This window comes from Zingiber officinale, chromosome 8B (assembly GCF_018446385.1).
Source record: "Zingiber officinale cultivar Zhangliang chromosome 8B, Zo_v1.1, whole genome shotgun sequence".
Classification (NCBI taxonomy): Eukaryota; Viridiplantae; Streptophyta; class Magnoliopsida; order Zingiberales; family Zingiberaceae; genus Zingiber; species Zingiber officinale.
In genome coordinates, this window is record NC_056001.1 from 37,372,414 (window position 1) to 37,428,185 (window position 55,772).

Here is a 55,772-nt window from a genome sequence, read left to right on the forward strand (position 1 = left end):
CACTAAGGCCCTTCCGGCGAAAGCTTTTGATCGGCATGTGGAGGGAATGGGAATCAGATGTATGGTAGAAGAAATGGCAGCTTAGTCATTAGTATAAGTGGGAGATTGTTGGAGTGTATACTGAAAGCCTAAGCTTTTGTAAACATTTGTTTTGAATAAAGAATCACATTTGGTCAAATTATCTACATTTGTTTGTAGTTGTTCAATTAATTTATATTGTAGATAACATAGTATGTGGTGTCACATGCAGAAGATGATGTTATCAGTACCTTATAAATTATAAACAGTAGCTCACGACCAAAATGGAAAGGAACAAACCATTAGAAGGTCGTAGTGTAATTAGGTATTAGTTTATCTTGACTATATAATTACACTAGTACACTCAGAGTGTATTGAGTAGGATCATTTGAGGTCGTTTCTTTTATACTGACTTTATAAAGGAACAAAGACCTCAGTTATTATGGAAGTGTGTGCTCTTAATCCTAATATAATAACAAGCACATATATTTGATATTTATTTCTTTAATTTATCAATGAGTGCGATTTAGTTCGATGAATCAATAAGCCCGATAAGTTGGGAAATGATATCACTTATAGTGTGTGTTGTTGATAATAGAAGGAAACTGTGTCCTAGAGATACTAGGTTGATAATGTCTCCAAGAGGAGCTCATAAGGATTGTCATGTTAAACCCTGCAGGTGGACTTAGTCCGACATGACGATAAGGTTGAGTGGTACTACTTTTGGACTAAGATATTAATTAAATGAGTTGTCAGTAACTCACTTAATTAGTGGACATTCGATATCTTAAACACAGAGAGATTAACACACTCATAATAAGAAGGAGCCCAAAAATGTAATTTGAGATTGGTGCGGTAGTTCAATAATAGTTCTCTAGTGGAATGAATTATTATTGATAAAATTAAGTTGTGTGTTCGGGGCGAACACGGGATGCTTAATTTTATCGGGAGACCAAAACCAATTCCTCCTCTTGGTCCCTATCGTAGCCTCTTATTTATAGAGTACTATACCCACCTATACCCACCTTCTATACCCACCTAAAGGGGGCCGGCCAAGCTAGCTTGGGAATCAAGCTAGGGTCGGCCTAAGCATGGTTTATGGGTGGCCGGCCCTAGCTTGAACCCAAGCTAGAAGGGGCCGACCTTAATGAAATTAAAAAGAATTTTAATTTTAATTTTTATTATGTGGAAGATATAATTTATTAAAGAGAATTAAAATTAAAATATCTCTCTTAAAAGGATCTACAAAAGATTAAAGAAAGAGATTAGATCTCTTTCCTTATTTGTAGATTGGAAAGATATTTTATTTTCTCTTTGAAAATTATTCACATGTTGAAAAATTAAAATTATAGAAATTTCTTTTTATCAACCATGAAGGGATTTTTGAAGAGAAATTTTATTTTTAAAAAATTCCGGAAACAAATTAGGAAGTTTTAATTTGTTGATTGAAACTTGTCTAATTTGTCTCTCTATGATGTGGTCGGCCATTATAAGTTTAATTGGGAAATTTTATTTTATTTTTCTCAATTAATTCATGTCAAGGAAAATTAAGGAAATTTTATTGTAATTAAATTTCCTAATTTACTAAAGCTAAGGAATATAAAAGAGGGGGTTGGGGGTGCCTTCATGAGGTACAACCTCTATTATTTTTCTCCCTCTCTTATTCCTTGGTGTGGCCGGCCATCATCTTACTCTCTTCCTCTTTGTGGTGGCCGAAACCTCTCTATTGGCTTGGAGCTCTTGTGGTGGTCGGATACTACTTGGAGAAGGAGAAGAAGAAGAAGAAGGAGAGAAAGCTTGCATCCCTTAGAGCTTGGTTGGTGATTTTCTTCATCCTTGGTAAAACTCTTGTTTTGGCCGAACCTAGCTAGGAGGAGAAGAAGGTGCTTTGGTGGTTTCTCATCTCGGAAGATCGTTGCTCACACAACGTCCGAGGTTAGAAGAGGAATACGGTAGAAGATCAAGAGGTCTTTCTAAAATGTATAACTAGTAATTTTTCCTTTCCGCATCATACTAGTTATTTTTGGAAATAATACCAAATACAAGAGGCTTACGATTCTAGTATTTCGAATTTATTTTCGATGTAGTGTTCTTATGTTTATTTCTTTTCCTTGTGATTTGATTGTTCCTTTCAGTTAACCTAAAGTTATTTTAGGAAATTAAATATTAGCTTTCTATAAAAGGTTTTGTCTAGTCGGTGGTGGTTGCTCCCATATCCAAGAAGGCCATGTGCCTCGCCACTTCAGTACTGGGAACCAATTATGGAAATTAATATTTAATGGAATTAATAACTTAGGTAATTTGGATTGAACGTGTTAAGTTCCGCAGGAGATCCAAATCAAAACCTAAAAGAACAAATAGATTAAGTTTTGGATCAAACGTGTTAAGTTCTGCAGGCGATCCAAAATTTAATTTAAAAGAACACATGGTAGCTAGGAAAAGGTTCAGACCTTTGTACAAAATTTTTGTACAGTGGAACCTCTAGGTTTTCCGAGTAGCAACCAACAAAAGATGTGCGCAGCATTCGAGGGACGAGAAGTCGGAAAGGAAGCCTACTCGTGGAGAAGGTCAGAGTTGGGTTCAGGTGAGCTCAACTCCGGTTAGCCAGAGAATCACCTACGCGAAGAACTACGTGAAGAGATGAGCCTTGAGCTGAGTTGACCTGTGGAAGGCGCCTTCCATGGCTGAAAGGCACATTCGATGAACAATACGAAAGTATCTTCCAACCTTTGAAGGCGCCTTTGCTAACCGTTAGCCGAGGATAAAGTTTTATCCTCAGCAGATAAACTCCATCCGATGGAAGGCGCCTTAGACCTCCTTGGAGGCACCTTCAAGCCGTGGATAACTTTTTCCAATGGTTATTAAAAGGCCCCTAAACTTAGGAAATCATCATCAACTCTAGTATTCATTTCCTAGCAACTTTCTGAGCGTTCAATGAGTGTAAAGGGTTCTCCGCATTCACCAAAGGAGATTTTTTAGTGCTTTTATTTACCTTGGATTAACAACCACTTAGGTTATAACCAAGTAACTATTTTGTCTCTTTTGTTTTAAAGTTGTTCATTTATTTTTATTATAATTGTAGTAATGCTACTAATCTGAGTTAAAAGATTGGGAAAGACTTGTTTGATTTTCACATAGGCAATTCACCCCTTCTTGTCAGCCCCGCTACGCCAATAAGTGGTATCAGAGCTAGAACGCCTTAGAAAGACTAACCACCAACTGAAGCACCAAGACGATGGTCGGACCAACAATCTATCTGCCGAAGTTCGAAGGAGACTTCGTGCAATGGAAATGCGGGATAGAGGTATTCTTTAAAATGGATTTTGAGATTCTCTTAATTATAAAATATGGTTTTGCAACTCCCAAAGACCCACAAGGAAATGAAAAACAAGAATGTCAATGGACCAAGAAGGAGCAAGCAGACTTCGTAGCAAATGGATAAGCAGAGTTCCACCTGCTCAGCGTACTTCCACCCCAGGAAGTCAATCAGATCAGAGATATATTACGAATCAATAAAGGAACTTTGAGAGAAGTTCCTAGAGCTACAACCTCCGAAGCAAAGCTCGCAAGATGGGACCTGCTCCGGAACCAACTGACGAACCTTCGGATGGAAGAAAGTGAAACAGTCATACATCTGCACTCAAGGATTAAAGAACTCATCACCGGACTCATGAATCTCGAAGAAAAGGTAACAAACTGAGATTCGTTAAGGTATACTTTAAATGCATTTCCTAGAATACTCGAATGGACATCTATAGTCGACTTATTTTATATATCTAAAGACCTCGATGTTAGTTCATTAGAAAATCTGTTTTTCACTTTTGAACTTCACGAATCAAGATGTGTAGGTTTATGAAATAAAGAAGAAAAGACAACCCACAACATAGCTCTAAAGGCCAATTAGAAAGGAGAACCAGATCCAGACTCCGAAGAATCAATTGACGAAGATGAAACAACCTTATTGGTAAGAAAATTTAATAAGTTCATTAAATCTAATAAATTTAATAAGTCGTAGGCGAAAGCACACTTTTAGAGTAAAAGAAAGGTTCGGTGCTACAACATCGAAGAATGATACATCAAGGATGACTGACCTAAACTAAAGAAGAAGGAGAAAGACAAGGACAACATATCAACAAAATTGAAGCACAAGGTCTTGAAAGTCACATGGGATGAATCATCGTCCTTCGAGTTTGAGATCGAAGCTTACGCCGAATTAGATTTAAGGGTAGACCACCAAGGAGAAGATAAAAGCAACTCAAAAATGGGTATCGATGAAGGGGAAGGATTATCAGAGGAAAGCTGTGATAAAGGGGGAGGGAGCATCATAACACGAGGTAAGTGAGGTACATGCACTATCTCTCAAACAATCTTTTGAATTTATCAAAATTCTTTCTAAAAATATGTGCAAATTAGAAAAAGAAAATATGGATTTGAAAAGATAATTAGCCAATGCATATCCACTTGAATTGTTTAATAATTTAAAATTAGAAAACAAAAAATTGAAAACACAAACAAAGAAATTGAAAGATTATCATGCATGTTCTAACTACATTCAACCAAAGTTTAGAAATTATGGTAGAATCAACTGGTACATTAGAAATCATCAGAAAATTCTTAAAAATTATGTACCTCCCAAATTTTTAGTAAATCCAATGGGCAGGAACTTATATTGGGTTCCAAAATATTTTTTAGATTAAACTCTAATTTTTTTAATTATTAGGATAGAAATTGTCTCAATTAGAAAAATATTTTTTAAAATTTTTTTGATTATATTTTGAGTTAAAAATTTGTTTATGCTATCTGATGATTTAATGTATAAACAGAAATTTTTTCATATCTTGTTTACTGTTGAGTTATTTTTTATAAAATTAACAAAAATCATACTTTGAAATTTAAATTTATTTCGCATACTTAAATTTTGAAAATTTTATTTTTCTGCCATCAAACAATGTATCACATACATCTAAGAAAATAATAGAATTTTTAGAGTTAAAAAAAAAATATATTTTTTTAAAGATTTATTTTTGAAAATTAGCTTCTATACTAAAATAGTTTATTCCTTTTCAAATATAAAGTATTTCATCGTGTGAATTTTTATACTGATCTAACACTGTCTGGTTGAGGTTGACAAACTTTTCAGGATTTTTCAAAATCGATAAGTATTTTTAACATTATTTTTGTCAAAATAGGAGTTTAATTAGTAAAAATAAAATATTTTTTAAAATTATTTATAAAATATATTAGTTTACTGGTAATTGTTGTAATGCACCCCTCGAAAAGTTTTTCAAAATTTTCTAACAGTTTACTTATTTTTCCAAAAAAAAAATCTCAATTTTTTTTATGTGATCAAAGGGGAGAAATCAGTAAAAGTTAAAGGGGATTAAGGGGGAGTTAGGATAATTCCCATAATTTTTATCATTGTATTTATTTTTTCAATTAACCTGTTTAATTTATTATTTTACTATATTATTTTATTATATTTTTAACCCTAACTTGAACTTGGGTTGATGCACATCAAAAAGGGGAGATTGTTAGTACCCGGGGTAGTTTTGATGTGGTTAACTAAATTGATCCTTATGTCTAAGTGTACAGGAGCTTAGGAACATAAGAAGTTGAGCGAAAGACGCAGCTAGCGAAAAGGATGGCACGGGAAGGGAGTCGACGGGCTCGGTGCATTCGAAGGACGAGATGCTGCGGAAGAGTACACCGACGAACGAGAAGGGCATGCGCGGCTTTTAAGGGATAAGAAGTCAGGAAGGAAGCCTGTTCGTGGAGAAAGTCAGAGTTGGGTTCGAGTGAACTCAACTTCGGTTAACCGGAGAATCACCTATGTGGAGAACTACGTGAAGAGATCATCTTTGAGCTGAGTTGCCCTGGGGAAGGTACATTCGATGAAAAGTACGAAGGTGCATTCCAGCCTTTAAAGGCGTCTTCACTAGCCGTTAGCCGAGAATACAGTTTTATCCTCAGCGGATAAACTCTATCTGATGGAAGGCGCCTTGGACCTCCTTAGAGGCACCTTCAAGCTGCGGATAACTTTTTTCAAGAGTTATAAAAAGACCCCTAGACTTAGGAAATCACCATCAACTCTAGTATTCATTTCCTAGCAACTTTCTGAGCGTTCAACAAGTGTAAAAGGGTTCTCCGCCTTCACCAAAGGAGACTTTTTAGTGCTTTTATTTGTCTTGGATTAACAACTAGTTAAGTTGTAACCAAGTAACTCTTTTTCCTCTTTTCTTTTAAAGTTGTTCATTTATTTTTATTATAATTGTGCTACTGCTACTAATCCGAGTTGAAAGATTGGGAAAGGCTTGCTTGATTTTCACATAGGTAATTCACCTCCCTCTTGCCGGCCCCACTGTGCCAACAGGATCAACATCTAGTCGCTGTAGATCTGAGTGGCAAGCTCCCTGTTCATCGTAGTGAGTTGGGATCTCCACTGAGCAGTTGCAGATCAAATTGGGGTAACAATACTAAACCGGAACAGATAGTGAGTTGTGCTTAATTGTTAATCTTGGACCTAATTGTGGTTTTGAGTTGATTAATCTATACTTAGTTGTTAGTTTTGGATTGATTTGGAGATGTAGCAAATTTGAAATTCAATAATATGTTGATGATGGAGATTTGATTTCATGATATATTATGTGTTGGTGCAATATCCCTCAGGTCAAGGGTGACCTGGTTAACCAAGCTGAGTCTTGGTTAGGGTTTAGATGTTTGACAATAAGATATTGATTGAAGAAGAGTCAAGTAGGTCAAGGTTGACTGGAAAGTCCTAGTGAGTGAAGCTAGGCAGAAGGAAATCCTGGTGAGTGAAGCCAGGTGAAAGTCCTAGTGAGTGAAGCTAGGCAGAAGGAAATCCTGGTGAGTGAAGCCAGGCGAAAGTCCTAGTGAGTGAAGCTAGGCAGAAGGAAATCCTGGTGAGTGAAGCCAGGCGAAAGTCCTAGTGAGTGAAGCTAGGCAGAAGGAAATCCTGGTGAGTGAAGCCAGGTGAAAGTCCTAGTGAGTGAAGCTAGGCAGATGGAAAGTCCTAGTGAGTGAAGCTAGGCAGATGGAAAACCCTAGTGAGTGAAGCTAGGTGAAAGTCCTGGTGAGTAAAGCCAGGCAAGGAAGGAAATCCAGATGGATCAAAGATGATCGGACATCTGATGTTGGGAAGTCCAAGTAGGTCAAAGGATTGACTGGATACTTGGCAAGGAAGGAAGTCCAGATGGGTCAAGGTTGACCAGACATCTGGTGGAAGTCCAAGTAGGTCAATGGAGTGACCGGATACTTGGCACGACGAGTAAAAGTCCAAGTGGGTCAAAGGATTGACCGGACACTTGGAGGAGTCTGGCAGGTCAAGGGAGTGACCAGATGCGAGGCATGATGTACCAACAGGTCAAGGTTGACCGGATGTTGGTTAGGGAGGTTTGGGACTTGGTTTTGGGCAAAAACCAAGTGCTGGATCGATCCGTGGATCGATCCAGGATGTGGATCGATCAGTGGATCGATCCAGATTCTTCCCAGCGAACAGAAAGCTTCTGGATCGATCCGTGGATCGATCCAGAGGTCCCGATCGATCAGCCGATCGATCGGGACGATGCTGCTTCGCGTGATAAGCGTTGGATCGATCCGTGGATCGATCCAGGTGCGTTTCCTGAGCACAGAGGCGCTCTGAATCGATCCGTGGATCGATCCAAAGCCTCCCCGATCGATTCGGAGCATTCGAATCGATCGGGATCCGACCGTTGCGTCGGGTTTAAAGCCGCAGGCGAGCGTGGTCTTCGGCATCTCTTTACGAGCTCTTCTCAGATTCATTCCAGCTCCTCCACAGCTCTCCACAAGCACGTGATCGCCAGTTCTTGAAGGTTCTTGGAGGCTTTCCAAGTCAAGAGGCGGATCTATTGCAAGAGGAAGAAGTTAGGGTTAGGGTTTTTACTGCACATCTTGTAAGCTTTTGCTTAACTTGTATTTCCCTTTCTTCTTCTTGTACTGAGAGTCTTGTAGGGCTTCTCCGCCCTCGGTAGTTACCGAAAAGGAGTGTTTCATAGTGGAGGGTGCGTGCGTGGTGTGGATCCTTGGATTAGTCACCTCCTTTGGAGGTGGATACCAAGTAAAATCCTAGTGTTAGCGTGGTTGTATTTGTTTCTATATTTTCCGCTGCATATTCTTGAAGAAACAAGCAACGAGCACGCGACGAGCTATTCACCCCCCCCTCTAGCTACTTTTGGTCCTTACAAGTGGTATCAGAGCAAGGCCGCTCTTCACCGGAATCATCGCCGGAAGGGTCAAGCATATCAAGAAAAGCTAGAGGGTGAAGAAGTTGGAGCAAATTCTTCAAGTTCAAGACTTTATCAAGCTCAACTTCAAGATGCAATTCCAAGATGGACTTGGATTTGACACAAGGGTGGCTCCACCATACACTTCCACAAGTTTTGATTCTTGGAGATCAAGAATCGAAAACTTTCTTATGATGGAGATAGAGCAATGGTTTGCTCTAATGGAAGGCTTCAAAGCTCCAACGAACTCCAAGGGCAAGCTTCTAAAGAAAAGCAGATGGAGCTCGGAGCAAATTCAAAGGGGCGAGGCAAATGACAAAGTGACCAAGCTTTTGGTCAACTTATTGCCTAGCCACATCTTGGCTCAAGTTGGAGAATTCGAAGATGCCAAGGAGCTTTGGAGCAAATTGGCCAAGCTTCATGAAGAGATCCCCTCCACTGTACGAGATCAAGAAGAATCCAGAGAGGGTGACTCTTTGGAGCAAGACCAAGAGGAGGATTCCGAGGTTGAGAGATGCTCAACCTCCAAAGAAGAGGAAATCCAAGAAGCTTCATCCTCAAGGGAATGCAACGAAGGGAACAAGGAGGGAGCATACTCCTTGTTTCATATTCAAGATGATGAAGCCTCCACCTCTAGGATTGAGGGGGAGCAATCCTTGGTGACACCGGATCAAGAAGAAGGAGAAGCCTCTACATCCGGGTCAAGAGAAGAAGAGGAGGAAGAAGCTTCTACCTCCACAAGTCAAGAAAAATCAAATGGAGGAGAATCAAGGTCCGATCAAGAGGAAGCTTCTACCTCCGGATCCAAAGAAAAAGATGCCACCCCTACAAGCAAAGGTATAAATATTTCAATTAATAATAAAAATCATATTATATGCTTTGAATGTAGGGAACATGGGCACTACAAGAGCAAGTGCCCTAAATTAGCCAAGAAGAAGGGCCAAGTGGCATTAAAGGGCAAGGTGAAGCCCAAGGAGACCATCCCCAACACAAAGAAGAGCAAGGAGCATATTATATGCTTCTCTTGCAATCAAAAGGGGCATTATCGTAGTCAATGCCCCAAGGGGAAGAAGAAGGTCAAGGCTCAAGGAGGCACTAGTCAAGGGGGAGCCTCCAAGGTAAAGAAGAAGGTAACATTTATTGAGCCTACTCCTTTACATTATGGTAAAAAGCATGATAGGTCTAACTTTTATCATTTTAATGCAATTTACCATAAGAATAGAAAGCATGAGGGCTTTAAGGAAAAGCATGTGGCCCTACATGCTAAGACTATCACTCCTAGGGTTAGGAATGTAGGTAAAAGTTTAGGCAATAACTCTAAGGATTTTAGATACAAGCCTAGAAACCAAAATGCTCATGGACTTAATGAAAAACCAAATTCTAAGGATTTAATGATAGAAAATCAAGTCTTGAGATCAAGACTTGATAAAATGGAAAAGACCCTAAAAAGGATGGAAAATATCCTAAAAGGGCAAAATGAGCAAAACCTAGGGCTAGGAAAGTCAAAGCCATCAAATAGCCATAGAGGTTTGGGATACAAACCAAAGGCTAAGAAGGATGTGCCTAGTTATCATAAGGTTCCATATAGTTATGGAACAAACCCTAGGTTTAGTGGTCAAGTCAAGAATACTAGGGAAGTCATCCCTAAGAGTATTTTTGCAACCAAAGTGACTAAGACTTCTAAGAAGTCTAAGAAAGTCACTAACAAGGTCACAAGGAGGCTATCCCTAGGGTTGACCTAGAAAATGTGACCAAGGCTTCTAAGAAGCCCAACAAGGTCACTAGGAAGGTATCTAGGGAAGTTATCCCTAGTGAGTACCTAGAGCATCCAAGGAGCACCAATAGGTGTTGGGTTCCTAGGAGCATCTTCTCTATCCCATAAATGGGTTAGAGAGTGTCAACTCCAATTAGAAGGGTAGTTAACCCAACTTTGAGGAAATTGACACTCAAGGAGCATTTTCAAGGTTTTGTTAACCTTTGAAAATGAAATGGAACTATTATTTACTCCTTGAAAGAGTAAAATGTGCCTAGTGGTGAAAATTTGATTTTAATCTTAAAAGGCACATATTGGGAAATTCATAAGAGCTACCAAGTTGGGATTTTGGTATGTTCTTAGAAAATTAAAGGAAATTGAAGCCTTATGTTGAAGTGCTACTCTTGTGGAAAAATGAAATATGCCAACATTTGAGGATATGCTTAATTTTGGCATAAATTAATCAAGGGAATTAGAAATGCCAATTTAGGCTTTGACATTTTCTTGAAGCACTTTAGGGCAATCTAGGTTTAAGTTGTAAGTTTAGCTAAGGTTTTAAGGATACTTAGATAGTTAATCTAGGTATATTCTATTTATGCTAAATCTTGCCATGATTGTTTGCCCATCATATGTCATGACATCATGTCTATTTTTGCGTTCATATTTTATTATGAAAAATACAAAAATACCATGTCATGTCATGCATACATCATGTAGTTATAGGAATATTTCTTTTGAAAGTTATTTTATTTTGATGTATGCCATAACATTATCATGCATTAGTTTAATTCCTTGTAATTAAGGACAAAAGGCATTTAACAACAATTATTAACAAGTGACATCCTTGGTGGATGTCTAGTATATATCTAAAATGTCTAGATAGATATGCATGATCCCTAGAATAGGGCAAAACCAAAATCTTACATCTCACAAGGACTATAAGATGACTTGTATGTGTTTTAGTGCACATTAGATACAAGTGAGATGTTAGGAAGATGAACAAAACTCAAGATGTTGATTTAGTGCATTCTTTTGAGTTTTAGGTTCATCAAAACACATAGTTATGTGTTTTCCCATCATTGGGAAAGCTAATGTACAAGTCATGTGCATTATGCCCAAGGAACATGATGAGATATTGGTTTTGAAAATATTTTTAAAATGTTTTTGGAAAACCTTGGTGAAGACTATCTTTTGATAGTAATCACCATTGAATAGTTAGACACAAACTTGAAGAAAACATTAAAGTTTTTGCAAGTTTTCAAGTTTGTGTCAATCTTTGAAAAGATGATGTATTTTTATAGAAAACTATTTTTCCTTGATAATATATTCCCTAAACAATGTCTACACGAAATTTCATAATTTTTGGATTTTGGTAGAATTTTCTAGGGGTTTCTGAAGTTGACTGAAATGGAATTTCAGCAACTATCAGAGCTCCGATCGATCCATGGATCGATTGGAGTGCCTGAATCGATCCATGGATCGATTCAGAAGGCAAATCTCGCGAGCAGTAGCTCGCTGGATCGATCAGCCGATCGATCCAGGTAGTCTGAATCGATCAGTGGATCGATTCAGAAAGGTTCAATCAATTGGAACCCACTCCAATCGATCCAAGTTGCTGATTTTGGCTGGGAAAGCCTGATTTCAGCACTTTGAACCTATTTTAGTCTAGGTAACCATTCCAAACCCTTAAAATACATTTGTATACATAAAAAGGGTGTTTTCGTGTTGAAAACAAGGATGGAATGGTTAAGGAAGACTTCATTGAAGTTTAGGTTGAGGTTTGTTTAAAATTTTGAACATTTGAACCTCAAAACTTCTAAATCTGGGTTTCCTAAAGGTTTAGGGATTCCAAGTCATTGTTGGTGCAATGACAGAAGTTACCACCATGTCTTTAAGGGGAGGGACTCTTTAAAGACATGAAAATTTATTTTTCATGAACCTTGGAAGGTGGTTAACCTTCTGTTGTGAACTTGCTCAAGGTTGAGCATTTAAACTTGAAATGGGGATAAATGGGGAGTGGATACCCTCATCATTTCAAGTGGCAACTCAAGTGGTTGAAAATGCTCAAGGTTGGGTATTTGTCAACATTGAGGGAGAAGTTAAGGATAATGAAGGGTATGAGACCTTTAATATTGAGTTGATCACAATGAGTGAAATTGTGATCACGATGAGCAACTCTTCAGGGGGAGAGTCTTCAACAAATGGAGTTGTTGAAGTGTGCCCAAAATTGGAGCATAGGTTGATGTGTGTCCAAAGACGGGTTGATGTATTTTTTTTAGTAGGGGGTTGATGTGTGCCAATAGGGGGAGAATGAAAGGAAGTAAGTTAGGTTTTCATTACCTAGAGGGAGTTTGCCCTCTTAGGGGGAGAATGAAAAGCTTAATTTATGGGTTCATTACCTAGTGGCATGAAGAAGGAGGCTATAGGATTAGCCTAACTTACATGTGAGATTGTAAGTGTTATTGTGGTATTGTCAAATATCAAAAAGGGGGAGATTGTTGGTGCAATATCCCTCAGGTCAAGGGTGACCTGGTTAACCAAGCTGAGTCTTGGTTAGGGTTTAGATGTTTGACAATAAGATATTGATTGAAGAAGAGTCAAGTAGGTCAAGGTTGACTGGATACTTGACTGGAAAGTCCTAGTGAGTGAAGCTAGGCAGAAGGAAATCCTGGTGAGTGAAGCCAGGCGAAAGTCCTAGTGAGTGAAGCTAGGCAGAAGGAAATCCTGGTGAGTGAAGCCAGGTGAAAGTCCTAGTGAGTGAAGCTAGGCAGATGGAAAGTCCTAGTGAGTGAAGCTAGGCAGATGGAAAACCCTAGTGAGTGAAGCTAGGTGAAAGTCCTGGTGAGTGAAGCCAGGCAAGGAAGGAAATCCAGATGGATCAAAGATGATCGGACATCTGGTGTTGGGAAGTCCAAGTAGGTCAAAGGATTGTTGGATACTTGGCAAGGAAGGAAGTCCAGATGGGTCAAGGTTGACCGACATCTGGTGGAAGTCAAGTAGGTCAATGGAGTGACCGGATACTTGCACGACGAGTAAAAGTCCAAGTGGGTCAAAGGGATTGACCGGACACTTGGAGGGAGTCTAGCGGGGGTGACCGGATGCGAGGCATGATGTACCAACAGTCAAGGTTGACCGGATGTTGGTTAGAGGTTTGGGACTTGGTTTGGGCAAAACCAAGCCTGGATCGATCCGTGGATCGATCCAGATGTGGATCGATCGGTGGATCGATCCGATTCTTCCAGTGAACAGAAGCTCGGATCGATCCGTGGATCGATCAGGTCCTCGATCGCGGATCAGATCGGTCTCTTCGCGTGATAGCGTTGGATCGATCCGTGGATCGATCCAGCGCTTATCACGGGGCGCTCAATCGATCCGTGGATCGATCCAAGCCTCCCGATCGATTCGGAGCATTTGAATCGATCGGGATCCGACCGTTGGCGTCGTTTAAAGCTGCAGGCGTGCGATCTCTTTACGAGCTCTTCTCAGATTCATTCCAGCTCCTCCACAGCTCTCCACAAGCACGTGATCGCCAGTTCTTGAAGGTTCTTGGAGGCTTTCCAAGTCAAGAGGCGGATCTATTGCAAGAGGAAGAAGTTAGGGTTAGGGTTTTTACTGCACATCTTGTAAGCTTTTGCTTAACTTGTATTTCCCTTTCTTCTTCTTGTACTGAGAGTCTTGTAGGGCTTCTCCGCCCTCGGTAGTTACCGAAAAGGAGTGTTTCATAGTGGAGGGTGCGTGCGTGGTGTGGATCCTTGGATTAGTCACCTCCTTTGGAGGTGGATACCAAGTAAAATCCTAGTGTTAGCGTGGTTGTATTTGTTTCTGTATTTTCCGCTGCATATCCTTGAAGAAACAAGCAACGCCAAGCGACGAGCACGCGACGAGCTATTCACCCCCCCCCCCCCCCCTCTAGCTACTTTTGGTCCTTACATTATGGTTTGGTCAGCTAGTGGTTGGTTGATCAGGATCATTATCAAATTTGAGTTAATTGAAATTGAGGTATTATTTTAAGGAGATTAATAGTAATAGTTATTCATTATTGATTTGGATAGGATGGAAGTTATTTTGATTGATTAACAGTCAACGAGTGGATGATGACAATTTGGAATCAAAATTGTTTAAAATGTTGATTAACCTTTAAGTACTAGGGTTAAGCGATGATTGTGTTTTGATTAGGCTACCCTAATTAGTTTAGAGATCGATTTAGCTATTTGATTTATGTGAAAGTAGCTAAATAACATCTATTGATATAGGGCTCTAATTTGAGATGAGCATCTTGACATAGGAGATATTTGATATGAGCTACAATTTAAGGTGGATACTTCTTTCTTGGCCTCTTTAGTTCATTGAACTTAGTGCATGGTTGTTTTTGATTGAAGGATAATGTGCGCAGATTATATATGTCTTTAAACATTGTTTGACGCACATCTACTTATATTTCATGCATATAATCTATGCTTATTGTACCCTATATTATTATAATGTCATACTTTCATTATATTCTGTTTGAAGATTTACTTTTTGTATGTTTTGATTGACAGGACACATATTAGTGCGAAAATGGAGCGAAAGCACACATTGAAGCAACAAGAGAAGAAGTAACAACCTGGTCGTGCCAATTGGCACGGCCGTGTGCCATCCCCCAAGGTGAATTTGGGGCAGGACATGCCTTGTGGCATAGTCGTGCCCCCTTCCAAAGCCACACTATGTTTAGGCCGTGCCGAATGGCATGGTCGTGCCTCCCCTTCAGAGTTGAATCAAGATCAGGTCATGCCAATCGGCACAGCCGTGCCTATCTTCCAGAGGCCAATCATGTGGTGGTCGTGTCAAATGGCACAACCAAGCTTCTTTAGTTGAGGCCAACACGCCACGGTCATGCCTCCAGGCACGGTCGTGTGGAGGAGAGCATGAGACCGTGTGTCAAGCTAAAACAAGGCAGTGTTAGAATCTGGGTAGACTGCAGATACATTTTAAAATGGCCATAACTTTGTGCTTAGTTAAAGTTACGGGCTATTCCAAGCACCAAAATGTAGCTAACTTCAAGCTCTACAACTTTGCTTCAGAGTCTAATAGAGGTTAACAAGGTCTAGCCGTGCTAAAATGCACGGTTGTGCCTCCCATTCACGGCTTCATCGTGACCTCCGCCCAAACTGCATACTAAATTTTGAACCACCATAACTTTCGACTTGGTTAGAGTTACAGTGGATCCAAATATCAGATTCTAGATAATTTTAAGAGATACAACTTTGGTTCAGGGTGAATTATGAGAAAATCAGGTTTAATAGGTGAAAAACTCGGTTTGCCGGACGCCTATAATCCTGATTTTCTTGGGCAGTTTGGAGGAGGTATAAAAAGGTCAAGAACCCCATTTTTCACTCATCGTGGATCTTGGGGAAGGGTTCTCCCCTTTGAGGGAGCCCTAGGCTTTATCCTCGCCAATGTTCATTGATCCGTCCACCTCCAGAGTAAGGAAGCGCTTCCAAGGACGTTACACTTTAAAGATGAGCATCTCTTCTCTCTATCTCCATGTATTGAGTTGTAGTTTGCTTCTTTCTTTGTCTTTGGATTGTAATCCCTTGTAATAGAGTAAATTCTCTAGATCTAGGATGTAGGAAATAACTATGATGTGATGTGATGCATGAACTATGTATTTGGATATTTTCTTGTGCTATGAAGTATTTATGTTATGTTCTATATGTACTATGCATTTTATGTGTTTGACAAAATGTGTGAATGATGTTAATATGTAGATGTGAGAGATTTGTCTCTATATTAAGGTTGCTACTAGACTGGATATCGGATGATCCTTAGTGACAAAGAATACACATTCAACCGGACATATTATGTCCTTAGTGACAAAGGGCATCGATACTTACTCTCTAGAGTCAAAAGATCTTAACATAGAGACTAATGCTTGTTAGAGCATTCTAATTAGAGTGGATACTCCAGTGCTACCTTTAGGAAGTACATTAGATAACTCTAGCTATTGTATGATCGAGGGACCCTGTGACAGAGGGTAACCTTTTAACCGGACTTTCTAGAGTTATTTCTTTACTTAATGGCATTAGGACTCGGGTAAACTTTCTGGCGCGACTTTCACGGGGTTATGTCAGACTTTAGTTAGAATCTCTACACAAGTGTAAGTATGGAGTTAAGGATATGAACAATGCATAGGGACATTAACTAGCATCATGGTGAAATCGAAATCCTAGCATCTATTCATCCCCAAGATCAACTCTCAACTTCCTCTTTCTTTCTCTCTCCTTCTCTTTCTCCTTCCCTTTATTTCCTCTCAAACATTTGTGACAAACAACTTGTTATGAAGTCGTAAGTGTACGGCTACATACAAACCATTTTGAGCTCATCATTTGATAACTTCTCTTACTTCAAACCTCCTCTATATTATATTTTTAGTTTTCATTAGGACAATGAAATATTTAAGTTTAGGGGGATGTGTTGGATTGTAATTTAGTTTTTTACATATTTCTTTTAGTATAATAAAATTTTTCATAGTTGCATCATTCATCACATTATGATTGTTTGTTCCTTAATACAAAATACTAACATGCTTGTTCTAGATTTCATGTGCTTGTTGGTTACTTATAGTACTAGTATGTTTTAGTGTCTATCTTTTCCTATATATCTATGTTAGCATGAAGTGAGTAATGTTTTGTTGTGAATGCTTTTGGGTATTAGTTTGATGTTTAATTTCTCACTTCATTTAGCTTGTGTCTTGAATGGTTGATAACTTTAAAAATAGTTATGATTTATCAAGTTTGTTTAGTATTCAATTTTCTATGATGATTTTTTAAACTACATCTTTGAAAAACTAAACTAGATCATGCATGTTATGAGCATAAACTTAGAAGAAATAAGCTAAATGATGACAATATATGTCTTGACTCTTGAATGAACATATTAAACATCAAACATGTAGGCATCCTACATCTTCAATGCACAAATATATGAACATAACAACCAAAAAGAAGGGCCACATTTTAACAACCAACACAAGTAAATACGCTACGTCTTCCAAAATCCTAAATCTTAGGAACCCACCAAGGGTCATCTTGTTGTTCATTCATATAGGTACACAGAAGTCACGAAGACAAAAGGATATTCAAATCAAAAGGAGCCTCGAAAATCAAAGAAAGGAGTGAGTTATCGGTGAGTGATTGTGACTCAAGGAATGACTATACCTTGTTCGAATGGAGGATGAACGGAGATTTAGAATTTCTAGGCATGAAAAGAGGAATAGGAAGGGTTTTTTGGCGGAGAAGCGGAAAGGTTTTCAAAGGTTATGCGTAGGCGCCGTGGAAGGTTATGGAAAAAAATATTTTAATAAAAATAGAAGAAAGAAAATGATATAAATTAAATTAAAGAAAAAATTTAAAGAAAATAAAAATAATTAAGATTTCATAATTAATTTTTTATTATAATAATTATATATTAAATTTTTATCAATAATCTTAATGAACTTTATCATAAAATTATAAAAAATAAAAATTCAAATAATCAAGATTTAAAAAAATATATATATCAATATAATAAATTTTAAATAATATTTTTAAATTTTTTACTGATTAAAGTAAATATAAATATTCATTATTATTATTGAAATAATAATTTGTATTTATTAAAATTACTGATCAATTATTTTTATTGATAATTTTATCAAATTTTATTTAAAATAAAATTAACTTGGTAACAAAATTTTACCAAAAAAATCATAAAAAAATTTAGATTTTATTTTTAATTTTTTAGAAATTAAAATTAACATAATTATTAGTTATATTTTAGGCAAAAGAAAATGAATGAAAAAAAATCAGGACCAATAAAAAAATTTTACATGGTAAAATTTAATATAATTACTTATAAAATAAAATAATGTTAATGATATTTAATTTTTAGATGTTATTTTAATTTTTTAGAAATAAAAAATAATATAGTTATTAGTTATGTTTTATACAAAAGAAAAAAGATGAAAAAAAATCAGGACCAAATTTTTAAAATTTTTACATGGTAAAATTTAATATAATTACTTATAAAATAAAATAATGTTAATGATATTTAATTTTTATATGTTATTTTTAATTTTTTAGAAATAAAAATTAATATAATTATTAGTTATATTTTAGACAAAAGAACAAGATGGAAAAAAAAAATCAGGACCAATTTTTTAAAATGTTTTCATGGTAAAATTTAATATAATTACTTATAAAATAAAATAATATTAATTATATTTAATTTTAAAATGTTATTTTATTTTTTAAAAAAATAATATAATTATTAGTTATATTTTATACAAAAGAAAAAGGATGAAAAAAAAATCAGGACCAATTTTTTTCAAAATTTTTACATGGTAAAATTTAATATAATTACTTAGAAAATAAAATAATGTTAATGATATTTAATTTATTAAAATTATCAATTAAAATTTTTATGTTATCTTTATTAAATTTTATTAGTATTTTTTTTTAAAAAAAAATATGTTAAATATTTTATTTAAAGAATGTTCACTGTCGAGAGAAAGTATATAGAGAAAAGTCAATTAAGATATGTAGATATTTTATATAAATTAAAAAAAAAATATGATACTATCCGTTTGTCTTATTGACTATCATTGAAATCACTGGTCAGATCCTAAGAAAATTTTTCATTAGCCATCAGGTAAATCGAGAAGCGCACGTGATGATCAACTCAGAAGGTCAGCATTCTTGGTTGCGCCTCCCATTTGAAGAAAAAATCTTATAAATACTTCATAATTAGGGATCGAATCACGGGTACTTGGATGATAACTTGAATATCTTATCATGACACCAACCCAAGGATGATATTTTATGTAAATTAAGATTGCATGTACTATGGTTCTTGTTTATTTAATTGGCTAAAATTTATCTGATCAAACCATACACATGATCAGAGCATTAATCAACTAGGAATTCATTTAGTGCATAACATAACCGGTACATGCTATTACACATAAATAGATTGTCCGCTGGTAATTATATTTGCTATTACCGATAGAAATAATATTTCCGTCGATATAATTTACTATTGAAAAAAATTTCCATAGTAAATTTTACTGATGGATCCTAAATTCCTTCGGTAATAGCGTTTCTAACGAATCAACTTTCAACAAATTATTTTGAGGTTTTTAAATAAAATCTTTCAAAAAAAAAAAAAACTAGACCTATATAGCTCGGAATGATATGAAACAAATTTCTATATGTTCGTATCGATCTTCTGATCACAATGATGATACGAAATAAATTTTTCACCTAATATTTTGAGGTTTTTAAATTTTTGGAAATGAAAATTTTAATTGTTGATAAAAAAATTTATGAACCTCAAAATATTGAGTGAAAAAAAGTTTGAGGTTATCATTGCGATCAAGAGATCGATACGAACGCATAGGAACTCGTTTCGTGTTATTCCGAGGTGTTTAGGTCATGCATCCATATTTTTATCACTTTATTCCTCAATTAAAAAAAATAGAAATATGGGATGAACTTTGAAGTTCGTCCCAAATCTAGGACGAACTAAATAGTTCGTCCCAAAATTTAAATCTTTAAAAATTCTAAATAAAATCATTTTAAAAATAAAAACTAGACTTGTAGAGCTTGGAATCACACGAAACGAGTTCCTATACGTTCGTATCGATCTTCTGATCACAATGATGACACAAAATAATTTTTTCACCTAATATTTTGAGGTTTTTCAATTTTAGAAAATGAAAATTTGAATTGTTGATAAAAATATTTATGGGAACTTGTTTCGTGTCATTCTGAGGTGTTTAGGTCATGCATATGTATTTTTATTGCTTTATTCCTCAATTAAAAAAAAATAGAGATCTAGCACGAAATAATTTTTTCACCTAATATTTTGAGGTTTTTAAAATTTCAGATCTGAAAATTTCAATTGTTGATAAAAAAATTTATGAACCTCAAAATATTGAGTGAAAAAAATGTTTCATTGCGATCAGGAGATCGATACGAACGCAGTGGAACTCGTTTCGTGTCATCCCGAGCTGTTTAAGTCATGCATCCACATTTTTATCGCTTTATTCCTCAATTAAAAAAATAGAAATTTGGGACAAACTTTTAAGTTCGTCCCAGATCTGGGACGAACTAAATTTCATCCCAGATTTGGGACAAACTTGGGGACAAATTTTTAATTGTCCCCAAATTTGCCCTAATATCATTCGAACATCCCTATTTTCTTTCTTCTTCCTTCTTTTCACGCGGCTGTGGATGTATCGATCTTTGGCCACGAATCCATGATCTCTGACAGGTAAGCTTCGGGTTTTTTTCCTCTCTCATCTCTCTCATCTCCGGTGTGTATCATCGTGTCTCCCCTTACACGACAGCAGCCGCACCTTGTCATGCGACTGCCCGTGCACGGCAGCCGCCTCGCCTTGTCATGCGGCTGACCTTGCACGACAGCTGTGGTGCCTCCTCGTTGAGGCTACCCTTTCACGCTAGCCGCGAGCCATTGGATCCAGGCCTTGCTTGTCGCTGGGAGCCGTCGGATCAAGCCCCTGCTCACCGTTGGTAGCCGCCGCCCACCGGATCCGACCCTTCCTGGCCGTTGGCAGCCGCGGACCGCCAGATCCAGACCGTACTGGCTGCTGGCAGCTTTGCGTCGCCGGATCTGGACCTTACAGGCTGTTGGCAGCCGTGCGCCGTCGGATTTGGACCTTCACCTGGCTGCTAGCAGTCGCGACCCTAGCTGGTTGCTGGCAGCCGCGGGTTGATTACTATTGCCGGCCCCAGCAGTCGCTGCTGGCCCCTACGGCTTCTGCCGGCCCATAGTGCAGTAATGTTTGTGGGTGTCCAATAGTATATTTGTTTGTGTACTCTTATATATAATTGTAAACTTCTTATTATTGTTTATGCATGTTAATTTGTATTTGACGTGGCATGGAGAGACGCTTATCTTTGTTCTTTGTTGTTAGGTATATGTATCTAGATATGTTATTTTAATCATGATAGCATTAGTGTAAGGATATCTAATTTTTTAAGTATAATGATAACATAAGTGTAGTTTATTTATATCTGGATATGCAGGTTATATATGTTTGTTAATACTGTCCAACTTTATTGCAATAATGAAATAAATGTGCCTATTATACTATCTGATGTTATTGTTTTCTTTGTTATATTTTATTTCATTTGTATGTGCACTAAGTACATATTCATCATTAGTATATTATCTTATAATTTTTATTAATATAGTTTATTGGAAATAGACAAAATGCAGAATGAAAGAAGTTGGATGTATAACAAGAACTTGCCTGATCGTCGCGGTTTAACTAATGAGTTTATAATTGGCTTGAGGTAATTTTTTAATTTTGCATCTAGTCAAGTTGAATATATGGATGACAATAAGATAAGATATCTTTGTAAAAAGTGTCATAATGGCAAATATTTACTCTGCGATAAAGTTAAAGAACATCTTTGTAGATTTGGATTTACCTCGAAGTACTATAATTGGACATCTCATGGTGAACCGTTCATATCTGATGATGATTATGCACGAAACATACAAGTCTCAGTTAGGGGTGATTAGAGTTATTATGATCAATTAAATCCATATCAAAGGATGGTTATTGATGCAGCAGGTCAGAATTTCAATCCCGACATGCATGGTACAAGTTCTAGTTATCCTCCACCAGTTGAACAAATATTTACTACTTATACATCACCTTTGGAGGAGGTAGAAGTACCAGGTGTTGATGAAACATATATTAAATTTCAAGAAGTGTTGAGTGCTGCTGATGAACCATTATGGGCTGGTTGTAACACTCACACAAAATTATCTCTCACTGCAAGACTGTTGAATGTCAAGGCTGAGTTTAATGTGTTGGAAGATTGTTTTAATAAGTTTGTGCAAACTTTTGAAGAGGCATTGCCGCGTGATAATATATTGCCCAATGATTTTTACAATATGAAAAAACTTATTAAAGAATTAGGTCTTCCAGTGGAAAGAATTGATGTATGCAGAGATGGTTGTATGCTATATTGGGGAGATGATACAGATGCAGATGTTTGTAAATTCTATAATCAAGATAGGTACAAGACCATTAGAAGAAGTCAAGAACGACGTAAATCATACAACCAGTTGTTTTATTTGCCTTTATCTCCTAGGTTACAAAGACTTTATGCATCAAAGATAACTGTTGAACATATGACGTGACATGCAAATCATCAAACAGGAGATGGACTAATGTGTCATCCATCAGATGTAGAGGCATGGAAAAATTTTGATAGAACATATTCAGAATTTGCAAAGGAGACTCGAAATATTAGATTAGGTCTCTGTGTTGATGGATTTGCTCCGTTTGGCAAATCAGGGAAAAATTATTCATGTTGGCCAGTTATTTTAACTCCGTATAATCTTCCACCTGGGATGTGCATGAAAACACCTTATATGTTTTTAACATTGGTTGTACCTGGGTTGCAAAATCCGAAGAAGTTAATAGATGTTTATTTGCAACCTTTGATTGCAGAATTGAAACAATTATGGGATGAAGGTTTTCCTACATATGATGTCCATACTAATCAGATGTTTGTAATGAAAGCTGCTCTTCTTTGGACCATAAATTACTTTCCAGCTTATGGTATGCTATCAGGTTGGAGTACTGCTGGGATCTTAGGATGCCCAATATGTATGGAGAGATCAAAATCAATCAGATTGAAACATGGGAAGAAATCAAGTTATTTTGATTGTCATAGATAATTTTTACAACTAAATCATAATTTCAGAAGGAATAAAGATGAATTCACTAGGAATAGAATTGAAAGAACACCTCCTCTATTAAGATTGATAGGTCAAGATATTTGGTACAGTGTTACACTTTTCATCTGTTATTGAAGACCCACATGGTACAACATATGATTATGGAAGTACACATAAATGGACAAAACGGAGTATTTTTTGGGATTTTCCATATTGGTTTAGTCATTTAATACATCATAATCTCGATGTAATGCATATTAAAAAGAATGTTTTTGATAATCTGATAAATATAGTGATGGATATCAATGGGAAAACCAAAGACAATCTCAATGCCAGAAAAGATATGCGACTCCTTTGTAAGAGACCCACTCTTGATGCCGATAAAAATAGTAGGGGACCAAAGCCAAAGGCAGTTTATACATTGAACAAGGATCAGAGACGTGTTGTTTGTGAATGGTTGAAATCAATGAAATTTCCAGATGGTTTCGTTTCTAATCTTGGAAGATGTGTCGATATGACAGCATACAAATTGATTGGTATGAAGAGTCATGACTGTCATATATTTGTGCAAAGGCTTATTCCTATTACTTTTAAGGAGCTATTACCAAATTTTGTATGGGGTACAATTACAGAATTAAGTATTTTTCTACATGATATTTGTTCAACTATTTTGAGACACTCACACATGGAGACGTTAGAGAGAGACATTTCAATTATTTTGTGTAATTTGGAAAGGATATTTCCACCCTCATTTTTTGATTCCATGGAACATCTTTTGGTTCACTTGCCATACGAGGCCAAAGTTGGAGGGCTTGTCCATTTCCAATGGGTGTATCCATTTGAAAGGTAAAATTTTCATCTGCTATATTTCAACAAATTGAATGCATAAAAATATACTCATTTTATTATATAATTAATCTAATATAATTTATTTTATTGCAATCAGATTCTTATATCATTTGAAGAAAAAAAATCAAAAATAAGGCATATGTTGAAGCATCCATTGTTAATGCATATATTGTGGAGGAGGTATCAACTTTTGCACCATATTATTTTGAGCCTCATGTTCAAAGCAAACGACAGAGACTAAGAAGAAATGATGAAGGTCCAATTGATCTTAATATAAACTCATTCTCAATTTTTAACTACCTTGGTCGACCAAGTGGACCATGTAAGGAGAGATACTTAACTGGTCAAGAATGGCGAGCAACTCATACATATATTTTACTGAATTATTCAGAAGTATCATCATATTATGAGTTAGTATATATTTTTAATCTTTTATATTTCTTATGTCATAACTTTTAGTGTTATAATTTAAATTTTTTATCATAGGATTTTTGAAAACTTATATTCTGGCTTATCACCACAAGAGTTTTATTGCTTATGCGAAGAAGAATTTACACCATGGTTCAAATCATTTGTAAGTAGTCAATTTAAATTTGAATTTCAAATATGAATGTTTGTAATAAATGTCAAATTTGAATTTAGGTTCATGATAATCAAACTCAGATTGAGCAATAATTGCTCATCCATCTAGCGTGGGGTCCGAAAGCATTGGTACACACATGGCTAGCATATTTCATAAATGGATATAATTTTCATATTCAAGAATATGGAATGGGAAAGACTACGATGAATAGTAGAGTTTGTGTTAAGTCATCCAATGATGGAGATGCAAGAAATGATTTTTATGGCTTACTGGATGAAATTATAGAGGTAGCATACCCTAGCCCAGAAATGCGAGTTATTCTATTCATGTGTCGCTGGTTTGACCCTATCAGAGGGATGAAGGTGCATCCATGATATAATTTGGTTGAAATAAATCATAAGAGATTATATAAAAAATATGAACTATTTGTGTTGGCACAACAAGCAATTCAAGTATTTTATGCTTCATATCCTAGTTTGAAACGTGACAAAATTGATTGGTGGGTTGTTTGTAAAACGAAGGCATGGAAAAAAAATTGAGGAACATTGGGAGGACATTGCTTATCAACAAGAGAAAGTTACTAATACATTTCATATAGAAGAATATATTATTCCAACGTTACCAGATCCCACCGGAATAGTGATAAACGTGGATACAGCTGAAATTGATGATGATGAGGAGGAGGAGGAGGAGGACAATGAAGACTTTGAGTTTTTATAATGAGTAAGTTTTGTTATCTTAATATAATAAATTTATGATATTTTCAATTTGCAATTCCCAAAACTCATAAGTCAATTAGTTTATTTGTCTCAATTACATACAAAACTGTTTCATTTTTAAATTTATATATCTTATCTGTTAATACTCGATATTTTTTTATAGATAATTAGAAGTTATATCTTATCGTCTTCTTGGGGGTTCGTGGATTCACTTGTTTCTTAGGAAATATGGTAAGTTTTTTTATTTCATATTATTTATTATGCAACAAATTTGTATTAAATTTTTCCTATGTTTTTTTTTTCAAAATCTCTTTCGACGAGGTGGTCGCAGACGGAGAGCTCAGCATACAATACCTACAGATACTGTATCTATGCCCCCACCTAATCAGGCAGACACCTTCAACAATACCTTCTTGTGCACCATCGCCTTCCCCTTCCCCTTCGGTTGTACCTTCGCTGATTGAATCCCTAGTAGCCTCTTCCATTCCTTCCCGACATTCAATTGCTGAGAGGCTAGACACTCGAGAGTCTATAACCTCTTGTGGAGATTCGTAAGTAAATTTAAAATATTTTATTTTTTCAACTTCCATAATTATTTAACATGTTTTTTTTTGTAAATTATAATAGGTTCGATAATTCTGTCCATGTTATTCACGAGATTAATCAAATTGTGAATAACCATTGGAGAGGGGACTCGATGAGTTATACTAGCACTCCAGCACGGACTAGAGAGTTATGGTGGAGTGAATTTAGGGTATATCTCATTTGTTTTATATCTTAAATGAAAGTAAATATATAAATAATTATTATTTTTTCTATTACAACGATCATTCACTTGGGACATGAGTGATGAGATGGAAATAAGAAGGATTTTCATGAAAAAATGCGGCGATCACATTCGCCATGTACTCAATCATGCAAAGTCAAAGGGGAAAACCCACCATTCATCACTGAGGAAAATTGGACAAGGATTACCAATTATTGGGAAACTAAGGAGTTTAAAACAAGAAGTCACAAGAATAAAATAAATCAATCTTTTAATTCTGGAGACATGTCTGCTACATATGCGGGAGGATCTATCAATATTGATGAGCATAGACGTAGATTGGTAATTTTTTAACACTCCCATTATTTTCTTAATCTATTTGACACTATTTAATTATCTTTAATCATCTTTTTTTAGTCCAAAGAACTAGGAAAGGAGCCTACATTTATAGAAATTTTTACCCGCACCTTTCAGAAAAAAGATAAGACTTGGAGCGGGGACAGAGCTAAAGCAATCAAGGTTTGAATAAATTTTGGATCTAAATTTATAACTTAGCTTCTATTATTAATGTACCCACTATAACTTTATAGTTTTGCGTTCTTAAATTAATGTTATTTTTTTTATTACAATACAGGAGAAATATGATGAACTAGAGGCAGCACGGAGATGTTCTGGTTCTTCTAGTGCAGATATGGAGGGGTCTGAGCCATCTGTTGGTATTGATTTAAATTTATGGCTACATGCGAGTGGAGGGTCAAAAAAAGGAGGAAAGGTATTTGGAATCGGTTCTTTGAGCATAACCCATAGAGTTGGTCGTATATCTTCTTCCTCCTCACAGACCCAGCAGATGAATCACTTGACTGAAGAGGTTTCACAGTTAAAGGAGATTTTAAATGAAAGGGATGAAGAAATGAGACAAATGCGCCTAAATCAGGAATTGATTTTGCGATATTTTTAGTTAATTTATGCTCCAAGTCAGAATCCTCCCGGTGATGGTGATGGTGGTGATCATAATGATGGCGATGGTGGTGAATCTTAGTTAATTTATGGTAAGTTTTATATTAGAATTTTTTTAGCATGTATTGTTATAGTTTCTTTTATATTTTTATTTTACCTTGATACTTTGCATGTTATGCCATGTTTTATATTTTTGATTTGTCTACTACTAATCTATGCAAATTTAGTTATATATATTTCAATACTTTTCTTATGTCATAAACATTTGATACATGTATTTTTTATTACATGGTCTATATATTTTTATTATGCTTAATTAAAAGTTTTATTTCATGTATTTTTGGTTGATTTGTTTACCCATCTCTGATCTTTAAGAGAATGACCAAGATTTCCTTGTCACCTTTAGGAACCACAAGGAAATTTAAAGAATGAGAAAAGCAAAGATAAAGGCAAGGGGACATGACATTAAAAAGTTAGTTGCGTAAGTTTTAGATGTCTTATTTCAATATGATAATTGATGTGCGTAGATTGTATACACTTGTTAGCATGTTTTGACGCACATTCACATACTTTGAGCATGCTTGATCTATGTATTTTCGTACTTCCAGCTTTCCTTTTTAGCATATTTACTCTCTTTGTTTGGAGATCTGCTTTGTGTATTTTCTGTACACAGGAGTCGAATTTGGTGAAGGATGCGTGTTCGAGGCCAAATCTGCAAGCAAAGCGATGGTGGAAGCCATGATACCTGAACCCCACACGGCCCTGCCATGGGGGTTTGCCCAGGCCGTGTGGATATGAGAGGTCGTGTAGCTGCAGCAGAGAAGGAAGATGGCTTGGCCTGTGAACCTCACACGGCCGTGCCAAGATTTGAAGCCCAATGAAGCCTAGGCCGTGTACAGCACACGACCATGTCAGTTTTCCAGAGACCAGAGAAGCCTCGGCCGTGTATGCTACATGGCCGTGTGAGGTTTCCAGTGAGCAAGAGAGTGTTGGCCGTGTGCACCACACGGTCGTGCTAGGTTTCTAGAGGCGAAGGCATTACAGGCCGTGTAGATCTACACGGCTGTACAAGGGGGGGGGGGAGCATTGGTAGAGCCAAGCCACGGTCGTGTGAGGTTAGCAGAGAAGAGAATGGAGCAGGCCGTGTGAACCTCACACGACCGTGCTTTGGGGTCGTGTGGCACCCAAACCCCTCTTCTATATAAGGCCTCCTTCAAGATTTCAAAGGGGTGTTGGGACCGAATATGAAGCTAGAGGGGGGGGGGGTGAATAGCTCGTCGCGTGCTAGGTGCTCGTCGTTGCTTGTTTCTTTGATAATGTGCAGCGGAAATACAAGAAACAACTACAACAATGCTAACAAATGGATTTTACTTGGTATCCACCTCACAAGAGGTGACTAGTCCAAGGATCCACGCACACACACACACACCTCCACTAATAAACACTCCTTTTCGGTAACTACCGAAGGCGGAGAAGCCCTACAAGACTCTCAATACAAGAAGAAAGAAAAGGGCTGTAAACAACAAGCAAAAGCTTACAAGAAGTGCAGTAAAAGCCCTAACCCTAACTTCTCTTCTTCGCCTCTTGACTTGGACAAAAAATTCCAAGAATCTTGAAGATCTGGCGTGGAGAGCTCTATGGAGAAGATGTGGAGTCGCCTGAGATGAATCGTATGTGTTCTGGAAGATCTGCTGAAGGAATCGAACGCCTGCAGCAAAATACGACGCCAACGGTCGGATCCCGATCGATTGGATTGCTCCCGATCGATCGGGGAGGCTTTGGATCGATCAACCAATCGATCCAGAGCACCTCTATGCTCTGGGAATTTGCCTGGATCGATCGGCTGATCGATCTAGGTCTTATCGCGACAAAACGCACCTTCCCAATCGATCTACTGATCGATTGGGACCTCTAGATCGATCAGCTGATCGATCCAGAGGTGTTCTGTGCGCTCTGTGACTTGCCCACTCGAGGCTTATCGCGGGGACCTTCCCGGCCGATCGATTGGGCTCCAGCCAATCGATCGGCTGATCGATCCAGCTGCTGGTTTTTGCCCAAAACCAAGTCCCAAGCCCCCAAACCAACATCCGGTCAATCCATGACCTGTTGGTTCATCATGCCTAGCATCCGGTCACCCTTGACCTGCTAGGACTCCCTCGCCAAGTGTCCAGTCAATCCCTTTGACCCACTTGGACTTTTCTTCATCCTGCCAAGTATCCGGTCACTCCTTTGACCTACTTGGACTTGTTGGTTGCTACTCGGAAAGCCTAGAGGTTCCACTGTACAAAAATTTTGTACAAAGATCTGAACCTTTTCCTAGCTACCATGTGTTCTTTTAAATTAAATTTTGGATCGCCTGCAGAACTTAACACGTTTGATCCAAAACTTAATCTATTTGTTCTTTTAGGTTTTGACTTGGATCTCCTGCGGAACTTAACACGTTCGACCCAAATCACCTTAAGTTATTAATTCCATTAAATATTAATTTCCATAATTGGTTCCCAGTACTGATGTGGCGAGGCACACGTCCTTCTTGGATATGGGAGCAACCACCACCGACTAGACAAAACCTTTTATAGAAATCTAATATTTAATTTCCTAAAATAACTTTAGGTTAACCGAAAAGAACAATCAAATCACAAGGAAAAGAAAACACAAAAGAACACAACATCGAAAAACATATTCGAAATTCTAGAATCGTAAGCCTCTTGTATTTGGTATTATTTCCAAAAATAACTAGTATGATGCGGAAAGAAAAATTACTAGTTATACCTTTTAGAAAGACCTCTTGATCTTCTACCGTATTCCTCTTCTAACCTCGGACGTTGTGTGGGCAACGATCTTCCGAGATGAGAAACCACCAACCACCTTCTTCTCCTCCTAGCTAGGTTTGGCCACAAAAGAAGCTTAACCAAGGATGAAGAATTAAACACCAACCAAGCTCCAAGAGATGCTAGCTTTCTCTCCTTCTTCTTCTTCTTCTTCTCCAAGTAGTATCCGGCCGCCACAAGAGCTCCAAGCCTTTGAGAGTTTCGGCCACCACAAAGAGGGAGAGAGGAAGAGGATGGCCGGCCACTCCAAGGAATAAAAGAGGGAGAGAAATAATAGAGGTTGTGTCTCATGAAGGCACCCTCACCCCTTCTTTTATATTCCTTAGCCTAGGCAAATTAGGAAATTTAATTACAATAAAATTTCCTTAATTCCCTTGACATGATTTAATTGAGAAAAATAAAATAAAATTTCCCCAATTAATCTCTAATGGCCGGCCACATCAAAAGAGATAAATTAGACAAGTTTTAATCAACAATTAAAACTTCCTAATTTGTTTCCGGAAATTTTAAAATTTAAAATTTCTCTTTAAAAATCTCTTCATGGTTGATAAAAATAAATTTCTATAATTTTAATTTTATCAACATGTGGATAATTTTAAAGAGAAAATAAAATATCTCACCAATCTACAAATAAGGAAAGAGATCTAATCTCTTTCTTTAATCTTTTGTAAATCTTTTACAAGAGAGATATTTTAATTTTAATTCTCTTTAATAAATTATTTCTTCCACATAATAAAAATTAAAATTAAAATTCTTTTTTAATTTAATTTGGCCGGCCCCCACTAGCTTGGGTTCAAGCTAGGGCCGGCCACCCCAATTTATACTTAGGCCGGCCCTAGCTTGGTTCCTAAGCTAGCTTGGCCGACCCCCTTTATGTGGGTATAGAAGGTGGGTATAGTACTCTATAAATAAGAGGCTACGATAGGGACCGAGAGGAGGAATTGGTTTTGGTCTCCCGATAAAATTAAGCATCCCGTGTTCGCCCCGAACACACAACTTAATTTTATCAATAATAATTCATTCCACTAGAGAACTTTTATTGAACTACCGCACCAATCCCAAATTACATTTTTGGGCTCATTCTTATTATGAGTGTGTTAGTCTCCCTGTGTTTAAGATATCGAATGTCCACTAATTAAGTGAGTTACTGACAACTCATTTAATTAATATCTTAGTCCAAGAGTAGTACCACTCAACCTTATCGTCATGTCGGACTAAGTCCACCTGCAGGGTTTAACATGACAATCCTTATGAGCTCCTCTTGGGGACATTATCAACCTAGTATCTCTAGGACACAGTTTCCTTCTATAATCAACAACACACACTATAAGTGATATCATTTCCCAACTTATCGGGCTTATTGATTCATCGAACTAAATCTCACCCATTGATAAATTAAAGAAATAAATATCAAATATATGTGCTTGTTATTATATTAGGATTAAGAGCACACACTTCCATAATAATCGAGGTCTTTGTTCCTTTATAAAGTCAGTATAAAAGAAACGACCTCAAATGGTCCTACTCAATACACTCTGAGTGTACTAGTGTAATTATATAGTCAAGATAAACTAATACCTAATTACACTACGACCTTCTAATGGTTTGTTCCTTTCCATTTTGGTCGTGAGCTACTGTTTATAATTTATAAGGTACTGATAACATCATCTTCTGCATGTGACACCACATACTATGTTATCTACAATATAAATTAAATGAACAACTACAAACAAATGTAGATAATTTGACCAAATGTGATTCTTTATTCATAATGAATGTTTACAAAGCTTAGGCTTTCAGTATACACTCCAACAGGACTTTCACCAGACGTCTGGTCAACCTTGACCCATCTGGATTTCCCCGTGCCTGGCTTCACTCACCAGGACTTCCCTTCTGCCTAGCTTCACTCACTAGGACTTCTCTTCTACCTGGCTTCACTCACCAGGTCTTTCACCTAGCTGGCATCACTCACTAGGATTTTCACCTGGCATCACTCACTAGGATTTTCTTCTGCCTAGCTTCACTCACCAGGACTTTCACCTAGCTTCACTCACTAGGATTTCCTTCACCTAGCTTCACTCACCAGGATTTTCTTTCTGCCTGGCTTCACTCACCAGGACTTTCAAACTGCCTAGCTTCACTCACTAGGTCTTTCACCTGGCTTCACTCACCAGGATTTTCCTTCTGCCTAACATCCCAGTTAGGACTTCCCAGTCAAGTATCTGGTCAACCTTGACCTATTCGACTCTTCTTCAACCAACCTGATCAGACCCTGATCAGAGGGGAATTGCACCAACCAATCTCCCCAAATGAACAACTGCACCTGCACTTGTCCATATCATCGAAGTCTTGTATTGTCAAACATCGAAACCCAAACCAAGACTCAAGCTTGGTCAACTAGGTCAACCTTGACCTGAGGGATATTGCACCAACAATCTCTCCCTTTTTGATGTTTGACAATATCACATTTAAGTTAGGCTAATTCCCACAACTTCACTTGTTGTGATCAACACGATAATGAAAGTCCCATACCTTTCATTTATCCTTAACCCTACATTCTCCCCCAATGTAGACAAATGCCCATCCTTGAGCATTTTTAACTGAAACAACGAAGATATCCACTCTCCATTGTAATCCAATGCTCAACCTTGAGCATTTTCACGGCAGAAGGTTAACCACCTTCCAAGGTGTATGAAAAATAATTTGCATGTCCTTAAAGAGTACCTCCCCCTAAAGACATGGTCGTGCCTTCTGTCATTGCACCAACAATGACTTGGAATCCCTAAACCTTTAAGAAACCCAAATTTAGAAGTTTGAGGTTCAAATAATTAAAATTTGAAGCAAACCTCAACCTAAACTTCAATTTAGTCTTCCTCAACCAATCCATCCTTGTTTTCAACATGAAAACACCCTTTTTATGTAGACAAATATATTTTTAGGGGTTTGGAATGGTTACCTAGACTAAAATAGGTTCAAAATGCTAAAAATAAGTTTTCCCGGCCAAAATCAACATCTTCGATCGATTGGAGTTGGGTTCCAATCGATTGAACCAGCTTGAATCGATCCACTAATCGATTCAGAAGGGCTGGATCGATCAGTGGATTGATCCAGAAGGCTTCTGTTTGCGAGAAGCCTGCTCTCAATCGATCGCCCGATCGATTGAGACCCTTCAATCGATCGGGTGATCGATTGAAGTCTGATAGTTGCTGAAATTCCATTTCAGTCAACTTCAGAAACCCCTAGAAAATTCTACAAAAATCCAAAAATCGTAAAAATTTGTATAGACATTATTTAGGGTATACTTTATCATGGAAAAATAGTTTTCTAAGAAAATACATCATATTTTCAAAGATTTACATAAATTTGAAAACTTGCAAAAACTTTAGTGTTTTCTTCAAGTTTATGTCTAACTATTCAATGGTGATTACTATCAACATATAGCCTTCACCAAGGTTTTCCAAAAGCATTTTAAAATGATTTTCAAAACCAATATCCCACCATGTTCCTTGGGCTTAATGCACATGACTTGTACATTGGCTTTCCCAATGATGGGAAAACACATAACTATGTGTTTTGATGAATTTAAAACTCAAAAGAATGCACTAAATCAACATCTTGAGTTTTGTTCATCATCCTAACATCTCACTTGTATCTAATGTATACTAAAACACATACAAGTCATCTTATGGGTCTTTGTGAGATGTAAAGTTTGGTTTTGCCATAATCTAGGGATCATGCATATCTATCTAGGCATTTTTGAATTATAGACATCCACCAAGGATGTCACTTGTCGATACCACCTGTTGATAAATGTCATTTGTCCTTAATTTTAATGAAATAAACATAATGCTTAATGATATTATGGCATACATCAAAAGAAATAGTTTTCAAAATAAAATTTCTATAGCTACATGATGTATGTATGGCATGACATGATATTTTTGTGTTTTTCATAATAAGACATAAGTGCAAACACAAATAAATAAATATGATGTCATGGCATTTGATGGGCAAATAATCATGGCAAGTTTTAGCATAAATAAAATACCTAGATTACCTATCTAAGTGTCCTTAAACCTTAGCTAAGTTGAAAATTAAACCTAGATTGCCCTCTAAACGCTCCAAGAAAATGCCAAAACCTAAATTGACATTTCTAGTTCTCTTGATTAACTTATGCCAATTGAAATTAAGCTTATTCCTCAAATGTTGGCATATTTCGTTCTTCCACAAGATAAACACTAAGAAAATACCAAAAATCCCAACTTGGTATTTCCTTATGTTTTCCCAATATGTGCCATTTTAAAATAAAATCAATACTTCTCAAATTTGACACATTTTACTCTTTCAAAGAATAAATCATAAATCCATTTCATTTTCAAAGGTTAATAATAACCTTGAAAATGCTCCTTGAGTGTCAATTTCTTCAAAGTTGGGTTAACTACCCTTCTTCTTAGAGTTGATACTCTCTAACCCATCTATGGGGTAGAGAAGATGCTCCTAGGAACCCAAAACCTATTGGTACTCCTTGGATGCTCTAGGTACTCACTAGGGATAACTTCCCTAGATACCTTCCTAGTGACCTTGTTTGGCTTCTTAGAAGGCTTGGTCACTTTTTCTAGATCAATTCTAGGGATTTCTTCCCTTGTGACCTTCTTAGTGACTTTCTTTGACTTCTTAGAAGTCTTAGTCACATTTGTTGTTGCAAAGATACTTCTAGGGATAACTTCCCTTGTATCTTTGACTTGACCTCTAGACTTAGGGTTTGTTCCATAACTATATGGAACCCTATGATAGGAGATTACATCCTTCTTGGCCTTTGGTTTGTATCCCAAACCTCTATGACCATTGGATGACTTTGATACTCCTAGCCCTAGATTTTTACCCTTAGACCCTTGTGTTTCATTTTTGATTTTTCTAAGGGTCTTCTCTAATTTGTCAAGTCTTGACCTCAAGACTTGATTTTCCTTCCATAATTCTTCAACCTTAGGTTTTTACTAAAACCTTATTTTTTTCTTCTTCTTAGGCAAATACCTAGAATCCTTAGGGTTCTTGCCTAAATTCCTATCTATCTTTCTAAACGTAGGTTGAGAGGTTTTAGCATGATAAGCTACATGATTTTCCTTAACTTTATCATGCCTCCTATTTTCATGGTAAATAGCATTGAAATGATATAAGTTAGAATTAGCATGCTTTTTACCATAATTTAAAAGGGTAGGCTCAATAAAAGTTACCTTTCTTTTTACCTTGGAGGCTCCCCCTTGAATTGAGCTTCCTACTTGAGTCTTGACCGCCTTCTTCCCCTTAGGGCATTGACTTCGGTAATGCCCTCTTTGTTGGCACAAGAAGCACACAATGTGCTCCTTGCTCTTCTTTGTTGTGGGGATGGTCTCCTTGGGCTTCTCCTTGCCCTTGGGTGCCACTTGGCCCTTCTTCTTGGCCAATTTAGGACACTTGCTCTTGTAGTGGCCATTCCCCCTACACTCAAAACATATAATATGATTTTTATTATTAATTGAGATAATTTTACCTTCACATGTAGGGATGGCACTTGGTCCTCCATGTGATGTGGATGTAGAGGCTTCCTCTTGATCCGAAGATGATACTCCTCCATTTGATTTGTCTTGACTTGTGGAGGTGGAAGCTTCTTCATCCTCTTCTTCTTTTGACCCGAATGTGGAGGCTTCTTCTTGCTCCGGGGTCAATGATCTACACTCCCCCTCAATCCTAGAGGTGGATGCTTCATCATCTTGTACATGGAACAAGGAGTATGCTCCCTCCTTGTTCCCTTCATTGCATTCCCTCGAAGATGAAGCTTCTTCTTGGACTTCTTCTTCGGAAGTTGAGCATCTCTCAACTTCGGAGTCCTCCTCTTGGTCTTGCTCTAATGAGTCGTCCTCTTTGGATTCTTCTTGATTCGGTACAGTGGAGGGGATCTCATGAATTGATGCCAATTTGCTCCAAAGCTCCTTGGCATCCTTGAACTCTCCAATTTCTCCAAGGATGTGGCTAGGCAATAGATTGACCAAAAGCTTGGTCACTTTATCATTGGCCTCACATCTTTGGATTTGTTCTTGGCTCCATTTGCTTTTCTTGAGGACTTTGCCCTTGGAATTTGTTGGAGCCTCGAAGCCTTCCATTAGAGCAAACCATTGCTCTATCTCCACCATTAAAAAGTTTTCGATCCTTGATTTCCAAAGATCGAAGCTTGTAGATGTGTACGGTGGAGCCACCCTTGTGTCAAATCCAAGTCCATCTTGGAATTGCATCTTGAAGTTGAGCTTCTTGAATTCTTTGACTTTGATAATTGCTTCAACTTCTTCACCCTCTAGCTCTTCTTGTTATGTTTGCCCCTTCCGGCGATGATTCTGGTGAAGAGCGACCTCGCTCTGATACCAATTGTTGGAACCAAATATGAAGCTAGAGGAGGGGGTGAATAGCTCGTCGCGTGCTAGGTGCTCGTCGTTGCTTGTTTCTTTGATGATGCGCAGCGGAAATACAAGAAACAACTACAATAATGCTAACAAATGGATTTTACTTGGTATCCACCTCACAAGAGGTGACTAGTCCAAGGATCCACGCACACACACACACCTCCACTAATAAACACTCCTTTTCGGTAACTACCGAAGGCGGAGAAGCCCTACAAGACTCTCAATACAAGAAGAAAGAAAAGGGCTGTAAACAACAAGCAAAAGCTTACAAGAAGTGCAGTAAAAGCCCTAACCCTAACTTCTCTTCTTCGCCTCTTGACTTGGACAAAAACTTCCAAGAATCTTGAAGATCTGGCGTGGAGAGCTCTATGGAGAAGATGTGGAGTCGCCTGAGATGAATCGTATGAGTTCTGGAAGATCTGCTGAAGGAATCGAACGCCTGCAGCAAAATACGACGCCAACGGTCGGATCCCGATCGATTGGATTGCTCCCAATCGATCGGGGAGGCTTTGGATCGATCAACCGATTGATCCAGAGTGCCTCTGTGCTCTGGGAATTTGCCTGGATCGATCGGCTGATCGATCCAGGTCTTATCGCGACAAAACACAGCTTCCCAATCGATCCACTGATTGATTGGGACCTCTGGATCGATCAGCTGATCGATCCAGAGGCGTTCTGTGCGCTCTGCGACTTGCCCACTCGAGGCTTGTCGCGGGGACCTTCCCAATCGATCGTTTGATCGATCCAACTGCTGGTTTTTGTCCAAAACCAAGTCCCAAGCCCCCAAACCAACATCCGGTCAATCCATGACCTGTTGGTTCATCATGCCTAGCATCCGGTCACCCTTGACCTGCTAGGACTCCCTCGCCAAGTGTCTGGTCAATCCCTTTGACCCACTTGGACTTTTCTTCATCATGCCAAGTATCCGGTCACTCCTTTGACCTACTTGGACTTTCACCAGACGTCTGGTCAACCTTGACCCATCTGGATTTCCCCGTGCCTGGCTTCACTCACCAGGACTTCCCTTCTGCCTAGCTTCACTCACTAGGACTTCTCTTTTGCTTGGCTTCACTCACCAGGTCTTTCACCTAGCTTCACTCACTAGGATTTTCACCTGGCTTTACTCACCAGGATTTTCTTCTGCCTGGCTTCACTCACCAGGACTTTCACCTAGCTTCACTCACTAGGATTTCCTTCACCTGGCTTCACTCACCAGGATTTTCTTTCTGCCTGGCTTCACTCACCAGGACTTTCAAACTGCCTAGCTTCACTCACTAGGTCTTTCACCTGGCTTCACTCACCAGGATTTTCCTTCTGCCTAATATCCCAGTTAGGACTTCCTAGTCAAGTATCTGGTCAACCTTGACCTACTTGACTCTTCTTCAATCAACCTGATCAGACCCTGATCAGAGGGGAATTGCACCAACCAATCTCCCCAAATGAACAACTGCACATGCACTTGTTCATATCATGAAAGTCTTGTATTGTCAAACATCGAAACCCAAACCAAGACTCAAGCTTGGTCAACCAGGTCAACCTTGACCTGAGGGATATTGCACCAACAAGGGGATCTTCTCCCCTTTGGGAGAAAGGAAGATTTGGGCGATTCCTCTCATTCTTGGGTGGATTTCTAGCCGATCCAAGGGAAGATCTTCACCGATTCGACTCCGGGAGCGTGGATTGGATCCGAAGACCGTCTTCATCATAGATAAGCCTTCTTTCTTTCCTTTTCTTGGATTGGGATCAAGAATGCTTGTAATCTTTATGTTTTCAGATTTCTTTCTTCGATTGATGGAGTAGTTTATCTTCGTTCTAGGATGGAGGGAGTATTTGTAAGGATTTCTTGATGTAAACTCTTATGGATTTGCCAATTTCCTATTTCTATGATTTTGCCCTGTTTGTATCAATTAAATCTTGGATGTATTGTTGTGATTTGGACCTAATTCACATTCTTGGTTGATTGTTTGAATGTCTTGTGGATCTTGTAGAGATTATCTCTCGCTCGATTTTTCGAGGGAAGCACGCAAAAGGTGCAAGCCCGTGTAAGGACGTTTGAGGGATGAGCTTTAGGGGGGAAATAGGACAATTCAAGAGGGTAGGATAGATTTATGCATTAATCTTTATATCTTATGGGTTGAGAGGTAATGATTTCTATGTTGATTTTCCGAGGGATCTTCTTGACAGGAACATGCCCGTGTAAGGACAACATAGGCTCATATCTAATTGATCGCATTTAGGTATAGATTTCAGTCCTAGGCCGGTTGTCTATTGCAAGAGAGAATCGACAACCTTCTACAAATGGTGGACGATTGAGAAATAAGATTTGGTAGATCATTTACATTGAAGAACCTTACAAAGAAATCAAAACTCCTAGAACATCCCTTATCATTGTCCTTATTCTTGTTTCATATTCTTTTATTCCTTTGTTTACCTTTCATAGTTATACTTAGACTTTGTCAATCCATTGATTTGTTGTCTAGCTAATTCGCGTTGAGATATTCTTAGTGCTTATTCCAGTCCCTATGGATACGATAATCTTTTATATTACTTGTAATATTTCCGTACACTTGCGGAGGTCAACAATAATATTGATATGTTTTAGATTTTTTTTTTGGTTATAAATGTTAGTTATTATTCATTTGTAATTTGAGAAAAGAAGAACGAAGAACGGAAGAAGGCGCACGAAGCTCCCGAAGCATGACTATTAGTATTTTATTTTATGCTTTAGATGCTTTGAGTAATTTGTTATTTGGATTATGAGTTGTTGAACCAAACTAGTTCTTGTTTTGATGTGTAAATATGATGTGTGTTGAGTTGACATATTTGAATGTTGATATGGGATATGTAGTTTTTGTTGTTTTTTGGATGTGTAGTTTTGTTTGTTTGGATGTGTATAAATATGATGTTGGGATGTGTATAAATATGATGTGTGTTGAGTTGACATATTTGAATGTTGATAGGATGTGTAGTTTTTGTTATTTTTTGGATGATGTGTTTTGTTTGTTTGGATATGTGTATAAATATGATGTGTAATAATGTATTTGATATGTAAATAGGATAAAGAAAATAAAAATGTAGAGAATTTTTGATTTTTTATTTTGGGACAAAATTTCGGACGAATTAGGGTTCGTCTCAAATTTGGGACGAATTAGGGTTCGTCTCAAATTTGAGACGAATTTGGATTTGTCCCTAATTAGGGACGAATTCAAGTTCATCTCGAATTTGGGACGAACCTTGGGATGAATTTTGGGACGAATTTGGGTTCGTCCCAAAATCCCACACTGAATTACCCATGTTCATATCAAATTAGGGATGAATTGATTCGTCCCAAATTTGGGACAAACCAAAATTCGTCTCTAATTTGGGATGAATTTGGGTTCGTCCCAAAATTCGTCTCCAATTTGGGACGAATTTGAGTTCGTCCCAAAATTCAGGTTTACCTTTCAATTCCCAAAGTTCGTCCTAAATTAGGGACGAATTTTGATTTGTCCCGAATTTGGGACGAATCTAGTTCGTCCCGAATTCAGGACAAACTAGATTCGTCCCTAATTCGAGATGAACCTTGAGAATTCGAGTAAACCTAGATTTTGGGACGAACTAAAATTCGTCCCAAATTCGGGACGAACCATAATTTGTCCCTAATTTAGGACGAAAAACTATTTTCGTCCCAAATTTAAAGACACTATATGGTGTATATTTGCAACAAATTTTGTGACAAAAATTATAGTTCGTCGCAAAATTTGGGACGAATTATTTTTTTTCGTTGCAAAATTTGGCAACGACGGATTTGGGGCGATTTTTTTTTGTCGTAAATTTTGTCACAAAAAATTTTGTGATGAAATTTTTTAGGAAATTCGTCCCTAAAATCCTTTTTTTTTTGTAGTGACCGGATGGTTATTAATCCAATGTAGATGAAAGCTCATTAAGAATCTCCTTCGGTGAAGGCGGAGAAGCCTCTTACACATAGTGATAGCTCAGACTATTACTAGGAAATGAATACTCAAGTTGTTACATTTTTTCTAGGTCTAGGGGTCTTTTTATAGCCCTTGGAAAAATTTATCCGCAGGCTGAAGGTGCCTTCCATAGGGCTGGAAGGCGCCTCCAGGGAGGCGCCAGTAGATAAAATTTTATCTATTGTAACGACTCGAACCAGCCTGGTCGCAGATGCCTTCCATAGCCATGGAAAGCGCCTTCGATGCGTAAGGAAGGCGCCTTCCATGCACAGTGAATGCTTCAGCTTCTTTTTCTTTTCCTCTCGCTCTTCCGCGTGGATGATTTCGGCCAACTGAAATAAGGCTCACCCGAACCCAATTTTGACCTTCTTCTCAAGTGTCCTACCTCCCTGGCTTCTCGTCCCTCGGACCGCCATGCGCGTCCTTCTCGTCCACCGGTGTACTCTTCCGCAGCACCTCGTCCTTCAGATGCACCGAGCCCATCGGCTCTTTCTCGTGTCATTCTTCTCACTAGTTGCATCTTTCATTCAACTTCCTGTGCTCCTAAGCTCCTACACACTTAGACACAAGAATCAAAACATAACAGGACCTAACCTAACTTGGTTGATCACACCAAAAATAGCCTTGGGGTTCCAACATAAGGTGCCCGAAAAGAAGATAGAAAAGAGCCCTTATGAGTTGTGGAATGGAAGACAATCATCCTATAAATATTTACGAATATGGGGGTGTCTTGCCAAAGTGTTGGTGCCTAATTCGAAAAGGATTAAGATAGGACTAAAGACTATTGATTGCATATTTATTGGATATGCACAGAACAACAGTGCGTATCGATTTTTTGTGTATGAGTTACAAATACAAATGATACACAAGAACTCGATAATAGAATCGAGAAATATCTTGTTCTTTAAGCATGTGTTTCCGTATAAGAGGATGCTAGCTCCTTAAAGCGGACATATGAAACACAGGGATGATGATGATGATGATGATGAGGAACCAGTGGAGGTTGAGCTTAGACGGAGCAAAAGAGCTTGGGTAGAAAAATCCTATGGATCAGATTTTATCACTTTTATGTTAGAAAGTGAGCCCCGAAGTTACTCAGAAGCTGTAGGCTCTTCTGATGGACCTCACTGGAGAGAGGCAATTGCATCTGAAATAGACTCTATCTTACAAAATCACACTTGGAAACTTGTGGATCTTCCTCTTGGAAGCAAACCACTAGGTTGCAAGTGGATCTTCAAGAAAAAAATGAAGTCAGATGGAACAATTGATAAGTATAAGACCAGATTGGAAATCAAAGAATAACGATAACGAGAAGGCCTCAATTACTTTGATATGTATTCTCCGGTGTCGAGAATAACTTCTATTAGAGTATTGTTGGCTATTGTCGCTCTATGGAATCTCGAAATACATCAGATGAATGTAAAGACTGCCTTTCTAAACGGGGATTTAGAAAAGAAAATCTACATGGAGCAACCTGAGGGGTTTTTTTGTGCCAGGATAGAAAAATAAGGTATGTAGATTGGTGAAGTCATTATATGGCTTAAAACAAGCACAAAAGTAGTGACATGAGAAATTTGATAATGTCATGAAGGAATATGAATTTAAAATTAATGAATATGATAAATGTGTCTGCATGAAAGTCACAGAGAATGACTACGTCATCTTGTGCCTATATGTAGATGACATACTTATCATTGGGAGTAATGATAAAATAATCAAATCCACTAAAGATATGTTGAACTGAAGATTTGACATGAAAGATATGAGTCTAGCTGATGTAATTCTAGGAATCAAAATTCTTAGAACAACAGGACTTGTTCTTAGTCCAGTTCAATTACGTGGACAAGATTCTTGAGAAATTCACTAAGGGTGATACTGCGTTGGCATGAATGCCGATAGATATGAGTCAACATCTATCGATAAATCGAGGTGAAATATCTCTCAGATAAAGTACTCTCGAGTGATTGAAAGTTTGATGTACTTGATGAGTTGTACACGACCAGACTTGACCTACGCAGTAAGTAAACTGAGTAGATACACGAGTAATCCCAGTGTTGAGCACTGGAAAGGGATACAAGAGTACTGAGGTACTTGAGATATACTTGTGAATATGGACTACACTATATGAGATAACCTGCTATGATCGAAGGATACAACGATGTGAGTTGGATACTGACATAAAAGACTCTATGTCTATGAGTGGATATGCATTCACTCTTGGAGGTGCAGCCATATCCTGAAAATCTTTTAAGTAAACCGTAATAAACAGATCCACGATGGATTTTGAGTTTGTAGCTCTTGATAAATGTAGTGAAGATGCCGAATAACTACGATAATTCTTAGAAGAAATTCTAAGATGGCCAAAATCGGTGCCAGCAATTTGCATACATTGCGATAGTCTATCGACAATTGGTCAGGTACAGAGCCATCTGTATAATGGTAAGTCTAGGCATATACGTCGTAGACATAATACCATGAGATAACTACTCTCAACGGGAGTTATCACGGTTGACTATGTGAAGTCAAAAGATAACCTAGTGGATCCGCTAACCAAAGGGTTAAATCGAGAGTTAGTTACGAGCTCATCATGAGGAATGTGCTTGATGCCATTGTGAGCGATCAGTGCAGAGGACACCCAACTTATGTTGATTCGAGATCCCAAGAACTAGATTCAAAGGAACAACTAATTTGCACTGATTAGACACATTATGGGGGAACACCCCAATGAATCAGTGAAGGATGGAGGTTAAGCACACAACTTTTAATGATCAAGAAAAGTAGATGACTACTCTCGAGGGATCACCTATGTGAGAAAGAAGTGCGGACACTTCGAAGAAAATTGGAGGCACAATGCTTAGAGTTTCTCACAGAACTAGGCGTGTTCATGGCTAAGAACGAACACACTCATGAGAACTAAGTTGTATTAGGAAGAGGCCTGGGTGAGATATGTCAATGCTTACACAAACGGCAGAACAGTTCAAGGACATCATATTTACTGTCAGCCAGTAAGCAAACAGATTTGCACAAGGGAAGGTTCAGAGGATCAAGCCTACCTATCCTATACTGGACTCAACTCCATTCATGTGGGGGATTGTTAGATATAAGTAATGTGAATGGAGAAGAGGTGGAATAGGAAAGAGACTTCATTGTGAATGAGACTTTAGTCCCACATTAGAAGTTTGATGGCATATTGGTTGGTTTATATTGATTCACATGCATTGAGGATGTGAACAAATGCATGGGGAGAGACTCTCTCTCATGCGTGGGTGAGCAGGAGGGGGAGGGGTGCAAATCCAGGGGTCGGATTGCACGGAACCATGTTGACTCATGTGCGGGCATGACCTGCGCGCGCCGAATGCCGGACCGGTCGAGGCAAAATTTGCCAAAGTGGAACAACCAATATTTTGCCATGTACACCTTTTTGCTGCTTGTGTAATGGATGCATTAAAGTAAGATTAATGCAGAAGCAAAATAGCAGAGCGAAACGCTGGCGTTTCATAGCTCGGCAAGTAATGGTCATTAATCGACCATCAACGCTGCCGTTGATCTGAGTTCCTATATAAGGAGGCTGTGATCATAAGTTTACACACATAAAAAAGTTGCAGAAGCTCTCCACCTGCGTTTCCTCTTCCTCTATCGTGCAACTCCTGCTCGACGGAGTGTCCGTGATAGCAGTCGGGTACCACTCAGTTCATCGTGACCACCAGTGTTTGGTGGAATCATGGTTAACCGTTGTGTCCTAGGAAACAGAGCACCCGAGTAAACCTCGAAGCACTGCCGGAGGTGGGGTGAATATGTTTCAAGGAAACTGTATTAATCGCAGGCCTCAGTCAGCTCGCTTGGTCTCTAGGTCCACTTGTCGGTCGGTCTCCTCGTCCGCCCGGTCGGCCTCTTCGTCTGCCCGGTCAGCCTCTCCGCTCGCCCGCTTGGCCGACACCAGCTTGCTCGGCCTGCCTATTCGCCCGATCGACCTCTTACTCAGTCTGTCTATTAGCTCGACCGACCTCTTCGCTCGACCAACACCAGCTCACTCGGCCTGCTTGTTCGCCCGATCGACCTCTTACTCGGCCTGTCTGTTAGCCCGACCGACCTTTTCCCTCGGCTTGCCTGTTCGCCCGACCGACCTCTCGCTCGACTTGTCTGTTAGCCCGACCAGCCTCTCGCTCGGCCTGTCTGCTCTCCCGGTCGGCTCTCTGTCTGGCCGAACTTGCTCGGCCTTACTGCCAGGTCGACCAATCTACTGCTTGCCCGCCCGATCATTAAGTCCACTCGGACTTTGCTGCTCAGACTCGGAGCTCGATCTGCATTCAGCAATTAGCAAAAACCAACCCCTGCTGGCAGCCTGATATTATCAGTTCAGGTCATTTCAACATATAAGTGAATTTAATTCGGTACATTTAAATTTAGCTAATATCCCCGTAAATCTATTTTTTTTTTCAAATAGTCTCGTTTTAAGATCATGATATTAGTTTAAGATTTTGGTACCAAACTATTAATAGAAAGTTTAATTAGGTCACAGGCTTTCCAAATATGCAATAAATTTAAAATTTTGATGATAAACAGAAATGACACAATCGACGGGAAGAAGTGACAAAAGTTTTAGAGTGAACTGGGGAAAATTAATAGTAAATTAGGAAAAATTTCTATATAGTAATAAATAATGTTTGTATGTAATTAAGATCAATCAAATAAAAAATATGAGATTAATAATATTTTTTTATAGTTCATATTCACACATACGCATTTACTAATTAATCTTCATCTAATTTGTTCTAACTTCAAACCATTGTTTATGGACCAACATTACATGTGGTTGGTCACTGATTCCATGTCCCTTTCAAGGCTCTATTTGCCTTGATTAGGAGCTGTGGTATATATAACTTGATCGATGGAGAATTTTGAATATGATGTCTAAGCTTTTGTCATATCTTTGCATTTTTAGATTTTTTTTTAGTTCGATAAGTGTAGATAAAGTTTACCTTATAAACTATCTATCTCGTTGAAGCCTTTTAATTTTTTTTTTATCATTGTCAATAATAATCTCTCTTTCATGATGGAAATACAGTCCAAAGCCGTTTTGAATTTTAATAGTGGAACGAACAATGACATGATCCATCTTGAAATTTCTGATTGGCCCTCGGCAATGGTACAGTAATACATCTATCTTAATTTGCTAGACTCGAGTCTTACAACAGATAAATTTTTGATCAATGGATAATTCGTTTATATCCTGTAGAAAATTTTCATAGAGAATTAATTGTTCGTATGTAGGTTGAACACCCGCTGCCAACTTAAAAAAACAAATAAAATCCAAAAACAGTTGGCTTGCCTCGTTCCATAATACAACGACAAGGGTCAAACATATCATTCCCAGACGAAGCAAACAGATCATTCTCCGCCGGCTCCAACAACAATCAATCAGTTACTCCATAATTATCCGATTGTTCATCCTATAAATAAGATGCCATTCAATTCCATTCCTCATTCCCAATCAAACAATGAAGCCAAGTTTCAGCTGTCTCTGCTTCTTCTTCCTCCTCTGTTTATTACAATGCGGAGCTTCTGGTACAAGGCAGCAGGGAGATGCTTTGAACAAGTTCTACTTTAACAACAGAGCAGGGAGGTCTTCTTCTTCATGGCCTAGCAGTCTCCTTTTGGTATCCAACCTGGAGTCGAAGGTCTACGACAATAGCAGGCTGAAAGAGGGCGACAAGGTCGTTCGGCTGCCTGGGCAACCGGCCGACGTGCATTTCGATCAGTACGCGGGGTATGTCACCGTCGACAAACCCAACGGTCGGGCTCTGTTTTACTACTTCGCCGAGGCTGCCGAGAACAGCGGGTCGAAGCCTCTTGTGCTCTGGCTCAATGGAGGTATGAAATTAGTAGAAAATGAATCGATCGATCTGAGTTGCTTTTCGATAGAGTGGTGATTGCAGTGGCATGAGTGGGTGCAGGGCCGGGTTGTTCGTCGCTGGGGTACGGCGCCATGGAGGAGCTCGGGCCGTTTCGAGTGATGAGCGATGGCAAGACTCTGTACAGGAATCCCTACGCTTGGAACGAAGGTTAGGATCGTCTGTCATCATCATCGTATATTTATACATATATAAATGTTATTTCCTAAAGTTTAGGTAGTAGAGTAAAAAAAGCTTTCTGCTTTGTCATTACTCATTACCCCGAACGACTGACGTGCATCGTCCAATGCAGTGGCGAACGTCTTGTTCCTCGAGAGCCCCGCCGGCGTCGGCTTCTCCTACTCCAACACCACGTCGGACTACGCCAAGAGCGGCGACCGTAGGACGGCGATCGATGCGCTGATTTTCCTCGTCAACTGGTTCGAGCGGTTCCCGGAGTATAAGGGGAGGGACTTCTTCATCACCGGCGAGAGCTACGCCGGGCACTACGTCCCCCAGCTCGCCCATGCCATACTCCATCATAAAGATCGCCTCATCAACCTCAAAGGCGTCGCGGTAAGACATGGATCCCGAAATCAAACAGTCCGATCGATCCCCACTCATTTTGATTGTTTATTAAATCGGGAAGGATCGATCCCCTCCGATGCTTCATCGAAAGTTCCCATTTCGATTGCAAATTAATTTGGGAAAGATCGATCTCCTCTAGCTCTCAACCGAAAGATCTCATTTTGCTTTCGAATGCCCTAGATCGGGAACGCAGTGATCAACGAGGAGACGGATAGGAAGGGGCTGTTCGACTACTTCTGGACGCACGCGTTGATTGCCGACGAGACCATCGTCTCGATTCACAAGTTCTGCAATTTCTCGCTGGATACACAGCAGCAGCCTCCGGAGTGCGACCGAGCGGTCGACGAGGCAAGCCGTGTCTTCGACGAAGTGAACATCTACAACATATACGCGCCGCTGTGCTTCTCGGCGGGCGTGACGCCGACTCCAAAGTTGCCTTCGGTTTGTCTCTTGCAAGCATCTTTATATTTATCCTCATTTTCATGGTATTTTCAGAGTCAATTAAGATGGATCGATTCAACCTGTTAACTCAAGAATCGGAGTTCATTGCATTCTTGTTTGATCACTACAAGGAGTAAGTTAAATTAGGAAAAATTATATTGGATTTAGAGGGTAATCTGACTCAAACTGTTAACTTCTAGTCTTCTACCATGTAGACTTGTATCCCTTCTTGATCCCATTTAGAAATGGAATAACAACTAACTTGATGCAACCCCTCATATGAAAAAAATTGCATGAAGGGCAGACTCTGGATCGAGCATGATCGAGATTAAAAAGAGATTTGCACTGGAAACTTGTTCCCTTTCAAGCCCCCTCCACCAAATTCATTTGAATGTTAATCACTAACATTACATAGTTTTCATTCAAATCATTTTATGGTTCTCAGTCACTGGATAAGGTTAAATTGCACTAAGGGAGACCTATATGCTGCATGATCGATCGAACAGGACTTCATCTCAGCCATTCTAGACGTGAGCGAGCGAAATTATAAGTCCCCCTAGATCATGTGGTGCAGAGGCTCCCCTTTCATGCAAAAACGACCTGCAAGAGCCAAGGCTTGCACACTAGCTTTGCTTTCCTTCAGAGGCTCCCTTTTTTTACAGAATTATTTTTATTCAAATCATTTTATGATTTCTCAGTTACTGAAAGTAATTAAATTGCACAAATGGAGAAGGGAGACTTATGCTTTACATGATTAGTTGAGCAGGATTTGATCACCGCCACTCAACATTCGAGTGAGCGAGATGATTAATTCCCCTTGATCATGCGTTTCAAAAGCTCCTCCTCCACTTGCGAGAGCTGGAACTTGGATATTATTTTTGTTCACCTTAGGAGGCTTCTTCTTGTCACCAAACTCATTCAAAATTTTTTCCCAATCATATCAATTGTGAATGAATAATAGGGATATGGTCTGTAGCCAAGTTAATTGTAAAAAATCATAGAACTAACAGATTCGATCTTGTTCTATTTTTCAAAATATGGAGATCCCTTCTTGCCTACCAATTGTTATGTCTATATCCTGAAATGATTTTTTTTTTCAAATTATGATACAGATTGAGAATTTTGATCCTTGTACTTCTAATTACGTGGAGGCATACCTTAATAATCCTGCGGTACAGAAAGCTCTACATGCCAATGTGACAAAGCTCAACTACACCTGGTCTGGTTGTAGGTATATACATATCTCATATAAGCTGCCCTTTGATAATTTTTTTTTCTTTTAAACAAAATAATGAAAATTCAGCTCATTTATTTATATTTTTGTCTCGATGCAGCCAAGTGATACCAAGTTGGTCGGATCAACCTTCCACAATGTTGCCAATTATTCACGAATTGTTATCCAATGGGATTAGGGTTTTGAAGTACAGGTAAAACAAATTATTGCCTCATCGTTACATTATATAACTAATCTAGGAGATGAATTAAAGAGATAAAATTTAAGTGAAAATCCTCTTCACCGCCACCTATGTCTTGATCATATGAACGCTTTTTTTTTCCCTCGGGGCGATGTAGTGGTTGAGACATGGGGTGTTGCTGCATTATGTCATGGGGTCAAAACTCAGCGCGTCTGAGCATGCCTTGACTATACTATACTAATGGCTAGTAGTCATCTATAATCTACCTCCTCCGTGTTAGCCTAGGGTTGAGTTGGCGGGGGCGTTGGGGGCGAGTGAATCACCTTTTGCCATATCATATGAAAACATTTTTTTGCTGTTAAAGCAAGCAGAGATTTTCATCAGATTATATGGAGTATCAACTTTACGTTTTAATACTATTCCTATAGGTAGGTGCATAAATTTTGTAGTCCTTATATACATTGTGTAAGTACAATAATAGATATTGATATATCAATTTTTCATTTCGAGCCCCATTGATTTAGTAGTTGTAGGTGTGCAAGTATAATAACTTTAAGATCTCTGCTTAACTTATGTCATACAATAAAGATAGTGTTTATTAGATCACGAGTGAAGTGTTTTTCGATCAAATTTTTTCCCTAAGTAAGCTTTGGCTTGGTTCATCGTCATATATATATCCATGCTTGCAATTGTGCAGTGGTGACTTTGATGGAAGAGTTCCTGTTACTTCCACAAGATACTCCCTCAATAAGCTAAAGCTTAAAGTGAAAGCTTCATGGAGAGCTTGGATGCTTAACAGTGAGGTAGACAACTATCTTGTTTTAAATCCTTACATAATAATACATACATATATTTTGTATTTAATTATCCTCGAATCCACCACTGATAGATAAAGAATTGAAACTGTTTACATTGATGATGAAGTAAGTTATTCTCCTCTGATACTTGTGTGTGCCAAAACTCTCTTCATTGCTCAAACGATGACGGCGACTTCTAGACCGACATTAATTTTGAAATGGTTTTTATTATGAATATGTAGGTCGGGGGATACACTGTAGTGTATGATCACAATTTGACATTTGCCACTGTTCGAGGAGCCGGGCATGAGGTTCCAAGTTATCAGCCAGCTCGAGCTCTGGAGATGATCAAGAGTTTTTTTCAAGGGCTGCATCTCCCGGTTGTTTAAGGGTTTCAACAGAGAATCAATCTAATTGTTGTTGTTGTTGTTGTTCATTGTGATCTCAATAGTTGAATGAAATCTAATCTATGCTTTTTTTAAATATTATCTCTGGCTCAAGTTATCATGATTTGACTTCAATTAATAATTTAGAAATTTCTTATTAAGTGGTTTAATTTTATATAAATTTATCATTAACAGAATTAAGATGGCGTGATAGGTTAATAATAAATGATTAGGCCAGCATTCTCCTTGTTTACATCCAGCATTCTTCATGTGTGGAACTCCACGGGTCATCTGAGATGGTTAGTGGTGACATGTTTGTTACAAGAGGTCGGGGAGTCGAACTGCAGGACTGTCGGGGCCTAAATCCTTGGACCCCGTATAACTCACCCCACCATCACTTGCCTTCTCGTCTACCATGATTTACCTCCCTCGTGATGACCTGGGGTCGGGTGCGGGGGGAGCGCTAAGGACGAGTGATTTCGTCTTTTACCACATCCTTCAGGTGTGGAACCCGATTATCTTGGAATTTGGAAGACAAACACTAAACATAATACGTGGGCAGTCTTGTCCTTTTTTTTCTTGGTTGTGTTGTGGTAAATCGATAAATGCCAGAATATGATTAGCTAGAAAATGAATATAAAATATTCCATTTAATATATGCCATCTTAATTAATACATGCTAGCTAAAAATTAATATAAAATATTTCATTTTATCTGATTCTAATCATTTAGCATTAAATATTTGATTTTATTTTTCTTGGACAACATAATAAAAGTTAGTTTTCTTTTGCATTCTCCTTATTTACTTTTCTATTACACAACATTCAATTTGACTTCACTCACAGAAATCGGGAAATGATTTATTCCCACTAAGAAGAACATGTAAGCAATCCTTTTACAAAATGTTAACCGAAATTTTTAACGCAACATAATTATAAATAAGCCACCATTGTTTACTGAATTTCCTTATCCTTAGGCAAAGAGTTCATAAGAATTAATTCATATCTTATAAACTAGGTTTTATTTGGAATTGAGGGATGAAGAAACACTACTTCTGAGTTTGTTTAACTTATTTTAAATTTTATGCTCAATTTTAATGTAAAGAAATTTCATTCTAATCTCTGTCCAGTGCCTTGGCAATTTCCTTAACTTGATCCATGGTTACAACTGGGAGACAGAGAGATTCAGGATATTGAGGAAACTCATGAGGGTGACACACCTAACCTCGACTGCAAGGCCTTGCTGGCGTCGTCACCCAAAGTAAACGCCTCACAATTCTCTCCTTCCCGGAGCATGCAGATCTGCATTTTTTAGTCGGCTATCACTTAGGTGTGCGTGCTCCTGCTTGTTGTATACTGACCTCTTGCACCATTGAACTGCCATGTGGTATTCCTCCATGCTTCTCCTAATTTGCTCGTCAAAAGTGCCCTAGCATGTATCCTGCGCCGCCATCTCCAACAGCTCCACCCGCACGTTGGCCACCTTGTCGTAGGCCAGCATCGACCACATCTTGTTCTTTCTCGCATCCAACCCACCGACCATGAACACCTTCCCTGACCCGTAGTGGGGCTAGCATTAGCGCATCTGCTAGGCACTAGGTGCCAGAGAGTAGGTAGTAGATGTGGACCTCGCCGGTGGGGTGAAGGGCGGACTTGTCCCATCTGCTAACCACCACCAGATCCCACCCAAGGACCGTGTTGAGGGGTGACTCATATTTGGATAAAGGTTAATATGAGGGATGTTATGAAAGAAAAATCTGTTAAGATTTTTCTTAATAAAATTCTATTAAGATTTTTAAATTTTAATAAGGTCTTTTGGGACTCCAAATCATGAAATTTGGGGTGTTACATGGGTCTAGCATTATTTATAAGGATTATTGTAAGCGTATTATACGACAACAAACACAAAAATCATTAGATGTGATTCTCTTTTGTAGAGAGAATTCTAATAAAGCTTCGGCCATTTTTATGGAGTAGGCACGTCGCCGAACCACGATAACTTTTCTTCTTTCTCTTCTTCTTCTCCTTCCTCGTGTTTGCTTTTCTTTTGTGCGTCTTTGTCTTGTTGTTCCGCGCAATCTCTTTTCTCTCTTCCTCTTCTTCTGCGGTTTAGAGGTTGAGAGGTGTTGCCCCCTTCTTTGCGCAACAATTGGTATCAGAGCTACAGGTTTTTGACGGATTTCTTCAACATGCCAGGGACAACTTATGCAAATTTTGATATAGTGAAGTTTGACGGAATCGGAAACTTTGGATTATGGCAAAGAAGGGTCAAGGACTTATTGGTGCAACAAGGTTTGGTGAAGACGCTAGGAGAAAGAAAACCAGAAAGCATGGAGAGATCAGATTGGGAAGAACTTCAGGCAAAGGCAGTAGCAACAATCATGTTTTGTCTTACGAATGACGTGATGTACCATGTCATGGACGACGAGTCACCGGTGGCAGTTCGACAAAAATTGGAAAGTCGGTACGTGTCAAAGTCATTGACAGAAAAGCTGTATTTAAAGCAGAAATTATTCGGGCTGAAGATGACAGAAGGAACTGATCTGAGCCAACACATCAACGTATTCAACCAGATTATAAGTGATCTGAAGTAGGTTGATGTGAAGATCGAAGACGAAGACAAGACGCTGATGTTGATAGGGACTACAGTTGTAAGTGGAATCGCCTCGATGGGGTCTAAATTAGATAGTACGGTCTTGTGGCATATGTGGCTAGGGCATATGGGTGAACGTGGGATGCTAGAACTTCACAAGAGAGGTTTGTTGAAGGGTGTCAAGACGTGCAAGCTTGAATTATGTAAATTTTGTGTTCTTGGGAAGCATAGCAAAGTGCAATTTAAGATGGCAACAAACAAGATGGAGGGGATTCTGGATTACGTACATACAGATCACTGGGGACCAGCCAGTGTAGCATCACGTGGAGGACACTTGTATTTTGTGAGTTTTACTGATGATTTCTCATGAAAGGTCTGGGTATACTTTATGCGACACAAGTTAAAACTTTTGCAAAGTTTAAACTATGGAAAACTGAAGTGGAGAACCAAACCGGAAAGAAGATCAAATGCCTTAGGTCAGCTAATGGAACTGAGTACACAGATTCAAAATTTCATGAATTTTGTGAGCAACATGGGATAATGAGGAATTTCTCAGTTCGCAGGACATCTCAGTAGAATGGGGTAGCGGAAAGATTGAACATGACAATCATTGAGAATGCAAGATGTCTCAGGCTGAATGTAGGGCTTGCAAAGAATTTCTGGGCTGAAGCGGTTAACATGGCATGTTATCTCATTAATGGATCACCAAGGGCAGCACTAGAAGGCAAAGTATCAGAGGAAGTATGGATAGGGAATCAAGTAGATTACTCTCATCTTCGAGTTTCTGGATGTCCAGCCTATATGCACATATCTAGTGAGGAAAGATCAAAGCTGGATGCGAAGTCAAAGCAGTGCATTTTTCTGAGGTGATCCTGTCTGAGAAGCTTGACAAGACGGAAGCTGGGAGAAAACCTCACCATTGACGAAGATTAATACCTGTGGACTACCGATCTGAGAAACCCAAAGTGGATCTGAGGGAATGAACTCACCGAACGCCCTCCTCGTACCAAGATCCAAAGACGAAGGGAAGGCTCCAGTGAAAAATGCCAAGATCTGGAACTCCGATGACTTCCTGCGCACAAGAGAACCGCCAACACTATCGTCAGTGACCTAAGACCGGGGTGGGAATCCCTGGCTAGGCCCTCCGACGCTCAAGTTAGTGATCTCTCTTAGTGTGGAAGAAGGAAAACGAAGATGAACAGTAATTAGGGTTTACAATGTGGGTTGTGAGTGTGAGCATGAGCGTGAGCATACCTGGCCAACGGAGAGGATTCCCCTTTTTATACCACTTCATATATCCTCCGTAGTCATGAAGTGGACCTCGGTTTGTTAGAGTTGGTTATGAGATGACGTAAGCCACGTATTTACAGAAAATAGTTTTAAGGAATCTTCTTTGTACCCCAGTTGCACCCTCTTTGCCGTCTAGTACCTGTAGAAGAGTCTAGAAACATTCTTCCCGCCAAATTAGTCAACCTGTTATACAATTACATGAAGCAGATATTTTCATCAGCTATTCATAAATATCCTTAAAATGTTTGTTCTCATCCTGTCCTATAAATTATATTTTATCACCTCTGCCTGCTTATCCTATCTTCCCTATGTTGTGGACAACCCGATATTATACTATGTTTTGTATCGGTTGGGATTGAACCTAGGTTTCGTACAGGCAGGTTATTATTTTTGTTTAACACATGTCCTCATCATCCGATAATATGTTATAAATCCTGCACGGTCTTGTATCTATCTTTTCTTTAAGGTATTATCCCGGCCGATATTAGCCTATTATTTCTTTAAGGTATTATCCCGGCCGATATTAGCTTATCTTTTCTTAAGGTATATCCCAGCCAATATTGGTCTATCTTTCTCGAGGTATATCCCGGACGATTTTAGCCTATATTTTATTAGGCATGTTATGTTGACCGATATGGACCTATATTTTATTAGGCCTGTTATCCCGGCCTATATAGGTCTATATTTTATTGAGTGTGTTGTCCCGGCCGATATTGACCTATATTTTATTAAGAGTATTATCTCGTCCGGTATTGCCCTGTATTTTCTTAATAATATTATCCCGACCGATATGGACCTATATTTTATTAGGCCTGTTATCCCGACCGATATTCATGCTTGCTTAATTCTGCTATCTCCTTTTCCCCTTTTTACCAGGGACCTACTAAACCTAACCCATATCATGGGGTATGAAAAAGGAGTTAAAGGCTTCAGGCTTTGGGATCCTAAGGCAAACAAGGTGGTGATCAGCAGAGATGTGGTGTTTGACGAGAAAGCTATGTTACAGCGTACTCAGGAAGAAGGAAACGAAACGCCACAAAGCAACATGAAGAAAGATATTGTGCAGGTGGAGCTAGACTCATGACTCTGATGATTCTAGCTCAGAGCACTTGGAGCATCACACTTTGGCTTGGTTCATCATCATATATATCCATGCTTGCAATTGTGCAGTGGTGACTTTGATGGAAGAGTTCCTGTTACTGCCTCAAGATACTCCCTCAATAAGCTAAAGCTTAAAGTGAAAGCTTCATGGAGAGCTTGGATGCTTAACAGTGAGGTAGACAACTATCTTGTTTTAAATCTTTTCGTAATAATACATACATATATTTTGTATTTAATTATCCTTGAATCCACCATTGATAGATAAAGAATTGAAAGTGTTTACATTGATGATGAAGAAAGTTATCCTCCTCTACTTGCGTGTGCCAAAACTCTCTTCATTGCTCGAACGATGATGACGACTGCTAGACCGACATTAATTTCGATTGTTTTTATTGTGAATATGTTGGTTGGGGGATACACTGTAGTGTATGATCACAATTTGACATTTGTCACTGTTCGAGGAGCTGGACATGAGGATCCAAGTTATCAGCCAGCTCGAGCTCTGGAGATGATCAAAAGTTTTTTCAAGGCCTGCATCTCGCGGCTGCTTAAGGGTTTTAACAGAGAACCAATATATTTGTTGTTGTTAATTGTTGTTGTTGTTAATTGTGATAACAATAGTTGAATGAAATCTAATCTATGCTTTTTTAAAATATTATCTTTGGCTCAAATTAATCATGATTTGACTTCAATTAATAATTTAGAAATTTCTTATAAGTGGTTTAATTTTATGTTATTTTATCATTAACTGAATTAAGATGGTGTGATAGGTTAATAATAAGTGTTTACATCTAGCATTCTTTAGGTGTGGAAGCCAACTATCTTGGATTGCGTAAGATAAACAGAAAACATAATCTATGGGTAGTCTCCTTTTTTTTCCTTGTTTTTTTTTTCGTTGTTACGTTGTGGTAAATATTTGATTTCATCTTTCTTACACAACATAATAAAAGTTAGTTTTCTTTTGCATTCTCCTTATTTACTTTTCTATTACACAACATTCAATTTGACTTCACTCACAGAAATCTAGAAATGATTTATTCCTCTAAGAAGAACATGTAAGCAATCCTTGTACAAACTGTTAACCGAAATTTGTAACGCAGCATCATTATAAGCAAGCCACCATTGTTTACTGAATTTCCTTATCCTTAGGCAAAGAGTTCATAAGAATTAATTCATATATTATAAACTAGGTTTTATTTGGAATTGAGGGATGAAGAAACACTACTTCTTCTGAGTTTGTTTAACTTATCTTGAATTTTTATGCTCAATTTTATGTCAAGAAATTTCATCCTAATCTCTGTTCTGTGCCTTAGAAAATTCCTTAACTTGATCCATGGTTACAACTGGGAGACACGGAGACATTCAAGATATTGAGGAAACTCAAAGGTCGACTGCCGGCTCAAGTCTAA

General features: G+C 38.4%; 1 protein-coding gene across 3 annotated transcripts; it reads left to right on the forward strand.

The window, feature by feature from the left end:
- The first annotated feature begins 45,135 nt into the window (after positions 1–45,135).
- Positions 45,136–49,501, forward strand: LOC122015177 (serine carboxypeptidase II-3-like). Of its 3 annotated transcripts, XM_042571932.1 has the most exons (8): positions 45,137–45,733; positions 45,817–45,924; positions 46,067–46,329; positions 46,522–46,782; positions 47,895–48,013; positions 48,117–48,209; positions 48,895–49,000; positions 49,237–49,501. In XM_042571932.1, exons 1-8 carry the CDS (start codon positions 45,361–45,363, stop codon positions 49,381–49,383), a joined length of 1,470 nt encoding a protein of 489 aa, XP_042427866.1. In that variant the 5' UTR covers positions 45,137–45,360; the 3' UTR covers positions 49,384–49,501. The 3 variants fall into 3 exon arrangements, with proteins under 3 accessions (XP_042427867.1, XP_042427868.1, XP_042427866.1); XM_042571933.1 differs by lacking the exon at positions 48,895–49,000 and having other exon boundaries at positions 45,136–45,733; positions 49,237–49,388; XM_042571934.1 differs by lacking the exons at positions 48,895–49,000; positions 49,237–49,501 and adding an exon at positions 48,345–48,874 and having other exon boundaries at positions 45,136–45,733.
- The last annotated feature ends 6,271 nt before the right edge of the window (positions 49,502–55,772 follow it).

What these genes read in the sequence shown, in the direction of transcription:
- LOC122015177 (XM_042571932.1), top strand. Translation starts at nt 45,361, where the DNA reads ATGAAGCCAAGTTTCAGCTGTCTCTGCTTCTTCTTCCTCCTCTGTTTA. An exon ending in TGTGCTCTGGCTCAATGGAG is followed by an intron (nt 45,734 to 45,816) that starts GTATGAAATTAG and finishes GAGTGGGTGCAG; the next exon opens with GGCCGGGTTGTTCGTCGCTG. An exon ending in TCCCTACGCTTGGAACGAAG is followed by an intron (nt 45,925 to 46,066) that starts GTTAGGATCGTC and finishes CGTCCAATGCAG; the next exon opens with TGGCGAACGTCTTGTTCCTC.